At 39.4% G+C, this 72,089-nt stretch overlaps 1 pseudogene; it reads left to right on the top strand.

Moving 5' to 3' along the window:
- The first annotated feature begins 4,665 nt into the window (after positions 1-4,665).
- LOC111750774 (alcohol dehydrogenase 1-like) lies at positions 4,666-57,402 on the top strand (annotated as a pseudogene).
- Positions 57,403-72,089: the final 14,687 nt, after the last annotated feature.

A 72,089-nucleotide genomic window follows, 5' to 3' on the forward strand; every position in this document is an offset into this window, starting at 1 on the left:
TAGTTGTAGCTGGCTTCTTTAACATGACATTATATTTGTGAAATTCATCCGATTTGTTGGATCTAGCTGTGGGTAATTTTCATTTCTGTATAGTATCACATTATAGAATATACCATAATTTATCTACCCATTCTTAATTGATGGATATTTGGGTTGTGTCCAGATCTGGCTGTTATGAATAACGCTTCTATGAACTTCTTTTTGTGCTTTCATTTTATTGGACATGGAAATGGACTGCTGAGTTATAGGTTTTGTATTTTCAATTTGTAGATAAAGCCAAAGGTTTCTCAATGTGGTAGCATCAATTTATGCTCCCATCAGTGGCATATGACAGTTTTATATCCTTACAAACACTCTGTATTTTATGTCTTTTTAAATTTTGGTTTGGGTGGTGTTATGAATTGAATTGTGTCCCACCAAAATATGTATTAGACATCCTAATCCTTAGACCTGCGGATGTAATCCCATTTGGAATAGGGTTCTCTTTGTTATGTTAGTGAAGCCATCTGAATGTAAGGTGTATCTTAAACCCAATCACCTTTGACAAATAAAAAGAGCAGATTAGACACAGCAACAAGCTAGGACAAACGGGAAGATAGATGGCACGTGAAGATTGCCAGAGAAGGGAGGAACAGAGCTAAAAGAGATAAAGATCTTTCCTCAGAGCCAACAGAGAGAGAGGCTTCCTCTAGAGCAGGTGCCCTGAATTTGGACTTCCAGCCTTTTAAGCTGTGAGAAAATAAATTTCTGTTAGTTAAAACCACCCACTTGCAGTATTTCTGTTACAGCAGCACAAAGAAAGTAAGACAGGTGGTAATTAGTGGTATCTCATTGAGTATTTTAAAACTTATTTCTTTTATTTACTCATCTTGGTACACTATAATAAATTTTACTCTTTTAAAAGTATACAGTTACGCTTCTAAAATGTATAGTCATCTAACCACCACTACAATTGAGATACAGAATATGTTTTTTACCCCCAAAATTTCCCTCACATTCTTTTGCAGTAAATGCCCTCTCCTAACCCCACCTTCTAGCAACTACTAGTCTGTTTTATGTCCCTACTATTTTATCATTTCAAGAATGTCATATAAACGGCATGTAGCTTTTGGATCTGGTTTCTTTTACTTAGCTCAATATTATTGAGATTTATGTTGTTGATTACATTGTAGTTCTCTCCCTTTTATTACTGAATAATATTCCATATTTTGAATATGTCACAGTTTATCCATTCATCAGTTGGTGAATATATATATGGGTTGCTTAAAATTTTTTGTTATTATTAATAAAACTTCTATGAACACTTATGTACCAGTCTTGTGTGGAAGTATGTTTTCACTTCCCTGGGTAGACCTCTTAGTAAAATTGCTGCCGTGAATTTACATATTACCTGTCCTTTGGAATAGAAAACTACAAAAGGAGTGTATTTGGGTACTTTAATATTTTGTGGTTGATGCTGTGTGCCGTCAAGTTGATTACAACTCACAGTCAGTATATAGGAGGAAGTAGAACTACCTCACAGGGCTTCCAAGGCTGTAATCTTTATGGAAGCAGACTGTCACATCTTTCTCCTTCAGAACAGCTGGTGGATTCGAACCGCTGACCTCTTGGTTCATAGCAGAAAGCTTAACCACTGTGCCACTAGGGCTCCTTCTTTAATATTTACTGAATACTTACTATTGCCAGTAACTAAGTTAAGTATATCGCATACATAAAAAATACATACATTGTCTTATTTGATACACTAACTTACTATTCCTGAGACTCTGCCATATTAAGGACTTTTGAAAGGTCACACAGACCTTGACAGGGTTGGGATTCAAACCCAGGTTTATTTAAGTCATACTCATAGTCTCTGATCCACACGGAGAGCATTGTTGCTCAGATTTCTCTAGATTGACTGACACAGACTCAGCCAAAATCAATCATGGATGTGAAAGTGTTCCATGGATGTAAAGCAATATGCAACGATAAGTGCTATTATAATGTGCAGAATTTAATTAAAGCCTTCAGATGACACAGTTCTACAGGCTTGGCTGCAGCCCAGAATAAGAGCTGTGAGAGACACACGTTAGTGGTTAGTAGATGGGCTTTGTAGCCAGGCAAACTTGAATTTGAATTCTGGGTCTGCCTTGTACTAGAAGTCTGGCCCTACAAAATTATATAACCTCTCTTTGGGTTAAATCTTCATTAGATAAAGAAGGATAATAAAACCAACTGGATAAGGATGTTGTGAAGATTGAAAGCATTAATACTCACACCCTGGCACAGAGCAGTCCCTTAACACATGGCAGCTTTTACTAGTGGTTGATTCCTTTGAGTCAGGTATTTCTCTAGAGAAGGAACAGATGGCCTTTTACAAGTAGCATATATCAAATTATATTTATTCAGATCCCTGCAAGAGTGTAAAATCAGAGGAAAGGAAATATGAGCATTCCTGGTGCGTTAAAATATGAACCATTTATAGCTATCATTTTAATTATCAGTTACTCTGTGGTAAGGCTTAGTTGACAAACTTTTAAGAGTAAGAATAGTACACAGACCATAGACTTGGAAAGAAGGAATGAAGAAGTATGAGCAGTTGGAAAAGGGAGCACTTGGCCTCTTTCAGAGTCCCTGGGGGATGCAAAGAGTTAACACACTCAGCTGTTAATCAAAAAGATTCGAGTCCACCCAGAGGCACCTCAGGAGAATAGCCTGGCAATCTACTGCTGAAAAATCGGCCAGTGAAGACCCCATGGAGCACAGTTTACTCTGACAAACATGAATCAGAATTGCTATGAGTTGGAATTGACTTGATTGGCAACTGTTGGTTTTTGGCTTCTTTCACTCATTTGATTAGTGAAATATCCTTTGGTTCACCTTTGTCAAACATGTCAGAGGTTACTTATCATTTAAGGAGCCCTGGTGGTGCAATGGCTAAGCACTCCATTTGGCTGCTACCTGAAAGGTGAAGGGTTTGAACCCATCAGCTGCTCCATGGGAGAAAAAACCTGGCAATCTGCACCCTTAAAGATTCCAAACTCCCCCTCCCCCCCCAAAAAAAATCTGTTCCCATCGAGTCAATTTTGACTCATGGTGACCCTATAGGACAGAGAACTGCCCCATAGGGTTTCCATGGAGTGGCTGGTATTTGAACTGTTGACCTTTTCGTTAGCAGCTGATTGCTTAACCACTGTACCACCAGGGGCCAGGAAATCCTATGGGGCAGTACTACTTGGTCACATGGGGTCGCTGTGAGTCAGAATCTACTTGATGGCACACAACAACAACAACTTATCACTTACCAGTAGTGTGATACAGGGGAGTTGCATTATATGAGCATTTAACTAACACAATGAAATTTGTGAAAGCTGGAACTCTGTGGGACTGCCTTGTTTTTCCAGGTCTCGAAAGTTTTACGCCTTTGACAGGGTACAGTCTTACCACTTTTCTATCACTTCATTTAGTGGAAACTATTTGAGTTTTCCTTCACTGACAGGTTTCCACCTTGCACAGTTTCCAGCTTTCACAGGTTGTACTGTATAATTTTAACTACATATGTTGGAAGAGCGGGCAGATAGTGGTGGGAACTGGATAAGAAAAATAACAACATCAACAGATTGGCAGCCGTTTCACTCAGTGAGTATCTGCCTGGAGTGAGGGTTAGACAAGAGATGTAAATCTGCTTTTCACTCAGTAGATTTCTGTTCCTTTGAGCCTTCCAGAGGAAGATCCTCTCTCCCCACTCTTTGCTTCTAATGTTTAAAGATCGGTATTTTTTTCTAATATGATCATAAACAGCAGCCATCTTCATGGTCTTGTGCCCAACTGAAGAAACAGTAATCTGTTTCAAAGCTGAAGAAAAACTAGCTGTGGTGAATTCACTAAGTGACAGAATGTCTGAATGTTTTACTTTATCAGTGACTCAAAGGAATTTCAAGGATAGTTTGGACTTTCCAATCTAATCTCTACTTAAGGTATATCTTCACCACAGGTCAAAGATAGACCCAACATTAAAAGACTTTTCTACATGATATGGTAAACTTTGTGTGTGAATATATTTGTTGTTTTTGTTAGGTCCCGTCGAGTCAGTTCCGATTCACAGCGACCCTGTGTACAAACAGAACAAAACACTGCCCAGTCCTGTGCTATCCTCACAATCGTTGTTATGCTTGAACCTATTGTTGGGGTCACTGTGTCAATCCATCTTGTTGATGGTCTTCATCTTTTTCACTAATCCTCTACTTTACAAAATATGATGTCCTTCTCCAGGGACTGATCCCTCCTGATAACCTGTCCAAAGTATGTGAGACGAAGACTCACCATTCTTGCTTCTGGCTGTTCTTTTTCCAAGACAGATTTGTTTGTTCTTCTGGAAGTCCACGGTATTTTCAATATTCTTCACCAATACTATAATTTGAAGGCATCAATTCTTGTTAGGTCTTCCTTATTCATTGCCCAGCTTTCACATGCATATATGGCGACTGAAAACATCATGGTTTGGGTCATGTGCACCTTAGTCCTTAAAGTAATATCTTTGCTTTTCAACACTTTGAAGAGATCTTTTGCAGCATATTTACCTAATGCAATGCATCTTTTCATTTCTTGACTGCTGCTTCCATGGATGTTGACTGTGGATATATTTAGGCACTTGCTATAAGTTATAAATTAACATGAAGCCACATGGCAACAGCATTTATTTCTTTTGTTATCTTCCAGATTATTAAATGCAAAGCAGTTGTGGTATGGGAACCAAAGACCCGTTTCCACTGAGGAAGTGGGAGTTGCCCCTCCTAAGAATCATGAGATTCGAGTACAGGTACAGTGCATACTACAGATCTGAGGAGAGCAGTCTAACGAATGTACCCTGTCACTGTGTAAACCAGTGAAAAAGGTCTCTTAAAACTTTCCAGTCAAAAAATGCTTGTAGCCCCATGACTAAACTCAATTAATGTTTTACTAAGTGTTTAACTACTTGACAAAATTTCAGCAGTACTTTTGGAACCAAATATCTTTGACGCCCCCCAAAAAGATGCTATGTTTTATTACTTGATTATGTTTTTCTTTGGATGACTATTAAATACTTAGATAGTTTAGTCATTTTTTGCCTCCCTAATCTTAAGTCCGGAGCCCTGGTGGCACAGTGGTTAAGAGCTCTACTGGTAACTAACTAAAAGCTTGGCAGTTCAAATCTACCAGCTGCCCCTTGGAAAACTGTATGAGGCAGTTATACTGTGTCATATAGGGTCACTATCAGTCAGAATCAACTTGATGGCAATGGGTGTTAATTTAAAGTCCAGAAATACCTCAAAATCAAGCCTAGCCCATATATATATATATATAAATCTTGCAGGTTTAGATATGTGTGCGGGGGTAGATTTTTCTGCCTCATGTTACCTTATATTCAATAAGATCATAGGAACTATGTCTTCATTCAACATAAAAACATAACAAAAATGCTTTGAATACCAAAAGACACCACCAACCTATTCTCAGAGTTATTATTTCCCCCCCAATAGCACTGACAGAGGACACTGATCCACTTGGTTCTCTCACTGCTTCTTCAGTCTATTTGCAAAGCAGTCAGCCTGGTTGAAGAGTTTGTGTCCTTAGACAAGCCAAGCTAAGTGGCTGGCCCAGTTAGGTCCATGGTCATGGACTATGAGTAGCATTCTCCAGCCAATGGAGCATGACGCACTGTGCCAAGCAAAGGGCGCAGTGGGCAGATCTCACCTTCATTACTAACTGCATAGTAAGGACCAGGATGACTCCAGTTCCCACCTGGAGATGGATCCAGCCTTCACCTTCCCACTTCTTCTTCCTTGTCATTAGCCACACCCACAGCACTCTCTCTCTTATTCCATCCACCTAGGGCTGTCAACAGGCACTGACCTCAAGCTGATGGATCCATATGTTACCAGTCCTCCAGGTCTCACTGGGCGTGACACTGAGACACGAGTTGGGTGAAAGAGAAAGAAGAAAACTTAATTTTGTTGGCCAACCAAGCTAAAGGGCACACCGGAACCTGTGTAGCCAAGATGGCTCTTTGGGGAGGAAACAGCATAGGGCTGGGCTCTTCTTCAGGGCATGTTCAGAGGCATGGTCCATCAAGATTGGTGGGCAGCTCCTGTCATTGGGTCCGCACAGTGGCACTGGGGGCTGTGACGGAGGGTAAATGGCAGCTTAGGTCCTCCCATTCGCACAGCAGCTGCCCGCTTCACTCACCCCTTTTATTTTCAGGATTTGGATCCCACACGAAGTCCAAATCCTGGGCTAGACAGGGACGTGGGCTGGAGGTCATTCTTCTGTAACTACTTCATGCTGGCCAGGGACACTGGTGTAGAACTGGACTCTGGCTGTAACTGGTTTGAGGGAGATAGGGTGATATCCCTGTTGTAACATCATCTGCAGTTAGAACTTCTGGAGCCTGGAAGACACAAACTTTACGAAAAGGTAAAGTAGACAAGGCCTGAATACAAGCAGCAGGCCAACCGTGATAAGGGGTCCTAGAAGGGGAAGAAACCATGTTAAACTCGGGATTGCAGCCTTTACTGCATTCCACATAGCCTGTGAAGTTGGGCCTTGGTTGAACTTGTATAGTCATTTAGCTTTTTTGTAGATCTTTTCATGTTTATTTCCACCTCTCCTGAGGTGTTTACGTAAGTGCAACAAGAGGTGCTGGCTACTGCACAAATGCCTCCTTGTTCAGCTAGCAAGTAGTCCAGAGTGATATGATGGCCTAAAACCACGCTTGCCAGGGAGTCGAGGCTCTTTTGTTGAGCAGTGGACTGTGCAATATTTTCTACAGACAAAGTCAGATTAGGAAGGGTAGCTTCATGATAGGGTAATCCTCCCCAAGGGGTCAGGAGCCCTATTAGTGCACCTGCCCCAGCCAGAATTAAACCTAGGGCTCTCTTTGGTCTGTAACTTGAGGTTCGGTTGGAGGCCTTGTATATTCTGACACTGGTGCCTGAAGGGGACAAAAATCCTAGGGAGCATTAACTGGTGGTAGTGACAGGGTTGATGCAAGGAATTGCCCATCCATAGCTTGGACGGTGATAAGCTGGTTCTGCAGTTATTTGGTTATGAGTCAGATCTGCATGTCCAGACATATACAGTAGGGGCACATAAAGATTCAGTGATGGTGAAGTTATTGAGGGTGGTGGTAGCTTGCTTTTACCAAGTGATGCTCTGTAAGTTCGGTGCTAGAGGACCATAAAGTTCAAATCGGTATACTCGGCATGCAGTGCTTTGGTATTCTCTCTTATGGCATTGAAATTATGATTCAGAGGTGATGGAATGTGCCTGGGAATGTAGGCCCTATGTGGTAGGGCAAGCAATAGTTAGAGAGCAAATAAAAAGTTCTTGGGAAATTCCTGGATATCTTCCGTCTGTAGATGCCCCTGTGCAGCAGATCTGGTTGGTCAGATTAGTTTGGATACAAGTTGTCTCATTCCAATTGTCTGAGGTTTTAGCATTGGAGTCAGTGAGACTCCAGATAGTCTGTTGGACAAAGTCCTTATTGTAATTAGAGGAATTAAACTCTTGGTCAATGAGTTGTGACAGACAGAGTAGGTTCAGTTCTCAACCCAGGAAATGTTAATCCTATTATGGGAGCAAACGAAAGATAGGTCCAGAGGGAGACCCATTGTGTGGGGAATCTGGTGGTGTTTTTAGTAGGTGTGGGTATTTGGCTGTAATTGATGAAGGGGACTGCTTCTACATTGTCTTTAGTTCTGGCGAGGTGGGGGGCGGTGAAGCAGATCCAGCAATCTTCTAAGGGAGAGTATTCGAGATAACTTATGAGATAGTTATCTTGCCATTCTGAGGTTCCTGCCTTTCCCTCAGAGAGACATAGGCGATAAATGAACAGGATGTAAGGCTGCATGTGTGCACGAGCACACACAGCCCAAAGCATGAACAGAGTTATGAACAGAGCTAGTTGACAGTCAGCCATTGAGCTCAGCAGGAAAGAAGCACCAGATGATACAAAATCAGAAAATAACTACCAATAAAGCTAACACAACACACAGCTATCAGGGGATCACCATCAACTGGCACAATTGTCTATGTTGCCTGTTTCCTTTCAAACAACCACTTTAAACCCTCTCAAGGCCGAGTCTTCCAATTGTCACTCTCTGACCAATTCTTACTATTTTGCAGGGTTTGTTGGTTGATTTAGGGAGTGGGAGCCGGTTTAATGTGAAAGTGGTGGACCCACACTCCTCTTCTCATGATCTTGACTGCAGTGGGAGCTGACATCAATACCTCAAAAGGTCCCTTCCATTTTTCTGCCAGGTCTGCAGTGTTCCAGGTCTTGACATACATCCAGCTATACTTAACATATATCCAGCTAACATGGAGAAGAACTTCAGGTTGTGGAAGAATCTGCCATAATGTGCACCTTAAATTTGGTTCAAGATGCAACTCTAATCCTGAACAGAGCCAAGGGAAGGGCCTTAACACAAGCAAATTTGGTCTCCTGGCAAAGTTAGGCCAAATGGATTTTAATAGCCCAGTTCATGTTTCTACTTTTCCACTGGACTGGGGTCTCTATGCACTGTGAAGATGCCACTTAATTCCCAGCTGTCAGGCTACAAATTGTGTGACCTGAGCAGTAAAGTGTATTCCGTTGTCACTCCCGATGGTTTGGGGAAGGTCAAACCTGGGGATAATGCCTTCCAGCAGTCTTTTGGCAACTTCTGTGGCCTTTTCAGTCCTGCAGGGGAATGCTTCAACCCAGTTGGAAAGCTGTCCATAAACACTAGCAGATACCTGTAATTATCTGGAGCCTGGGGCATCTCGGTGAAGTCTATCTGCCAATCTTCTCCCAGAACATATCCTTGGTACTAAGTCCCTTCTAGTGCAGCCGAGAAGGTCTTGGGGTTGTTTTTTTGACAGGTGACACATTGTCTAGTAATGTCTCTAATAATGGCCTGCAAATTCTGGCTGACCAAGTGTCTCTTTACTCAATCATACATCACTTGCACTGGTAGTGGGTGGTCTCCTATAAGTGCCTTAGGATGCCAGGGATCCTGTGCTGTGGGATGAATAGCCTCCCATCCCTTGTGCAAAAAAACTTATCTTGTTCTGGAGCTACCACTGATCAGCCATATAAAAGCCTTTTTCACTGTAACCAGGGTCTTCCATGGCTTGTGGCAAGCTAGGGTGTGGAAAGAGGGCAGCAACAACCACTAAGGTCATTGTTCTTCCCACCCACTTGGCCTCTAAGTTAGCCCTTTGATTACCATGGCCATAGCGGGGAATAACACCGCCTTCAAGGAGTTATAAAATCTGTTGGCCACGTTTGATTTCTTTACCGGCCTAATTCAAAAGTGCCCTCTGCTTCCACAAAGCCCCATGCGCATGTAAATATGTACAAGTCTGCGTAAATGGTCACTTGCATGGACTTGGCCAGCTGCAAACCTGATCATCACAACCAGCTCGGCTTTTGGGGCCAAGGTTCCACTGGGGAGAGCGTTTGCTTTGAGGACCTTGGTGTGGCTGACAATGGCGTAGCCTGCCCTCCATTGGCCACCTTCTATGAAACCACTCTACTGGAGTTTGATCTTGTAGGTCCGGGAAGCTAGCATAGACCAGGCGCACTGTCTGGACACAGTCATGGTGGATGGGGTCTCCTAGGGGCAGAGTGGGGAGAAGGGGTTGCCGGATTTAGAGTGACAGCAGATTGGACCAACACATTGGGATTATCAACCAGAGAGGCCTGGTATTGAGTTATCCGACTCTACGATAGCCAAAGGCTCCCCCTCTGTTCCAGTATACTGAGTACAGAATGAGGGGCGTGAATTCGAATAGTTTGGCCCAAGGTTAGCTTTTCAGCTGCCTTCAGAATCTGTACAGTGGCTGCTACTGCTTTTAGGCACAGTGGCCACCCACAGTCCTGGAGAAGTAAGCTACTGGTTGCCTCCAGGAGCCTAGGACCCCTGCAGCTATGCCCTGATGCTTGTGCACAAAAAGATCAAAAGGTTTATGCAAGTCCGGGAGTCCTTTTTGATCCGTTCAAATGCTGTTTATTCCTGTTTGGTCCAAAGAAACACGTTTGTCTCTTTTCCTTCTAGGAGAGCATAGAGGGGCTTCATAAGTAGCCCAAAATTAGGGATCCATATCCTGCAGAAGCCTGTCATCCCCAGAAACCCTCAGAGCTGTTTCTGGTTCCTGGAGGTGCTAGTCTGGGGGTGCTCTATTAATCCTTTCGAGGGAAGTCAAAGGATCCTCATGTTTATGCTGTTTAATCTTGACACCTTATTCTTTCCTGTCTGGATGGAGTTCCCACTTTCCCTCACTGAAGATAAACCCCAAATAAGTGACCTTCTGCTGGACCATTTAGGCCTTTTCTTTTGACACCCTATACCTAGCCAATGTCAAAAAGTTTAACACAGTCACAGTGTTCTCTGCATAGCTGAACTCGTCAGAGCTGGCAATCAATAAATTGTCCACATACTGCAACAGGGTGCCATCAACCAGTGTCAGCCTTTGCAGCTCTTGGGCCAGGGTGGTTCCAAACAGAGTAGACTGTTTTTAAAGCCCTGAGGCAGAACCTGCCAGCAATATTGTTGTTTTTGTCTAGTATATGGGTCTTCCCATTCAAAGGCAAAAATCTCTTGGCTACTGGAACCCAAGGGCACATAGAAGGAAGCATCCTTTAAATCTAAGACCAAGAAATATTTCCAAGCCGGTAACAGTGTTGAGAGCAAGGTATAAGGATTAGCCACGGTAGGGTGTACTGTTACTGTTACCCGGTTGATGGCACACAGATCTTGGACAAATCAATAACAGCCATCTTTCTTCTTCACAGGCAGGATGGGAGTGTTAAAGACAGATGTGCAGGGCCTTAGCAGTCCAAGTGTATTAAAGGCCATACTGCCAACCAAGCCTCTTGTTCTACTGGATAGCCTAGGTGGTGTTATTCCTGGCAGTAGCTCAACCTTTACTGGGACTGCACTGTGTGCCCTGCCTGCTCTTTGGGTGGCTCACCCTACTGGGTTAATCTTTTCCACCATGGCTTGGCAAGGAAAATGGATTTTTTCTTGTCCCTGATTTTATTGAGCAGAACACAACAGTAAGTGTGCTTTCCACTTCTGTTCTACTGAAACTGGAACATGCATCTGTCCCTGGCTGAAGTGTATTTCAGCCTTCAATTTATTTAATAAATCTAGGCCCAACCATGGGACAGGGCAATCGAGCATATACAGGAAAGAGTGAGTCAGAGTCCTCACTTTGCCAGGGAGGGAGCAGGTAAGGGGGTGAAGAAATGGACAGGTGTCCTTCCTATCAGCCACCCCAATTACTGGAATCTTATGTCTGGATAGAGGTTTGACTGGCTTGATGAGTGTGTTGCTCCAGTATCAACTAAAAATTGAGTAGGTTTTCCCTCCGCATTCGTTATAACCAGAGGTTTGGGTGAGGTCCTGCCCCTGGTCAGCCCTAGTCAGAGTCTTCTTCCAGAGTGAGGGCTGGCATTTGAGTTAGTCATTGCCTGCTCTTTTTCTTAGAATACTCTCTTCTCCAGTGGCCCTCTTCCTTACAATATGCACACTGGTTCCTTCCCATTGGGGGCTGGGGTCAGGCCCCACTAGGATGGCCCGTGGATCTTCTCCTTTTGAGGGGCCTAGCCTGTAATGCTGCTGCTAATAGGGCAACCTGGCACTTTCTATCTTTGTCTTCCCTGTTGTTATAGGACTTGAATACCATCTTGACCAGGTATCCAATACTCATAGTTACTGCCCCATCTATCTTATGAAGTTTTTTCCCAATGTCCAGGGCACACTGTCATATAAAAAATACTACTGACCATCCAAGCATTTGCTGGGTCATCCAGATCCTTATCAGTGTATTGTCTAAAGGCTGTATAGATCCTTTCGAGGAAAGTTGAAGGATCCTCAACTTTATGCTGTTTAATCTTGACACCTTATTCCAATTTAAGAGTTTAGGTACTTCATTTTTAAGACTCACTGAGGGGCAGTCCCAATAATGGGTGAGCATACCCGTATACTCTGCTGTGTGATTGTGATCCCAGCAGGGGTCCTGAAGGGGGAAGGTGTCATCAACTGCAGCTTTGGTCAACTGAGCATTACGTCGTCTCTGGGCTTCCTCTAGGGCCCTTCTAGGACCATCTGCCTCTCCTCTGGGGAGAGGAGGGTGCTTAAAAGAGATTGACAGTCTGTCCACGTGGGATCAAGAGAGTTAAAGATGGTCATAAACACTTTATACGTTTTTATTGTGTCCTCACAATATCCCAGGGTGTAATTCTTCCAGTTAACCAGGCCTGCTGCACTAAAGGAAACCTGAGCCCAAAGCAGGCCCCTGTCTGCTACTGGAGTTTGATGGAGGGGATACTGGCCAGAGGCTGGCCCTCCCTGTTGGCTCTGTCCTGGCTTGGTGGCACCCTGGGCCGTATTTGGCCTTTGATAGGGTGTCCCCATCCTTGTATGTGGCGGTGACAGGGGAAGATCTCCAGGACATTTGGATGGCCCTGTTTTCCTGTTCAGTTCTCTACCCTCTCCCTCAGCCTCTGGGAAAAGATGGTTGCTGGAAAGGAGAGCAGGAGCATAGTCCCCACCCCTTCCCAGGAGCCGCCTTCCCCTTCCTGGCCGCCCCTCCTCCGCCCAGCGCAGATCTGGAAGGAGAACTGTGCACACTGCTGGAGGCTGCCAGAGCAGCGGGGGCAGGAGTGGGATAAGGGGGTTAAGGTGGAGAAGGCTGTGGTGGTCCCAGGGGGTCAAAGAGTCTTCCAAAACCGGCACTGGCGGGGTCCTGGTGGATTTTTTTTTTTCCTTTTGTACACAGATTATACAAGCCTTCTGAGTTTCCTTATCATTATACAATGGCATGAAGGCTTACACATAATGCTTTTCATTCCACTTACCATTTCTTGTGCGATATAAATCTAGCTGAAGGATGGTGTTGTGGTTTAGTGATCCATTCACAGACCACTTTTCTGGGTCCCCTAGACAATACTGGGGCCAACCAGTATTACATAAAAATATTAATTTCTTCTTTTTCATAGGATCATAGCTGAATTTATCCCAATTCTTTAAAATACACCCTACGGATAAATCCTCAGGAATGCTTTTAATAGCACCCATGTTCTTACTCCTATACACCTGCATGAAGACAGACAGACAGACAGCCAAAAGCACTGGCTCCAGATACACTCAGACAGAAGGACATCCCCTCAACCTAGAGGGGCACCCACCAGATGGCAGGGGTCTAATCCTACCTACCACAGACCACCTTATGGGCCTGCCCAGATTCGAATCCACCAGAAATAGTACTTACCTGATTATTGCAGATTTCTTCCCTCGCCTTCCAGAGTCGCCGTTGGGTTCGGAGCACACGCGCCCAGAGTCCGAAGAAGGGCCTAGATGGAACAAGTGGTTTTGCTGTTGGCTGCTGAAGTCCTCGCAGGGTCAGGACTGGCACGCCCCAAACACCGAGTGGAGCTCCTGACTGGCTTGTCAAAATATGTTGCCGGTCCTCCAGGTCTTGCTCCGCGTGACACTGAGATACACTGAGATACGAATCCAGTGAAAACCAAAGAGGAAAACTTTATTTAGTTGGCCAAGCAAAGGAGCATCGTAAAGATGGCTTTTCAATCAGCAGGCACAGGAGTTTATATGGGGAGGAAACGAAGCAGGGACGGCTTCTTCTTCAGGGTGTGTTCGGGGCGTGTTCTATCAGGATTGGTGGACAGCTCGGGTGATGATGCCAACGTCATTGGTTCAGCGCAATCGCACTGGGCTGAGATGGAAGGGAAATGGCAGTTTAGCTCCTCCCATCCACCATCCATAGATGCGTGCCTCACATACAACTCTCTGCACTTCAGACCAGCTGGCCCCTAATTTAAGGTTTTCCTCTAGCCCCTTCAGGATACCAGCCACAAGTTCAGATGACCCTTCTCCACCTGCTGGCTCCCACTGGCCTTGTGGGTTCAATAATTCCCTGGTATGACTCATAGAATTCACAAAAAGTATCTATACTTTCAGCTATACATTTATTAAAACCAGAAAGAACGCAAGCGAAGAGACACATGGGGCAAGGCCTAAGAGGGGTCCCAGGGCAGAGCTTCTATGTCCCCAGGGACTCTCCCAAGAGTAGGAAGCCCAAGAAATTTCCATGTTCAAAGCCCTTTATTTTTTTGGGGGGGGGCAGTCACGATTGGGGCCTCATTATGTAGTCATGATTAACTGAATCATTAAATATGCATGACTGTTAAATCATGTCCCTCCCCCTTCCTTCCTGAGGTTATCTGACCAGGTATGGTCTTTGTGGCTTGGCCAACCCTCACTCATTAGCCCAAGCCCTCGTGTATGGTTTAGATAACAACGGTACCTTGATTACCCAAGAAATGCCAAAGACCATCTCTCAGGAACCAAAGACAAAGACCAAATAAAGTTCTTTGTCTGATGCTCATTATCCCACATCAATAGAGATTGTTTTTAAGTGTGATTTCTAATGCTGCATATAGCCCATCATATGGACTAATTCATTTAGCCAATACCATCTGTTAAAACAAAAAATCACATTAAGCCAATAATAAAAACTGAAGTTTATTTAATACACAATTTGCAAATCGGGGTAACACCTCAACTAGACTTAAAAACGTTCTGAAGATGAGAGAACCTCTAAAGACCTTTATACCCCATCTTATCGTCATTGCTGTGAAAAAAGGTCTGGAAGAGAACTGATAAACAATTTGCAGTCAGGGAGGATTTTATATAGCATTGTCTTGAAGAACAATTAAAATGATTACTGATTTACCCTAAAACAGCTCTGGTCTGACCTATGGAGTCTTATTTCCTGAAACTGACTGAATTCTCCAGAAGAGCACATTGCCCATGGCAAAACAGTCTTACTAGTTTATATAGACCATTGAAGATGATTTTTAGAAACCAGGTTCTTCCAGGCTCAAGGTTCTAAAGGACATCTGATGGGCAATGGCCTTGGTAGGTTACCTCAACTCCCTGTACCCCAGAAATCTGAATTCCAGGAGAATTAAAACTTTTTGTCACCTCCTATAAAATTATTTGGATAAGTAATAGGAAAACCAACTCTAGGATGCAGTAGGGGGTAACCTTTGCTCTGCAGCCACTAAGCAAGTACAGATCAAGAAAAGACTGATTTGGGACAGAAAAGTGTGTATTGCTGAGGATATACTGAAGACTTTCATTTTGATGCCTGTAAGTCAAAGCTACTTTCATTCAACTCTTCGACACTAGCAATAACTACAAATCGATGCCATTTTACTGTTTCCAAATAACTTTTGTATGGAATAAAATACTATCACTGGATTGTTTTTCCCTTATCCATTTTATTTACTTGATTTTTAAAAGTACTGTTCAGCTAAGTAGGGCTGGAATTAATAGCCTCACTTTGTACAGAAGGTAAATAACACCTAGTCTTGACTACCTTCATAGATCTAGATACAACTTTAAGATGAATAATGATATATTCATAATCACAGTGTAATTATGCAGCACAATTCAGTTTCCCAAGTATTAAAAAGCTTGTCTTTAGTGAGGTTGCTGAACGTAAGCTTCAATTTCCATTGATTTAATTTGTTGGGATTTGTTTGTGGAAAGTTAGGAGTGAGGAGTCATGATTCACTCCTACCTTTAGGACTTTCTTTCTCCTTTCTCATACAGATGGAAGATGTCCCAAGAAAACTGTACCTTTGTAGCACACTCCCATTACCTAATGAAAACTTCATTTCCATAAGGAAACACTAAAAACTTTCCACGTGCAAAGGCATCCTGAGAATTCAAGCAAAGAGTTATTGTTAGTTGCCACCCAGTCAATTCCAACTACTATTCATGTGTAGTGGAATGGAAAAGGCATTTAATTTAGAATCAGGACTGAGGCTGAGTTAAGGCTTTGCCAGTGAGTAGGTGAGTGAAACTGTGCAGTTATTTCTAGAAGTAGCTGTTTCCTAATCTTTTTTAACAGGACTGAAATAACAATACTAATTTTAGGGGATTAAAGGGGGAAGACAACAAACAACAACAACAACAAAAAAGCACTTTGAGTAAGTTGATTCTTACTCATGATGGCTGCATGTGTTATAGAGTAGAACTGCCCCATCAGCTTTTCTTGGCTCTAATCTTTATGGAAGCAGATCACCAGGCCTTTCTTCTGTGGTGCTAAGGGTGAGTTTGAACTGCTAACCTTCTGGTTAGCAGTTGAAGATAAACTGCTTTTGCCATCCAGGGACCAGGGAACCTTAATGGGGAAAATAGTAAGATTAGATAGATGAATGGGTGGATGGATTGGATGGATGGATGGATGGATGGATGGATGGATGGATGGATGGATGGATGGATGGATGGATGGATGGATGATTGATAGATAGTATCTTGTAGAGGGTCTGTCTTATGATAATCACCTCCTACATGTTATTCTTTCCCCATGTCTTTAACAACATTAACCAAGAGGCAATCAATTAAGAGCCCCCTACATTAAAACTTCCACCGCCAGTCTATCATTCGTCATATTGTTGTGGCCTTGCATATTGCTATGATTCTGGAAGCTATACTACCAGTATTTCAAATACCAGCAAGGCCACCCAAGGTGAACAGGTTTCAGCGATGCTTCCAGACTAAGACAGACTAAGAAAAAAGGCTAGTGATCTACTATAAAAAATTAGCCAATGAAACCCTATGGATCACAATAGACTATGATCCAATATAGTGCTGGAAGATGTGCTCCTTAGGGTAGGAAGCACTTGAAACTCACAGTGGCTGCCACAATGGATTTGCACATGCCAGTGATCATGAAAATAACTCAGGACCCCAAGTTTCATTCTTTACAAGCCAGAGTTGATTCAATGGCAACTAACAACAGCAACATTAAAGCTTAAGAGATGTTTGGTATAAGACTTCACTCAAATTGTTTTTGGGATTTTGACATCCTGAGCTTTCTAAAAGCTGGGTTATACTCTTCTCGTAAGTGGAGATGTGAACAGTTTAGAGAGTAATCACTTAGCCTATACCCCCGTCTCCCTTGGTGAATGACTCTGTTAAACTAGTTCTTTCTCAGCCATGCACATCACCATTGTGGTTGAACTTGCCCACTTTTTGCCTCATGAAAGGAAACCTTACCTCCGAGAGTGACAGCTTATACATCTTAAATGCTAATGATTCAGATTCTCTTGAGTTCCAAAGTGAAGCGGCCCCAAACCCCTCTTTCTCCACCTATGCTTGAGGCTGGATGGGAGAATGTCCAACAAAAATCAAACAGGTTGAAATTGTCTGAGGTAAGATTCTGTCACCCACTCTCTGCTTTAAATGGTTCCTCTCTGCCTGACTTTAACAATTTCCAGATCATAGTCTTGTACTTACATTCTTGTTTCATCTTTTCAAATACAACTTGGCTGGATGATCTGCCAGGCTTTTGTTGTTGGTTTTCCCTAGATTCAGTGTCAGACTGGGCAAGCCTGCTCTGCCCCTAATCTAAGCTCTAGGAAGTTGCAACCTAGTCTAGGTCCAGAACTCTGAATTTCCACTGGAAATTCAGATGGAGTTTTTCCTCTAGAAAATAATTTAGACCAAATTTCTTAGAAGATAGACCAGGAATATGTTAGCAAGTTATTATACTAGGTTTTGGCTCTAGTACAGCCTTATACTCAGTTATCCTAGCACAGAGACTAAATGCATGTATGCAAATGAAGCTCATTGTGCCTCTCTTGACTTCCCACAAATTCAAAGGTGGGCTACATACTCTAATACCATTTAGATTAATAAACTACCTTTTTCTCAAAAGAGTTTGCCATCAACAAAATCCAAAACATTGAGATAACACAAAACAACTTCTTGGATCATAATGCCATAAAAATAGAAATCAATAACATGAAGAGCAAGGGAAAAGAATGAAATACATGAAGACTGAATAAAACCTTCCTTAAAAAAACCAAAGACGGAATAAAAAAATTTCTAGAATCAAGCAAGAATGAAAACACATCTTACCAAAATCTTCGGGACACAGCAAAGGCAGTGCTCAGAAGTCAATTTATAGCAATAGATGCACCCATTAAAAAAGAAGAAAGGGACAAAATCAAAACGTTAGCTGTACAATTCAAACGAAGAGAAACAGAAAAGCACAAGAAGCCCACAGCCACAAGAAGAAATGAAATAATAAAGGTCAGAGCAGAAAAAAAATGAAATAGAGAATAGAAAAATAATAGAATCAACAAAATCAAAAGTTGGCTCTTTGAAAGATTCTACAAAACAATGGCCAAATTGACAAAAGAAAAACAGAAGAGGACACAAATAACCCAAGTAAGAAATGAAAAGGGGGGGGGCATTGCAACAGACCCAAATGATATAAAAAGGATCATAACAGAGTACCATGAAAAACTATACCCCAACAAATTTGAAAACCTAGAGGAAATGGACAAATTTCTAGAAACACACTACCTACCCAATTTAAAACAAACTGAAGTTGAAAATCTGAACAGAATCATAACAAGGGGAGAGATTTAAAAGGTTTTAAAAAAAAAAAAAAGTCAACAAAAAAAAGCCATGGCCCAGATGGTTTCAATGGAGAATTCTACAGAACATTCAGAGAAGACTTTGCACCAGTACTACTCAGTTTCAGAATATTGAAAAGGAAAAGATACTTTCGAATTCATGCTATGAAACCAGCATAATAACCCTGATACCAAAACCAGGCAAAGACACCACAAAAAAGAAAATTATAGACCAATATCCTTTATGATATGGATGCAAAAATTTTCTCAACAAAATTCTAGACAAGAGAATTCAGTATCATATAAAGAAAAAAAAAAATACACCTGAACCAAATGGGATTCATACTAGGTGTGCAAGGATGATTCAACATTAGAAAATCAATCAACAAAATCCACCACATAAATAAAACAAAAAGAACACATGATCATCTCAATCAATGCAGAAAAGGCATTTGATAAGGTCCAATACCAATTCCTGATAAAAAAACTCTCAATAAAATAAGTATTGAAGGGAAATTCCTCAATATCACAGAGGGCATCTATACAAAACCAACAGCCAACATCATTCTAATGAAGAAAGGCTGAAAACATTCTCTCTGAGAACAGGAACATGACAAGGATGCTCTTTATCACCACTCCTATTTAACATTGTGCTGGAAGACTTAGCTAGAGCAATCAGGCAAGAAAAAGAAATAAAGGGTACCCATGTTGGTAAGAAAGAAGTAAAAGTGTCCCTATTTGCAGATGGTATGATAGTATATGTACAGAAGCTTAAAGATTCCACAAGAAAACTACTGAAACTAATAGAAAGATTCAGCAGAGTAGCAAGATACACGAAAATATACAAAAATCAGTTGGATTTCTATACATCAACAAAAAGAACTAAGAAAAGGAAATCAGGTAAGCAGTACCATTTGTAATAGCCCTCCTCCCCAAAAATAAAATAATTAGGGATAAATCTAACCAGGGTTGTAAAAGACCTACACAAAGAAAACTACAAAGCGCTACTGCGAGCAACCAAAAGAGACCTACATAAATGGAAAAATATACCATGTTCATGGATAGGTAGACTCAACATTGTGAAAATGTCAATTCTGCCCAAAGCAATCTACAAATACAATGCAATCCCAATCCAAATACCAACAGTGTTCTTTAGCGAGATGGAAAAACTGATCATTAACTCTATATGGTAAGGAAGAGGAACCAGATAATTAAAGCACTATTGAAGAAGAATAAAGTAGGAGACCTCACATTGCCTGACCTCAGAACCTACTATATACCTAGAGTAGTCAAAACAGCCTGGTACTGGTACAATGACAAACACATTGACCAATGGAACAGAATCGAGGACACAAATGTAAATTCTTCTACCTACAGTCATATGATCTTTGACAAAGGCCCAAAGTCAATTAAATGGGGAAAAAGTCTTTTTAACAAAAAAAAAAAATTAACAAAAGGTGCTGGCAAAACTGAATGTCCATCTGTAAAAACATGAAACAGGACCCATACCTCACACAATACACAAAAACTAATTCAAGATGGATCAAAGATGTAAATATAAAACCCAAAACTATAAAGACCATAGAAGAAAAAATAGGATCAATGCTAGAGGCCCTAATATACAGCATAAATAGAATACGAACCATAACTAACAACACACAAACACCAGAAGATAAGCTAGATAACTGGGGTCTTCTAAAAATTAAACACTTATACTCATCAAAGACTTCACCAAAAGAGTAAAAAGAGAACCCACAGATTGGGGAAAAAAAATTTTGGCTATGGCAAATCTGACAAAAGTCTAATCTCTACAATCTATAGGAAAACCCAATGCCTCTACAACAAAAAGACAAATAATGCAATTAAAAAATGGGCAAAGCATATGAACAGACATTACCAAAGAAGACGTTCAGGCAGCTAAGAGACACATGAGGAAATGCTTGAGATCACTAGCCATTAGAGAAATGCAAATCAAAACTACAATGAGATACCATCTCACCCCGACATTACTGGCACAAATTAAAAAAAAAAAAAAAAAGAAAATAACAAATATTAGAGAGGCTTCAGGGAGATTAGAACTCTTATGCACTGTTGGTAGGAATGCAAAATGGTACAACCATTTTGGAAAATGATATGGCACTTACTTAAAAAGCTAGAAATAGAAATACCATATGATCCAGCTATCCTGCTTCCAGGAATACATCCTAGAGAAATAAAAGCCATCACCCAAACAGATACATGCACCCACATGTTCATTGCAGCATTACTATCACAATATCAAAGGATGGAAACAACCTAAGTGCCCATTAACAGACGAATGGATAAATATACTATGGTACATACACACATTAGAATAGTACACAATGATAAAGAACAATGATGAATCTGTGAAACATCTTACACATCATTGAAGCCGGAGGGCATTTTGGTGAGTGACATAAATCAATCACAAAACGACAAATACTGTATAAGACCATTATTATAAAAATTCATGAAAAGGTTTACACACAGAAAGAAACAACCTTTGACGGTTACGAGGAAGGGGAGGGCTGGGGAGGAAAAACACTAAGTAGAAAATAGATAACTGGTAACTTTGGTGAAGGGTAAGGCAGTACACGATGCTGGGGAAGTCAGCACAACTTGACCAAGGGAAGGTCATGGAAATTTCATCGACACATCCAAACACCCTGAGGGACTGAATTACTGCACCAAGGCTGGAGACCATGGTCTTGGAGGACATCTAGCTCAACTGACATAACATAGTTTATAAAGAATATGTTCTACATTCTACTTTGGTGGGTAGCGTCTGAGGCCTTAAAAGCTTGTGAGCAGCCGTCTAAGATACTCCACTGGTCCAGCCCCATCTGGAGCAATGTTGTTGTTGTTGTTAAGTGCCATCGAGTCGGTTCCTACTCATAGCGACCCTATGCACAACAGAATGAAACCCTGCCCGGTCCTGAGCAATCCTCACAATCGTCGTTATGCTTGAGCTCATTGTTGCAGTCGCTGTGTCAATCCACCTTGTTGAGGGTCTTCCTCTTTTCCACTGACCCTGTACTCTGCCAAGCATGATGTCCTTCTCCAGGGACTGATCCCCCCTGACAACATGTTCAAAGTATGTAAGACGCAGTCTCACCATCCTTGCTTCTAAGGAGCATTCTGGTCGTACTTCTTCGAAGACAGATTTTTTTGTTCTTTTGCCAGTCCATGGTATATTCAATATTCTTCGCCGACACCACAATTCAAAGGCATCAACTCTTCTTCGGTCTTCCTTACTCATTGTCCAGCTTTCACATACATATGATGTGATTGAAAATACCATGGCTTGGGTCAGGAGCACCTTAGTCTTCAAGGTGACATCTTTGCTCTTCAACACTTTAAAGAGGTCCTTTGCAGCAGATTTACCCAATGCAATGCATCTTTTGATTTCTTGACTGCTGCTGGAGCAATGAGAATGAAGAAAACTGAAGTCATAAGAGGAAGATTAGTCCAAAGGATTAATGGACCACAACTTTCACAGCCACCATCAGACTGAGTCCAGCACAACTAGATGGTGCCCGACTATGACTACCGACTGCTCTGACAGGGATCACAATAGACTGTCCTGGAGAAAAATGTAGACCAAAATTCTAACTCAAAAAAAAAAAAGACCAAACTTACTGGTCTGACAGAGACTGGAGAAAGCCCAAGGGTATGGTCCCAGGACACCCTTTTAATTCAGTACTGAAGTCATTTCTGAAATTTACCCTTCAGCCAAAGATTAGACAGGCCCATAACACAAAGCAAGACTAAGTGGGCACACCAGCCCAGGGGCAAGAATGAGGAAGGGACAGGAAAGCTGGTAACGGGAACCCAAGGTCAAGAAGGAGAGAGTGTTGATAGGCTGTGGGGTTGGCAACCAATGTCATAAAACAATACGTGTATTGTTTAATGAGAAACTAATTTGCTCTGTAAACCTTCATCTAAAGCACAATTAAAAAACAAAAGTGTTTGGCATCTAGCAAGGGCCATGTACTTGGATATACATGGGAGTATATCCAAGGAGTATGGGAAGAAGACAGTTGACTTAAGTTTCCACTGAAACAAAAGGTTATGTGTTGACGGGCCAGTTGGGTCTTCTTTCCTAATAACTTGGAGCCCTTGTGGTACAGTGTTTAAGAGCTTGGCTTCTAACCAAAAGATTGGCAATTTTAATCCACCAACCACTCCTTGGAAACTCTATGGGGCAGTTTTACTCTGTTCTGTAGGGTCACTATGAGTTGGAATCGACTTGATGACAATGGGCTTGGGCTTGGGTTAGTCTAATAACTTAAGCTGATCTTGAGAGTCCAGTATGAGACAGAAGACACTATAACATACCAGATGGAAGAAACAGGCTTATTTTCACTTAATAGCCTGCACATTGTTGGCAACTCCCCCTGAGGTGAGTCCTAGGTGTCCTGAATCCTAAACCAGTGATTTTTCCTACTACCCCACACAGCTATTTTTCTAGCACAGCATACTATAACTCTTTATTCTTGGTGGATATGATAACATATATGAGATATTAAAAGAGCACTGGTGGTATAGTGATTAAGTGCTTGATTGCTAACTGAAAGGTCAGTGGTTCAAACCCACTCCATGGGAGAAAGATGTAGCAATGCGCTTCCATAAAGATTTACAACCTTGGAAACTCTGTGGGGCAGTTCTGTTCTGGCCCATAAGGTCGCTATTAGTCAAATTTGACTCAATGGCAATGGGTTTATGAGACCCTAGTAATATCTATGGCTATAGAAAAGCATATCAAAAAACAAAAGGAAACAACCAAACCCACTGCCATAGAGTTGATTCCAATCTGTAGCGACCGTACAAGACAGAGTAGAACTGTCCCATAGGGTTTCTGAGGAGTGGCTGGTGGATTCAAACTGCTGAAACTTTTGGTTAGCAGCTGATCTCTTAACCACTGTGCCACCAGGGCTCCATAGAGTAGCATAAAGGCCATACGGTACTTTAACCTGTAAGCTTGAATGCACTACTACCGGAGTATCACTAACTGTTTACCAGAGTTGTATCATAGTTAAGAATGTGAGCTCTGGATTTAAACAGACTTGGGTTTGAATTCTGACTCAGGCCCATATTAGCAAAGTGCTCTTGATCAAAGTAATACCTATTTTCATGGTAATTGTGAGGATTAAATGAGAAAATATATGTAAAATGCTTAGGACAGGGTTTTACATATGTTTTCAAATAAATGATAGCCACTAATATTATTATTATTATTACCACCAGTGATTCTCAACCAGACAAATCAGCTCTTCTGGGGAAACATCAAAATCACAGGGAAGGGTTTTTCAAAGTACACATTTCCCTAATTTTTTGTCTCTCCATTTCTCTATCCATTACTGTGATAATGAGAAACTAATACCAATGGAAAATTGTCCTACACTGAGGGATATTGGGGAGCAGAAAAAGTTGATGATCACTAAAGACAAAATGTGGAAGGTCAAAAACTATTATGATCTGGTAGCAAGAATTTCTGTTTCTCCCATGGAATACTGTATTTAATATTGTAATTGTATATTATTCAGCCAAAGGGGCCATACTGTTATAAGATCGCCTGTGTTCATAGTGACTTTTTTAGAATATGTCAAAAATTATATTAAAACCAATTCTATTGCTAAAAATAAATTCTGTGGTTGAACAGTAACAATAGAGTAGTATTGCTTGTCAAGATTGTAGAAAAATCTGAGTACATGTAAGTAGCCTTGGTAGTACAGTGGTTAAGCACTTCGCTGTTAACCTAGAGGTTTTCAGTTCAAACCCATCAGCTGCTCATTGGGAGAAAGATGTGGCAGTCTACTTCTATAAAGATTTACAGAGTACATATAGAAAAGATTTTTAATAGCATGTACATTTTGATAGAGCTGGAGAAATAAGTGCAGAGCCAGTAGAATGATCTTAAGGAACCAAGGACTGCATGCTTTTTTTTGTACTTCAGGATAAGTGAGTAAAGTTAATTAACATTTTTTAAAATTTTGACTTAAGTGGATGATGTATTCAGATAATTGTCATATTACCATAACGGATTAAGACCAGAAAAAAAAAAAAAAAAAAACTGACCATATACTTGAAACATTGTGAGAGAAATATTGCCTACTTCATAAGATAAAGATGAATTTTGTATTATCTCCTCACAGATTTTGGCCACTACCTTTTGTGGCACAGATGATCATCTGATTAATGGAAAAGTAAAGATTAAATATCCAGCCATTCTAGGACATGAAGCAGCTGGAACTGTGGAGAGTATTGGAAAAGAAATAACCAATGTGCAAACAGGTACAAGAACAAAAAAGTAGAAACTTGTCAAGTAGTGTTGTGGTTTTTGAAATTACTTTTGACATGCTACAGAAAGAAAAGAGGGAGGAATTCAATAAGGATATTAATCTTATAATGGATTCAACTAATATTTATTTAGTGCCAACTATATGCTAACAAAAAGGAGCCTGGGTAGTACCGTGGTTAAGTTCGAATCCACCAGTGACTTTGAGGGAGAAAAGACATGGTGATCTGTTCTCATAAAGATTACAGCCTAGGAAACCCTATGGAGCAGATCTGGTCTGGCTTATAGAGTCATTATGAGTAGGAACTGGCTCAACAGCACACAACAACAGTACTATTTTACTACATTTTTAATCATTTATAATATCCTATTCATTTATTTATTTATCCCACCAATATATAAGACATACCTACTACATGACAAGCACCGTACTAGTGCTGGCAAAATTTTACTGAAGATCATTCGAAAGCGGTTGCAGTAGTATATCAACAGGGAACTGCCAGAAGTTCAAGTCAGATTCAGAAGAGGACATGAAACTAGGGATATCATTGCTGATGTCAGATGGATCTTGGCTGAAAGCAGAGAGTACCAGAAAGATGTTTACCTGTGTTTTGCTGACTATCCAAAGGCATATGACTTTGAGGATCATAACAAATTATGAATAACACTGTGAAGAATGGGAATTCTGGAACACTTAATTGTGCTTATGAGCAACCTGTACATAGACAAAGAGGCAGTCATTAGAACAGAACAAGGTGATACTGTGTGGTTTAAAGTCAGGAAAGGTGTGCGTCAGGGTTGTATTGTTTCACCATACTTATTCAATCTATATGCTGAACAAATAATCTGAGAAGCTGGACTATATGAAGAAGAATGTGGATCAGAATTGGAGAAAGACTCATTAGCAACCTGCAATATGCAGATGACACAACCTCGCTTGCTGAAAGGAAGAGGACTCGAAGCACTTATTTATGAAGATCAAAGACTACAGCCTTCAGTATGGATTACACATCAACGTAAAGAAAACTATAACCATAAAATTCTTAGAAGAAAATGCAGGGGCAATGCTGTCGGGCCCACCTTTCAACAATGGATTATCTAATATAATAACAAAAGCACAAACAGTAAAAGACAAAAAAAAGTGGGACCTCATAAAAATTTAAAAAATTGTTCGCCAAAAGACTTTACCAAAAAAGTGAAAAGACAAACTACTGACTGGGACAATACCTTCGGAAAGCATACATCCAATAAATCTTATTGTTAGGTTCCGTCCAGTCAGTTCCGACTCATAGTGACCCTGTGCACAACAGAATGAAACACTGCCCAGTCCTGCACCATCCTCACAGTTTTTGCGATGCTTGAGCCCATCCTTGCTGCCGCTGTGTCAATCCATCTTGTTGAGAGTCTTCCTTTTTTTCACTGATCCTCTACTTTACCAAGCATGATGTCCTTTTCTACAGACTGATCCCTCCTGATAGCAAGTCCAAAGTATGTGAAACATAGTCTTGCTCCCGTTGCTTCTAAGGAGCATTCTGGTTGTACTTCTTCCAAGACAGATTTGTTTGTTCTTTTGGCAGTCCGTGGTATATTCAATATTCTACGCCAAGGCCACAATTCGAAGGTGTCAATTCTTCTTCCCTCTTCCTTATTCATTGTACAGCTTTCACATTTATATAAGGCAATTGAAAACACCATGGTTTGGGTCAGGCGCACCTTAGTCCTCAAGGTGCTTTTCAACACTTTAAAGAAGTTTTTTGCAGCAGATTTTCTCAATGCAGTGCATCTTTTGATTTCTTGACTGCTGCTTCCATGGGTGTTGATTGTGGATCCAAGTAAAATGAAATCCTTGACAATGTCAATCTTTTCTCCACTTATCATGATGTTGCTTATTGGTCCAGTTGTGAGGATTTTTATTTTCTTTATGATGAGGTGTAATACATACTGAAGGCTGTGGTCTTTGATTTTTATCAGTAAGTGCTTCAAGTTCTCTTCATTTTCAGCAAGGAAGGTTGTGTCATCTGTATAACACAAGTTGTTAATGAGTCTTCTCCAATCCTTTTGTTCCATTCTTCTTCATATAGGCCAGCTTCTCAGATTATTTGTTCAGCATACAGATTGAACAGGTATGATGAAAGGATACAACCCTGACACATACTTTTCCTGACTTTAAACCATGCAGTATCCTCTTGTTCTGTTTGAATGGCTGCCTCTTGATCCATGTACAGATTCCTCATGAGCAAATTAAGTGTTCTGGAATTCCCATTCTCTGCAATTTTATCCATAATTTATTATGATCCACACAGTTGAATGCCTTTGCATAGTCAATAAAACACAGATAAACATCTTTCTGGTATTCTCTACTCTCAGCCAGGATCCATCTGACATCAGCAATGATATCCCTGGTTCCATATCCTCTTCGGAATCTGGCTTGAATTTCCGGCAATTCCCTGTCGATGTATTGCTTCAACCCCTTTTGAATGATCTTCAGCAAAAAGGCATGTGATATTAATGATATTGTTTGATAATTTCCACATTGTGTTTGATCACCTTTCTTGGGAATAGGCATGAATATGGATCTCTTCCAGTTGGTTGGCCAGAAAGCTGTCTTCCATATTTCTTGGCATAGACAAGTGAGCACTGCATCCACTTGTTGAAACATCTCAATTGGTGTTTCGTCAATTCCCAGAGCCTTGTTTTTTGTGAATTCCTTCAGTGCAGCTTGGACTTTTTCCTTCAGTACCGTTTGTTCCTGATTACATATTACCTCCCAACATGGTTGAATATCTACCAATTCTTTTTGGTATAGTAACTCTGTATTCTTTCCATTTTGTTTTGATACTTCCTTTGTCATTCAATATTTTCCCTGTAGAATCCTTTAGTATTGCAACTTAAGGCTTGACTTTTTTCTTCAGTTCTTTCAGCTTGAGAAATGCTGAGTGTGTCCTTCCCTTTTGGCTTTCTATCTCCAGGTAAGAATCTAATAACCAAAACATGTATATGAAACTTCAGCAATTTAACAACAAAAAGGCAAATAAAATGGGCAAAGGACTTAAATAAACATTTCATCAAAGAGGATATTTAAATGACCAAAAAGCACATGAAAATGTGCTCAACATCATTAGCCATCAAAGAGATGCAAATCAAAACCACAATGAGATACGATTTCACTCCCACTAGAATGGCTAAAATTAAAAAAAAGAAAAAGAAAATAAATATTAGCAAGGATGTGGAAAAATTGGAACACTTAAATATTACTGGTGGGAGTGCAAAATGATGCAGCCATTGTGAAAAACAGTGTGTCGGTTCTTCAAAAAACTACAAATAGAACTACCATGTGACCCAGCAATTCCACTCCTAATTATATACCCAAAAGACTTGAAAGCAGAAACTCAGAGACATGTACACCAATGTTCCTTGTAGCACTATTCACAATAGCCACAAGGTGGAAAGAAATGGATAATCAAATGCTATCAACAGACAAATGGATAATCAAAATGTGGTACGTACACATATACAATGGAACACTACTCTTTCAGAGGAGAAATTAAGTTTTGCTACATGCTACAATATAGATGGAGCTGGAAGACATTTTGCTGAGTGAAATAAGTCAATCACAAAAAAGACAAATACTGTCTGGCATCACTTCCATAAAAAGAGAAGAAAAGGCAAATGTATAGAAACCAAAGTTTAGTAGTGGGTACCAGGGGTGTTAGGGAGGGAAAAATGGGGAGCTATAAAAATTTTTTTTTTTTTTTTTATTGCTTATGGAGGACTGAGTTCTGATTTAAAGTGATGGGAAAATCACATTGCTTAAGGGCAGGGTTGCTCAACTGATTATTTTAAGTGCTCTCAATAAGTTGTACACCTATAAAAAGTTGCCTTCACAAAACTTGTGTGATAGACATGTTTACAACGACACACACACACAAAAAGATTAGCTGCTGGCTGCTGAGGCTGCTTACATACAACCAAATACCTTGTAGGATTTGGTTCCTTGGCTTAGAAGCTTAGGGCCATGGTTTCATGTGACATCCTAGTTAATTGGACTAATATTATGTTTAGTCTTTCTGTTCTACCTCTTAGTTCATTGAGTAGTTCCTGGGGGTCTAAACAGCTTGCAAGCAGCCATCCAAGCCACAACAACTGGTCTCTATTTGCCTGGAGCAACAGAAAAAGAAGAAGACTCAGAAATAGGAGGCGGAAATGGAATGTGTGACTTATTGCCTCCACAAACAACTTCCTTCTTTGCCATGAGACCAGAAGAACTGGATGGTACCTGGCTACCATTACTGAACACTTTTTTTTTTTTTTGTTAACTTTTATTGAGCTTCAAGTGAACGTCTACAAATCAAGTCACACTGTCACATATAAGTTTATATACATCTTACTCTGTACTGCTACCTGCTCTCCCCCTAATGAGTCAGCCCTTCCAGGCTCTCCTTTCGTGACAATTTTGCCAGCTTCCATCTCTCTCTATCCTCCCATTCCCCCTCCAGACAGGAGATGCCAACACAGTCTCAAGTGTCCACCTGATATAATTAGCTCACTCTTCATCAGCATCTCTCTCCTACCCACCGTCCAGTCCCTTTCACGTCTGATAAGTTGTCTTCGGGGATGGTTCCTGTCCTGTGCCAACAGAAGGTTTGGGGACCATGACCGCCGGGATTCCTCTAGTCTCAGTCAGACCATTAAGTATGGTCTTTTTATGAGAATTTGGGGTCTGCATCCCACTGATCTCCTGCTCCCTCAGGGGTCCTCTGTTGTGCTCCCTGTCAGGGCAGTCATCGATTGTGGCCGGGCACCAACTAGTTCTTCTGGTCTCAGGATGATGAAGGTCTCTGGTTCATGTGGCCCTTTCTGTCTCTTGGGCTCTTAGTTGTCGTGTGACCTTGGTGTTCTTCATTCTCCTTTGCTCCAGGTGGGTTGAGACCAGTTGATGCATCTTAGATGGCCGCTTGATAGCATTTAAGACCCCAGACGCCACATTTCAAAGCGGGATGCAGAATGTTTTCATAATAGAATTATTTTGCCAATTGACTTAGAAGTCCCCTTAAACCATGGTCCCCAAACCCCCACCCTTGTTCCGCTGACCTTTGAAAAAAAAAAAATTTTATCCCGGAAACTTCTTTGCATTTGGTCCAGTCCAATTGAGCTGACCTTCCATGTATTGAGTGTTGTCCTTCCCTTCACCTAAAGCAGTTCTTATCTACTAATTCATCAGTAAAAAACCCTCTCCTTCCCTGCCTCCCTCCCCACCCCATAACCACAAAAGTATGTGTTCTTCTCAGTTTATACTCTTTCTCAAGATCTTATAATAGTGGTCTTATACAATATTTGTCCTTTTGCCTCTGACTAATTTCGCTCAGCATAATGCCTTCCAGGTTCCTCCATGTTATGAAATGTTTCACAGATTCATCACTGTTCTTTATCGATGCGTAGTATTCCATTGTGTGAATATACCACAATTTATTTACCCATTCATCTGTTGATGGACACCTTGGTTGCTTCCAGCTTTTTGCTATTGTAAACAGAGCTGCAATAAACATGGGTGTGCATATATCTGTTTGTGTGAAGGGTCTTATTTCTCTAGGGTATATTCCGAGGAGTGGGATTTCTGAGTTGTATGGTAGTTCTATTTCTAACTGTTTAAGATAACGCCAGATAGATTTCCAAAGTGGTTGTACCATTTTACATTCCCACCAGCAGTGTGTAAGAGTTCCAATCTCTCCGCAGCCTCTCCAACATTTATTATTTTGTGTTTTTTGGATTAATGCCAGGCTTGTTGGAGTGAGATGGAATCTCATCGTGGTTTTAATTTGCATTTCTCTAATGGCTAATGATCGAGAGCATTTTCTCATGTATCTGTAGCTGCCTGAATATCTTCTTTAGTGAAGTCTGTGTTCATATCCTTTGCCCACTTCTTGATTGGGGTGTTTGTCTTTTTGTGGTTGAGTTTTGACAGAATCATATAGATTTTAGAGATCAGGCGCTGGTCGGAGATGTCATAGCTGAAAATTCTTTCCCAATCTGTAGGTGGTCTTTTTACTCTTTTGGTGAAGTCTTTAGATGAGCATAGGTGTTGGATTTTTAGGAGCTACCAGTTATCTGGTTTCTCTTTGTCATTTTTGGTAATGTTTTGTATTCTGTTTATGCCTTGTATAGGGCTCCTAAGGTTGTCCCTATTTTTTCTTCCATGATCTTTATCGTTTTAGTCTTTATGTTTAGGTCTTTGATCCACTTGGAGTTAATTTTTGTGCTTGGTGTGAGGTATGGATCCTGTTTCATTTTTTTGCAAATGGATATCCAGTTATGCCAGCACCATTTGTTAAAAAGACTATCTTTTCCCCAATTAACTGACACTGGGCCTTTGTCAAATATCAGCTGCTCATATGTGGATGGGTTTATATCTGGGTTCTCAATTCTGTTCCACTGGTCTATGTGCCTGTTGTTGTACCAATACCAGGCTGTTTTGACTACTGTGGCTGTATAATAGGTTCTGAAATCAGGTAGAGTGAGGCCTCCCACTTTCTTCTTCTTTTTTCAGTAATGCTTTGCTTATCCGAGGCTTCTTTCCCTTCCATATGAAGTTGGTGATTTGTTTCTCTATCACCTTAAAAAATGACATTGGGATTTGGATCGGAAGTGCATTGTATGTATAGATGGCTTTTGGTAGAATAGACATTTTTACTATGTTAAGTCTTCCTATCCATGAGCAAGGTATGTTTTTCCACTTAAGTATGTCCTTTTTAATTTCTTGTAGTAGAGTTTGGAGTTTTCTTTGTATAGGTCTTTTACATCCTTGGTAAGATTTATTCCTAAGTATTTCATCTTCTTGGGGGTTACTGTGAATGGTATTGATTTGGTGATTTCCTCTTCGATGTTCTTTTTGTTGATGTAGAGGAATCCAAGTGATTTTTGTATGTTTATCTTATAACCTGAGACTCTGCCAAACTCTTCTATTAGTTTCAGTAGTTTTCTGGAGGATTCCTTAGGGTTTTCTGTGTATAAGATCATGTCATCTGCAAATAGAGATAATTTTACTTCCTTCTTGCCAATCCGGATGCCCTTTATCTCTTTGTCTAGCCTAATTGCTCTGGCTAGGACCTCTAGCACAATGTTGAATAAGAGTGGTGATAAAGGGCATCCTTGTCTGGTTCCCGTTCTCAAGGGAAATGCTTTCAGGTTCTCTCCATTCAGAGTGATGTTGGCTGTTGGCTTTGCATAGATGCCCTTTATTAAGTTGAGGAATTTTCCTTCAATTCCTATTTTGGTGAGAGTTTTTATCATAAATGGGTGTTGGACTTTGTCAAATGCCTTTTCTGCATCAATTGATAAGATCATGTGGTTTTTGTCTTTTGTTTAATTTATGTGGTGGATTACATTAATGGTTTTTCTAATATTAAACCAGCCTTGCATACCTGGTATAAATCCCACTTGGTCATGGTGAATTACTTTTTGATATTTTGTTGAATTCTATTGGCTAGAATTTTGTTGAGGATTTTTGCATCTATGTTCATGAGGGATATAGGTCTGTAATTTTCTTTTTTTGAAGTGTCTTTACCTGGTTTTGGTATCAGGGAGATGGTGGCTTCATAAAATGAGTTGTGTAGTATTCCGTCATTTTCTATGCTTTGAAGTACCTTTAGTAGTAGTGGTGTTAACTCTTCTCTGAAAGTTTGGTAGAACTCTGCAGTGAAGCCGTCTGGGCCAGGGCTTTTTTTTGTTGGGAGTTTTTTGATTACTGTTTCAATCTCTTTTTTTGTTATGGGTCTATTTAGTTGTTCTACTTCTGAATGTGTTAGTTTAGGTAGGTAGTGTTTTTCCAGGAATTCATCCATTTCTTCTAGGTTTGCAAATTTGTTAGAGTACAATTTTTCGTAATAATCTGATATGATTCTTTGAATTTCAGTTCGGTCTGTCGTGACGTGGCCCTTCTCGTTTCTTATTCGGGTTATTTGTTTCCTTTCCTGTATTTCTTTAGTCAGTCTAGCCAATGGTTTATCAATTTTGTTAATTTTTTCAAAGAATCAGCTTTTGGCTTTGTTAATTCTTTCAATTGTTTTTCTGTTCTCTAATTCATTTAGTTCAGCTCTAATTTTTATTATTTGTTTTCTTCTGGTGCCTGATGGATTCTTTTGTTGCTCACTTTCTATTTGTTCAAGTTGTAGGGACAGTTCTCTGATTTTGGCTCTTCCTTCTTTTTGTATGTGTGCATTTATCGATATAAATTGACCTCTGAGCGCTGCTTTTGCTGTGTCCCAGAGGTTTTGATAGGAAGTATTTTCATTCTCGTTGCATTCTATGAATTTCTTTATTCCCTCCTTGATGTCTTCTATAACCCAGTCTTTTTTCAGGAGGGTATTGTTCAGTTTCCAAGTATTTGATTTCTTTTCCCTAGTTTTTCTGTTATTGATTTCTAGTTTTATTGCCTTGTGGTCTGAGAAGATGCTTTGTAATATTTCGATGTTTTGGATTCTGCAAAGGTTTGTTTTATGACCTAATATGTGGTCTATTGTAGAGAATGTTCCATGTGCACTAGAAAAAAAAAAGTATACTTTGCAGCAGTTGGGTGGAGAGTTCTGTATAAGTCAATGAGGTCAAGTTGGTTGATTGTTGTAATTAGATCTTCCGTGTCTCTATTGAGCTTCTTACTGGATGTCCTGTCCTTCTCCGAAAGTGGTGTGTTGACGTCTCCTACTATAACTGTGGAGGTGTCTATCTCACTTTTCAGTTCTGTTAAAATTTGATTTCTGTATCTTGCAGCCCTGTCACTGGGTGCATAAATATTTAATATGGTTATGTCTTCCTGCTCAATTGTCCCTTTTATCATTATGTAGTGTCCTTCTTTATCCTTTGTGGCAGATTTAAGTCTAAAGTCTATTTTGTCAGAAATTAATATTGCTACTCCTCTTCTTTTTTGCTTGTTGTTTGCTTGATATATTTTTTTCCATCCTTTGAGTTTTAGTTTGTTTGTGTCTCTAAGTCTAAGGTGTGTCTCTCGTAGGCAGCATATAGACAGATCGTGTTTCTTTATCCAGTCTGAGACTCTCTGTCTCTTTATTGGTGCATTTAGTCCATTTACATTCAGCGTAATTATAGATAAGTAAGTGTTTAGTGTTGTCATTTTGATGCCTTTTTATGTGTGTTGTTGACCATTTCATTTTTCCACTTACTTTTTTTTGCTGAGATGTTTTTCTTAGTAAATTGTGAGATCCTCATTTTCGTAGTGTTTGACTTTATGTTAGTTGAGTCGTTACGTTTTTCTTGGCTTTTATCTTGAGTTATGGAGTTGTTATACCTCTTTGTGGTTACCTTAATATTTACCCCTATTTTTCTAAGTAAATACCTAACTTGTATTGTTCTATATCGCCTTGTATCACTCTCCATATGGCAGTTCTATGCCACCTGTATTTAGTCCCTCTTTTTGATTATTGTGATCTTTTACATATTGACTTTAATGATTCCCTGATATGCACATTTTTTTTAAATTAATCTTAATTTGTTTTTGTGATTTCCCTATTTGAGTTGATATCAGGATGTCCTGTTTTGTGACCTTGTGTTGTGCTGGTATCTGATATTATTGGTTTTCTGACCAAACAATTTCCTTTAGTATTTCTTGTAGCTTTGGTTTGGTTTTTGCAAATTCTCTAAGCTTGTGTTTATCTGTAAATGTTTTAATTTCACCTTCATATTTGAGAGAGAGTTTTGCTGGATATATGATCCTTGGCTGGCAGTTTTTCTCCTTCAGTGCTCTGTATATGTCATCCCATTGCCTTCTTGCCTGCATGGTTTCTGCTGAGTAGTCTGAACTTATTGATTCTGCCTTGAAGGAGGCCTTTCTTTTCTCCCTGGCTGCTTTTAAAATTTTTTCTTTATCTTTGTTTTTGGCCAGTTTGATGATAATATGTCTTGGTGTTTTTCTTTTTGGATCAGTCTTAAATGGGGTTCGATGAGCATCTTGGATAGATATCCTTTCATCTTTCATGATGTCAGGGAAGTTTTCTGTCAGCAGATCTTCAACTATTTTCTCTGTGTTTTCTGTCCTCCCTCCCTGTTCTGGGACTCCAGTCACATGCAAGTTATCCTTCTTGATAGAGTCCCACATGATTCTTAGGGTTTCTTCATTTTTTTTAATTCTTTTATCTAATTTTTTTTTCAGCTATGTTGGTGTTAATTCCCTGGTCCTCCAGATTTCCCAGTCTGCATTCTAATTGCTCAAGTCTGCTCCTCTGACTTCCTATTGCGTTGTCAAATTCTGTAATTTTATTGTTAATCTTTTGGATTTGTAGATGCTCTCTATGGATTCTTGCAACTTATTAATTTTTCCACTATGTTCTTGAATAATCTTTTTGAGTTCTTCAACTGTTCTATCAGTGTGTTCCTTGGCTTTTTCTGCAGTTTGCCTTATTTCGTTTGTGATGTCTTGAAGCATTCTGTAAATTAGTTTTTTGTATTCTGTATCTGATAATTCCAGGATTGTATCTTCATTTGGGAAAGATTTTGATTCCTTTGTTTGGGGGGGTTGTAGAAGCTGTCATGGTCTGCATCTTTATGTGGTTTGATATTGACTGCTCTCTCCAAGCCATCGCTAAGATATAAAAAAAAAAAACTTTTTTTTTTTTTGTAGTGGTTTATTCTATAATTGCTCACTGAGTCTTATCTTGTCTTGTTTTCTTTCAATATACGTGGATGGGCTACTAGATTGTGCTGTCTTGTTTGTTGTAGCCCTTGACTTACTTAAGACCTATTACCAGCTGGTTTGGGCTGTTGCCAGATATATATGCCTGAGTCTATTCACTATTCTTGAGTAGAATCTGATTTTGGGTCATCAAGTGTGTGCTGCACCCTAACACCTATCCACCTAGAGAAGTAGTGGTGGTAGTTGTGTGCACCAGATTCTATTAGCAGCTGGGGTTCACCCTCCGGGGGGGCAGGTTGCTGACAAGCTTCCCCCAAGTGTCAGTGAGGTAGGTGTGTCTCTATTCCTATAGCACCTTGGTGGGAGGGCACTGCAGCTGTACCTTAGGCCCCCAATGCAAGTACCTCCACTGATTGGTAGATGTCACCCTCCTTAGACCCCTAAGGCAAGAGGCTAGGTGGTCTGGGGGGAGCTTCAGCCCTCAGTTCCCTGTTGTGGGTCAGTTAGGGCTCTGTTGAATGAGCAGAGATATCAGACCTGGGAAACTTGTTTTTCCAGAAAATCCGCTAAAAAAAAAATGCAGTCAGTTCCGTATCAGAACTGCCTTTGGATTATAACTGCCACCTTGTTCCCTGTAAGGATGAAAGTCCGAGATTTGGATCATATATGCTTGGCTGTAGCTGGTTCTGTGTTTTTAGTCCAATTAGGGATAGATTTTTGGTCCCTGGGATTTTTGTGATTCCTTCTCTCAGGCCGGAAGAATGGGTTAGGAAAAGACCAGAAAAAAGGGGGGGGGGGGGAAGTAAAGCCACCGCGGAGCCGGAGCCGTTCTCCCTCTGGCGCAGGAAATTCCAATGTTAATTAAGCCGCCTGGGAAGGGTAGGTGAGGGTTCAGAGAAACAGGAGAGTAGCACCTCGGAATATAGCCAAAGTTGCTTTTCTTGCTTAGAATGACTATTTTATCTGAGATTCCCGAGGGGCCTGTTGCCTATGTGTGCTGGCTGTGTGGAGATTGCCCCCGAGGGTCTGGCCTGCTGAAGCCGCGGTCAGATCCTCCACTGCCAGTCCAAAGCCCAGCGTCAAGGTTCCCCTGCTGGGACGCTGCACTCCCGGCTCCAAAATCAGTCACTGCCTCCCGGGGACTTCTCGTCCCGCCAGCCGCGTCACCGCGCCGCCTCCGCGGACCGGCTGGGCCCCCTCCCGGGGTTAGTTCAGAGGAGTAGGACTGCGCCCCGTGCTTGTGCCGTGACAGCGCCCAGTCAAAAGCCCGGCATCAAGGTTCCCCGGCTGGGACGCTGCATTCTCAGCTCCAAAACCAGTCACTGCCTCCCGGGGACTTCTCCCACCAGCCACGTCACCACACTGCCCACGCGGACCGGCTGGGCCCCCTCCCGGGGTGAGTTCAGGGAAGTAGGGCTGTGCCCCTTGTTTGCTCCATCACAAGATTTAGAGTTCAGCTCCCCTGGGCCCAGACCTAAGCCCGGCGCCAAGGTTACCTGACTGGGATGCTGGCTCCAGGCTCCGAAAACAGTCGCTGCTTCCCTGTATTTGTTCGTTCTCCATTTCTAAATCTGTGTTTGTTGTTCAGGGTTCGTAGATTGCTATGTATGTGATCGATTCACTTGTTTTTCCGAGTCTTTGTTGCAAGAGGGATCTGAGGTAGCATCTACCTAGTCCGCCATCTTGGCCCCCTGAACATTTTGATGAAAGATCCTATAGAAGATTTCTGATCAAAAGGGGGAAAATGCAGAACACATTTTCAAATTCTTTTGTAGTCCAGGCTTTCTGAAGCCATGAAGGCTGGATGTACCCCTGAAAATAATGCCCCTGGGATAATCTTTAAACCTTAAACCAAAAATATCCCTTGAAATCTTCTTAAAACCAAACAGTAGTTTAACTTAGCTAGTAAAAAATGTCTACCTTGAGCATTGTGCTCTTTTAAGAACTATTTATATGGGGTCAAAGTGACAACACCCACTGGAAAGTTTAGATAGGAACCTTAGGGGGCAGTGAGTTTATGTCAATGGAGGAGGAACAACTCAGCAAAGGAGGGTGAGAATGGTTGCACAAGTTGCACCAAGTTGTACAGAATTGTACACATAGAAACTGTTGAATTAGTGTATATTTTTTCTGTGCATATTCTCAAGGACATCAATAAAATTTAAAAAAAAAAAAGAAAAATCTTTGTATTTACCTGTCTAGTTACTTTTTCTTGTGCATCTCATTCTGTGTAGATCCAGATTTCCATCTGGTATTATTTTTCTCCTGCCTAAGGCACTTCCTTTAACCTTTCTCATAGTGTGGGTTAGCTGATGATTAATTCCTTCTACTTTTGTATGTCTGAAAAATATCTTTTCTCATCTTCATTTTTTTTTTAATTTTATTTTTATTGTGCTTTAAGTGCAAGTTTACAAATCAGGTCAGTCTCTCATACAAAAATTTATATACACCTTGCTATACACTCCTAATTGCTCTCCCTCTAATAAGACAGCACAGTCCTTCCCTCCACTCTCTCTCCATGTCCATTTGGGCAGCTCCTGGCCCCATCTGCCCTCTCATCTCCCCTCCAGACAGGAAATGCTAACACAGTCTCATGTGTCTACTTGATCCAAGAAGCTCTTTCTTCACCAGTATCATTTTCCATCCCATTTTCCAGTCCAATCCCTGTCTGAAGAGTTGGCTTTGGGAATGGTTCCTGACTAACAGAAGATCTGGGAACCATGGCCTCCCTAGTCTGACCATTAAGTCTGGCCTTTTTATGAGAATTTGGGGTCTGCATCCCACTGCTCTCCTGCTTCCTTGGGGGTTCTCTGTTGTGTTCCCTGTCAGGGCAGTCATTGGTGGTGGCCAGGCACCATCTAGTTATTCTGGTCTCAGGCTGATGTAGTTTCTGGTTTATGTGGTCCTTTCTGTCTCTTAGGCTCGTAAATACCTTGTGTCTTTGGTGTTCTTCATTCTTCCTTGCTCCAGGTGGGTTGAGACAAATTGATGCATCTTAGATGGCCACTTGCTAGCGTTTAAGACCCCAGATAACAATCTCCAAAGTGGGATGCAAAATATTTTCTTAATACATTTTATTATGCCAATTGACTTAGATGTCCCCTGAAACCATGGTCCCCAAACCCCTGCCCCTGCTATACTGGCCTCTGAAATGTTCAGTTTATTCAGGAAACATCTTTGCTTTTGGCTTAGCCCAGTTATGTTGACCTCTCCTGTATTGTGTGTTGTCTTTCCCTTCACCTAAAATAGTTCTTATCTACTATCTAATTAGTGAACACCCCTCTCCCTCCCCCATCCCCTCTCTCATAGCCATCAAAGAATATTTTCTTCTCTGTTTAAACTATTTCTCCTGTTCTTATAATAGCGGTCTTATATAATATTTGTCCTTTTGCAACTGACTAATTTCATTCAGCATAATGTCTTCCAGATTTCTCCTTGGTATGAAATGTTTCATGGATTCATCACTGTTCTTTATAGATGTGTAGTGTTCCATTGTGTGAATATACCATAATTTATTTATCCATTCATCTGTTGATGGGCACCTTGGTTGCTTCCATCTTTTTGCTGTTGTAAACAGTGCTACAATGAACATGGGTGTGCATATATCTGTTCGAGTAAAAGCTCTTATTTCTCTAGGATATATTCCAAGGAGTGGGATTGCTGGATCATATGGTATTTCTATATCTAGCCTTTTAAGGAAGCGTCAAATAGATTTCCAAAGTGGTTGTACCATTTTACATTCCTGCCAGCAGTATATAAGTGTTCCGGTCTCTCCACAACCTCTCCAACATTTATTATTATGTAATTTTTTGATTAATGCCAGCCTTGTTGGAATGAGATGGAATCTCATTGTAGATTTGATTTGCATTTCCTAATGGATAATGATCATGAACATTTCCTTATGTATCTGTGAGCTACCTGAATGTCTTCTTTAGTGAACTGCCTGTTCATATCTTTGCCCATTTTTTAATTGGGTTATTTGTCTTCTTGTGGTTGAGTTTTTGGAGCATCATGTATATTTTAGAGATCAGGTGCTGGTTGGAAATGTCATAGCTAAAAACCTTTTCCCAATCTGTAATCTGTAGGTAGTCTTTTTACTCTTTTGGTGAAGTCTTTGGGTGAACATAGGTGTTTAATTTTTAGGAGCTCGCAGTTATCTAGTTTCTCTTCTGCATTTTTAGTAATGTTTTGTACACTGTTTTTGCCATGTATTAGAGCTCTAACATTGTCTCTATTTTTTTGTCCATGATCTTTCTCGTTTTTGATTTTGTTTAGGTCTTTGATTTATTTTGAGTTACATTTTGTGCATGGTGTGAGATATGGGTCTTGTTTCATTTTTTTGCAGATGGATATCCAGTTATGCCAGCACCATTTGTTAAAAAGACTGTCTTTTCCCCAATTAACTGGCTTTGGGCCTTTGTCAAATAACAGCTGCTCATATGTGGATGGATTTATGTCTGGATTCTCAATTTTGTTCCATTGGTCTATGTATCTGTTGTTGTACCAGCACCAGGCTGTTTTGACTACTATGGCAGTATAATAGGTTCTAAAATCAGGTAGTGGAAGAAGTGCGGCCAGAATGCTCCTTAGAGACAAGGATGGCGAGACTGCGTCTTACATACTTTGGACATGTTGTCAGGAGGGATCAGTTTCTGGAGAAGGACATCATGCTTGGCAGAGTGCAGGGTCAGTGGAAAAGAGGAAGACCCTCAATGAGGTGGATTGACACAGTGGCTGCAACAATGAGCTCAAACATAACAATGATTGTAAGGATGGCGCAGGACCGGGCGGTGTTTCATTCTGTTGTGCATAGGGTCGCTATGAGTCGGAATCGACTCGACAGCACCTACAGCAATATTAATTTCTGACAAAATAGACTTTAAAGTTAAATCCACCAAAAAGAATAAAGAAGAACACTGCATAATGATTAAAAGGACAATTTACCAGAAGATATAACCATATTAAACATTTATGCACCCAATGATAGGGCTGCAAGTTTCATAAAACAAACTTTAACAGAATTGAAAAGTGAGATAGACAACTCCACAATTATAGTAGGAGCCTTTAACACACCACTTTCGGTGAAGGACAAGACATCCAGAAAGTCCAATAAAGACACAAAAGATCTAAATGCCACAACCAACCAACTGGATATATGATTCTTGGCTGGCAATTTTTCTCCTTCAATGCTCTGTATATGTCATCCCATTGCCTTCTTGCTTGCATCTTTTCTGCTGAGTAGTCCGAACTTATTCTTATTGATTCTCCTTTGTATGTGCCTTTTCGTTTATCCTTGGCTGCTCTTGAAATTTTTATCTTTGGTTTTAGCAAGTTTGATGATAATATGTCTTGGTGACTTTCTTTTGGATCTACCTTATATGGGGTTCAATGAGCTTCTTGGATAGATACCTTTCATCTTTCATGATGTTAGGAAAGTTTTCTGCTAACAAATCTTCAACAATTCTCTGTGTATTTTCTGTTATCCCTCCCTGGTCTGGAATTCCAATCACTCACAAGTTATTCTTCTTGATGGAGTCCCACATGATTCTTAGGGTTTCTTCTTTTTGAAAAAAATTCTTTTATCTGATTTTTCTTCAAGTATATTGGTGCCAAGTGCCTTATCCTCCATCTCCCCAGTTCTGCATTCCAATTCCTCAATTCTGCTCCTCTGACTTCCTATCGAGTTGTCTAATTCTGTAATTTTATTGTTAATCTTTTGAATTTCTGAATGCTGTCTTTCTATGGATTCTTCCAGCTTATTAAATTGTTCATTATGTTCTTGAATAATCTTTTTAATTTCTTCAACTGCTTTATCTGTGTGTTCCTTGGCTTTTTCTGTACATTGCCTAATTTCATTCCTGGTGTCGTCCCTGATGTCTTGAAGTGTTCTATATATAAATCTTTTGTATTCTACATCTGGCAATTCCAGGAACACATCTTCATCTGTGAGATACCTTGATTCTCTGTTTTGGGAGTTTGTAGGAGCAATTATGGTCTGCTTCTTTATGTGATTTTATATTGACTGCTGTCTCCGAGCCATCTATAAGTTATTGTAACAATTTATTTTATGTTTGCTAACTGTGTCCTATCTTTTTGTTTTGTTTTGTTTCAATATACCCAGATAGGCTACTAGAGTGTGCTAACTTGATTACTGAAACCTCTGAAGCACTAATGTCCTGTTACCTGATGGTTAAATCTGTTACCAGGTATATGAGCCTATGAGTCCATTCACTATTCTTGAATAGAATCAACTTAGGTGTCCTGATAGTTGGTCATCTAGTGTGTGGTGTAGGCTCACACCTACTATCTTAGAGGAGTTGTGGTGGTGGTTGTATGCACTGGTCTCTGGTAGCAGCAGGGGGTCACACTCTGAGGAGGGCAGGGTGCTGACAGCCTTCCCCCAAGTGTCAGTGAGGAAGGTGCATCTCTGTTCTCCAGAGCACTCTAGGATGGGCTCTGCAGCTGTACCTTCAGCACCCAATGCTGATACTTGTAAAGACTGGTAAGCACTGCTATCCTTTCACGGGTGGCTAGGTTGCATGGATGGAGCCTCAGCCCTCAGGTCCCTGCTGTGGGTAGGTGAGGACTTTGTTTAATAGGTAGAGTAGTATCAGACCTTCAAAACCTGCCTCTCCACCGCACAGCTGAAACAATTACAGTCAAGCCTCTAACAGATTTGCCTTTGCATTATAATAGCCACCTGGCTTCATGTAGGGGTGAAAGCCAAAGTCTGTGGGTCTCTTATGCCTGGACTGTAGCTGCTTCTGCTCTGATCTTCCAGTTTAGGGGAGGTGGGGAAGTATTTTTCCTGTATTTGTTAATTTGCTCCTTCTCCCAGGCCAGGAGAATGGGTCAGAAAAAGCATGATGGCACTTCTATCTCAGGCCCAGGGAATTCAAATGTTATTGAAGCTGGCTGGGGCAGGGAGGGGAGGAATCAAATAGATAGGAGAGAGTACTTTCAGAAGGAGCTATCAGATCTGCATGAGAGTGCTATTTTTTCTCAGATTCCAGAGGTGTGTGTAGCCTGTGTGTGCTGGCTGGGTCCCCCCCTCCCCGAAATTGCCCCAGGGGCTTAGAGTTGCATCCTGTGCTTGCCGTGTCTCAGGAAACTACCATCAGCTCCACTATGTTCGCTCCAAAGAACGGCACCAAGGAATCAGAGTTGAGGCACTGTGTGGACTCAGCACCTCGTCAATGCTTCTGCGTGGTCTCTTGCTTCCCTGTCGCTCAGGTTGATTCCTTAGTTCTGTGTTTGATGATCAGGGTTTGTAGATTGTCACATATGTAATTGATTCACTTGTTTTTTCGGGTCTTTGTTGCAAGAGGGTTCAGCAGAAGCTTCTGCCTAGTAAGCCATCTTGGCCCCGCCTTTCACAATTACAGCTCTCATCTTCATTTTTGAAAGATATTATCACTGGCTAAAGGATCTAGGTGGATATTTTTGTTTGTTTCTTTGTTTTTAGTACTTAAAAGATGTCTTATCATTCTCCTCTAGCATTCAGTGTTTCTGATAAGGTCTCTGCTCTCATTCTTGTTTTTTCCTCTGTATGTAATGTTTCTTTCTTCCTCCAGCTCTTCTTTATCACTGGTTTTAAACAAATTGATTATGATATGCCTTTGTGTAGTTTTCTTCATGTCTCTTGTCTTTGGGATTTTTTTTTTTTTTTTTTTTTGAGCTTCTTGGATCAATGGGTTTATAGTTTTCTTCAATTTGGAAAATTTTCTACCTTTTATTTCCCCAAATATTTTTCTGGCCTCTCCCCATCCTTCTTTTGGAAGTCTAATTATATTTATACTAGGCTGCTTGAAGTTGTCCCTCTGATTCTCTCTTCATTTTTTTTTCTGTCTTTTTTTTTCCTGTGTGTTTAATTTTATGGAGTTTCTATTTCTGTATTTTCAAGTTCACTAATGTTTACTTTTGCAATTTCTAACCTGCCATTCATCTCATCCAATGTATTTTTCATCTCAGGTATTGTAGTTTTTATCTCTAAATGTTTGGTTTGGCTCTTTTTTATATTTCCTATGTCTCTCCTTATATTTAATCATTCATCCATCTTCTTGAACATATGGAAGAAATGCAGTCTGATCAACTGTGTCAATTCCAAGTTAATTTGAATCAGTTGATTTTACCACTTGATGGTTTGTATTTTCCTCCTTCTTTTCAGGACTCATAATTTTTGTTTGGATACCAGACACTGAGATTTTATTTATTGAGTACTGTTGCAGTGTTATGAATATTCTAAAGTTTTTTTCCAGGAAGCACTTGTTGTTGTTAGGTGCAGTTGAGTCAGCTCTGACTCATAGTGACCGCTTGTACAACACAACAAAACACTGGCCAGTCCTGCACCATCCTCACAATCCTTGCTATGCTTAAGCCCATTGTTGCAGCCATTGTGGCAATCGGTCTTGTTGAGGTTCTTCCTCTTTCTCATTGACCCTGTACTTTACCAAGCATAATGTCCTTCACTAGAGACTGCTCCCTTCTGATAACATGGCCAAAGTACATAAGATGAAGTCTCACCATCCCTGCTTCTCATAAGATGAAGTCTCACCATCCCTGCTTCTAAGGATCATTTTGGCTGCACTTCTTTGAAGACACGTTTGTTCATTCTTTTGGCAGTCCTTGGTATAGTCAATGCTCTTCACCAACACCATAATTCAGAAGTGTCAATTTTTCTTTGGTCTTCCTTATTTATTGTCGAACTTTTGAATGTATATGAGACCACTGAAAATACCATGGCTTGGGTCAGGTGCACCTTAGTTCTCAAAGTGACATCCTTAGTTCTCAAAGTTCTCAACACTTTAAAGAGGTCTTTTGTAGCAGATTTGTCCAATGCAATATGTCATTTGATTTCTAGACTGCTGCTCCCATGGGCGTGGATTGTGGATTCAAATAAAATGAAACCCTTGACAACTTCAATCTTTTCTCTGTTTATCATGTTGTTGCTTATTGGTCTAGTTGTTAGGATTTTTGTTTTCTTTATATTGAGGTACAAGCCATACTGAAGGCTGTAGTCTTTGATCTTCATAGTAAGTGCTCCAAGTTTTCTTCACTTTCAGCAAGCAAGGTTGTGTCTTCTGCATAAAGCAGGTTGTTAATGAGTCTTCCTCCAATCCTGATGCCCTGTTCTTCTTCATATAGTCTAGCTTCTCAGATTATTTGCTCAGCATACAGACTGAATAGGTGTGGTGAAAGGACACAGCCCTAACACTCACTTTTCCTGACTTTAAACACAACATCCTCTTGTGTTTGAACGACTGCCTCTTGGACTATGTACAGGTTGCTTATAAGCACAACTGAGTGTTTGGAATTCCCATTCTTCAAAATGTTACCATAATTTATTATGACCCACACAGTCAAATGGCTTTGCATAGTCAATAAGACATAGGTAAACATAACATCTTTCCGGTATCTCTGCTTTCAGCCAGGATCCATCTGACATCAGCAATGATATCCCTGGTTCCACATCCTCTCCTGAATCTGGTTTGAATTTCTGGCAGTTCCCCGTTGATGAACTGTTGCAACCACTTTGGAATGATCTTCAGCAAAAATTTTGCTTACATATGATATTGTTCGATAATTTCCCCATCTTGTTAGATCACTTTTCTTTGGAATGAGCACAAACATAGATCCCTTCCAGGTGGTTGGCTAGGAAGCTATCTTCCTAATTTCTTGACACAGGAATCCAGAGCTGCATCTCTTTGTTGAAACATCTCAATTGGTATTCTGTCAATTCCTGGAGGCTTGGTTTTTGCCAGTTCCTTCAGTGCGGCTTGAACTTCTGCCTTCATTACCACCAGTTCTTGATCATATGCTACCTCCTGAAATGGTTGAATCTCAACCAATTGTTTTTGGTACAGTGACTCTGTGTATTTCTTTCATCTTCTTTTGATGCTTCTCATGTTGTTCCATGTTTTCCCCATAAAATCCCTCAAAATTGGAACTCTAGGCTTAAATTTTTTGTTCAGTCCTTTGAGCTTGAGAAATTTCATGAGCGTTCTTCCCTTTTGGTTTTCTAACTCCTGGTCTTTGCGCAGTTCATTAGAATACTTTACTTTGTCTTCTTCAGCCACCCTTTGAAATCTTCTGTTCAGCTCTTTTACTTCATCATTTGTTGTTTTGCTTTAGCTACTCTATGTTCAACAGGAAGTTTCAGAGTCTCTTCTGATATCCATTTTGGTCTTTTCTTTCTTTCCTCTTTTTAGTGACCTTTTGCTTTCTTCATGTTTGATATCCTTAATGTCACTTCATAACTGGCCTGATCTTCAATCATTAGTGTTCCATGTGTCAAATCTATTCTTGAAATGGTCTCTAAATTGAGGTGGAATATATTCAAAGTCATATTTTGGCTCTCATGAAATTGCTTTAGTTTTCTTCAGCTTCAGCTTAAGCTTGCATATGAGGAAGTGATGATCTGTTCCACAGTGGGCCTCCTGTCTTGTTGTGGCTGATGATGTTGAGCTTCTCCATTGTCCCTTTCCACATACATAGTCAATTTGATCCTATGTATCCCATCTTTTGAGGTCCATGTGTATAGTTGCCATTTACGTTATTGAAAAAAGTATTTGCAATGAAGGAGTCATTGGTCTTGCAAAATTCTGTCATGAGATCTCCAGCGTCAATTCTATTACCAAGGTCATATTTTCCAACTGCCAAACCTCCTTCTTTATTTCCATCTTTTGCATTCCAATCACCAGTAATTATTAATGCATCTTGATTGCATATTTGATTGATTTCAGGTGGCAGAATTTGGTTAAAATCTTAAATTCCCTCATCTTTGGCATTAGTGGTTAGTGGGTAAATTTGAATAATAGTTGCATTAACTAGCCTTCCTTGTAGGTATATGGATATTATTCTATTATTCTCTTTACTGACAGCATTTTATTTCAGGACAGATCTTGAAATGTTCTTTTTGATGACAAAATGCAATGTCTATTCAAGTTGTCATTCCCAGCAGAGTAGACAATATGATTGTCCTATTCAAAATGGCCAATACCAGTAATTTCAGCTCACTAATGCCTAGGATATCGATCTTTACATGTCCCATTTTGCTTCTGGCAACTTTCAATTGATACTTTTGAATTATGATATTTGCAAAGAATATTGACTATACTATGGACTGGCAGAGGAATGAACAAAGCTGTCATGGAGGAAGCACAGCCAGAATACTCCTTAGAAGCAAGGATGGTGAGACTTTGTATCTCATATTTTAGCCATGTTATCAGGAGGGACCAGTCACTGGAGAAGGACATCATGCTTGATAAAGTGGAATGTCAGCAAAAAAGAGAAAGACCCTCAAAGAGAAGGATTGACACAGTGGCTGCAATGATGAGCTCAAGCATAACAATTGTGAAGATGGCACAGGACCAGGCAATGTTTTGTTCTGCTGTACATAGGGTTGCTATGAGTTGGAACTGACTCAATGATACCCAACAACAACAACAATTTTTCTAGATTCATACTTCTTACATTCAACATTCCAATTATTAAAGATGTTTGCAGCTGTTTCTTCTCATTTTAAGTTGTGCCACCTTGGCAAATTAAGATTCTGAAAGCTTTACTCCATCCATGTCATTTAGATTGACTCTACTTTGATGAGGCAGCTCTTTATCAGTTGTATTTCGACTGCCTTCTGACTTGAGGGGCTCATCTTCTGGCATTATACCAGACATTGTTCTGCTGCTATTCATAAGGTTTTCACTGGCCAATTTTTCAGAAGTAATCTGCCAGGTCCTTTTTCCTTGTCTGTCTTAGTGTGGAATCTCCACTAAAAACTGCCCACCATGGGTGACCCTGCTTATTTTTGAAATACTGGCAGCATAACTTTCACCATCATAGCAACATGAAAGCAACCATATTATGACAAACTGACAGATGTGTGGGGAGATACAGTTAATTATTCAAAAACAACTTGATCCTTTCAGGTCTTATTTCTAAGTTTTGATAGGTGGGACCGTAACAACATTTAGTATGTTCATTTTTCCTGCTATTGTAGCAAGAATTCTTCTGAATACCTTACCCCAAGAATGATGAGGTTTTCTACTCTAGCTGGTGGAGAACACAATAATCACACCTAATCCATTGGATGAATCTTTCTCAGGCCTTGGGTAGTTTCCACACATGCATGTGCTGATCAGAACTCAGTTCAGTTCTTGAGGGGAACAGTCTAGCAGCTTTTGCTTTTCTGGACTTCCAGGTATTCTCTCAACACAATAAGACTATAGTACTTCTCCTATGCCCCCTATCCCTTTCTTGCATGCCCTGGAAAATTTCTTCAGGCAGTAAGCAGAGGCAAGCAATCACAGGGTTTAACTTATTTGTTTCCCTTCTTTCAGAGTTTATACTGTTTTTTGTTGCCTCATGTCCAATATCTTGAGAACCATTGTTTCATACACTTTGTCCCGTGTTTTAGTTGTTTCAGGTGGGAGTGTAAATTGAGTTCTTGTTATGCCGTCTTGTACGGAACCTGAAGATCTCCATTTTTTCTTTTAAGAATCAGCTCTGTGATGTCTTCCTAAATCATATTCAAACTGATGAACCACTGAGTGTTCAGTTCTTACAATGGCAATGTACCTATGACACCACTTTACTGTTAATAGGTTTACAGGGTATCTCTTTATCCTGACTAGATTATGTGCTACTTAAGGCAAATATCTTATTCCTCTCTGTACTTATACAGGTTAGTGCATACTTTTGCTGTGGAATTAATGTGTACAAACTTGACTTTGGGCTGCCAAGGCTATTTTTTTGGCATCACTTAGGGAACAGCTTAAATGTTTTTCAAAAATCTGAAAATTTGACTTCGAGCCAGAAGAAATGATGGGTGCTCTCATCTACTGAGTGCTTACTCTGGGCTTACATATGCTGGTCCCTCTCCACTGAATTACTTTCCCTACATTGTTTGACCTGAAGATCTTGTAAAGTATTGCTAAAGGGGGGTACCTGAATTTGATAACCTCAAATGACAACTTAAATTAGGGACCATCTCTGCCCTGCTCATTATGGTATCTCTGGATCCCAGGATAAAAAAAAAAAAAAAAAAGGATATAGTAGATGCTTTATAAGTATTTGTTAATTTAATAAATGAATTAGTGTTAATGGAGGATTCCAGGGGCTGAAAACAGGCAGAACACAAGAAAGGTTATTCTTCTCTGTGGTATGATTCAATGTCTTTTTTTGTATATTTGATCATTTAATCATGTGAATTAGGGATTATCATTCCCAGTCATGGCAATGGAGACTGAGAGAGATCAAGTGACCTAACAGAAAATACATGGCTCAACCTGAGTTCTTTAATGGATTTGAGATAAGGGATCTTGCCTTTATTAAAAGTGAGTTTAGGAATGTGTTGTGAGAGCTCTGTAATTAAGGTGAACCATAATTCTATATATACTTGCTCCTGTCTGGGTTTCAGAGAGAATTTTTTTTTTTTTTTTTTTACTAATTATTGTGTTCTTTTCAGGAGACAAAGTCATCCCTCTAGTTTTACGTCAGTGTGGAAAATGCGACTCTTGTTTGTTCCCTAAAGGCAACATCTGCAATGAATTTTAAGTAGGTCTTTTTAAGTACTGACTTACCATTTTTATCATATACCTTCATTTATCTCTCATACGGTGCTTTTATTGTTTGCTTCGCTATGCTTTTATAACAGTACTGAACCAATGGCTAATGACACCAGCAGAGTTACCTGTAAAGGAAATCCCATCTATCAACTCTTCAGTTTGGGCACCTTCACTGAGTACACAGTGTTAAAAGAAAATAACTTTGTCAGAGTCAATTCTGCTGCTCCACCAGAGAAAGTCTGTCTGATAGGCTGTGGATTTCTTGCAGGTTATGGAGCAGCAATAAATACTGCAAGATGAGGACTTTAATGTTCGTTTTTTTCCTGTTACACTCTTCTGAAGGCTTGATCATACACCCTTGCATTTTCTTTTTATCAAAAGAAAGTCAAGCTCAACTGTGGAATTCATATGTCAGGCCATTCTCGTTGGGTAGCTATTTGAAGGACTCAGGGCAAAGAACAGGCTATGTGCTCAAGGTGGTCACATTTTAACTTATATGGCTCCCTTTTTTTTCCTCCATTCAAGGTTGAAAGGTTTTATGCATTGTCACAAAATGAAAGGTGGGAACAAACACAAAATCTTGTTAGCCTTTCTTATTACTTAGCATGTTTGAGGATATATACCTAAGTTTGCACACTTAGTATCTCACATTTATTTATTAATTTTTTTCTTTGTTTTCCTGCATATGAAAAAGAATGCATGATCCAATAGGACTAGAAGTAAGGATTGAAGGTTGGAAATAATTCTGTTAGAATCTTGAAAGTGTTTTAAAAAGTAGCATCTTTTCTTAAATGATAGTTTTTTTTAAAAAAGAGATTTCCATTTAGAAAACTTGCTCTTAGAAGAAAACTGGAATATGAAAATCAAGAGTTTACTTATCTTTCTTTTTGACATAGGAACTTGAAATAGTCTCAAAAACTTTAATCTAATATGTTTTAAGGTGGGAAAGATGAAAGAGAAGGCAGCTTTTCCATTTGTCTACAGTAATTTCTGCTTAAAATCTTTTGAGCTAATTTTTTTAAGTGCCTCAAATCTATTCTGGCAAGGAAAAATCCCTAATACCACTGCTTTTGGCAATTCTCAAATTTGACACAAATGGATAAGTTTATAAGCTTCCCATGGTCTATTGTTAACTGGGCATCTAACTGCTCAGTTGATGGCTATGAAAAGATTAGCCCCCAAAAGAAGTAAGACAGAACAAGAAATTTAAGGTGTTAACCATCTACAAGTTTTAACTGGAGACTGCCTGAGGGGCAAGCACTTCTCAGTCAAGTTTATTTTTCATGAAAATACTCTTCTGGGGACAATTTTAGAAATTAGCTACCTTTCCTTAGAGCAATAATTGGTCTTAATGACTGTCTTTCCTTTCTCCACAAGGAAGAATAGGGCAAATGGCAGTCTGGCTGCTCCTTGTTCTTCTTTTTCATTATTCTTTTATGAGCCTATCTATATTTCCTACCCTCTTCAACTTACTTCAAATGGGATTAGTGGTAGTAGTTTGAAGGAAATAATAGTTACTAAATGGATTCTACAGACAAATGGTTTATCAGAATTGATTGAATTGAACTTACTTCAAATGGGATTAGTGGTAGTAGTTTGAAGGAAATAACAGTTACTAAATGGATTCTACAGACAAATGGTTTATCAGAATTGATTGAATTGATTAGTCTTTATTAAATGAGCAGTAGTCAGTACAGACGTTTATATGGAATTCCTAGAAAATTCTTAGCCACTTATTTCTGTTTTTTACTCATGGTAACCTAATAAATAGATATCAGGAGCTCAATGTATAATAGCTGGGCATAATGAAAATTTATGCAGTTCCTTTGTATAGATATAATGTCCAAAGGTGAAAAGTTACATACAGCTAAAGCTACTGCTATGCGTCTGGTCTTCAACCCAAAGCAGAAAAGTTAGAAATTGTTCTCTAAACTCATAGGGTGATAATTTTGACAATTCTAATGTTTAAATGCCTATTAGTTTCTAACATTTCTGTAAGAAATCTTCTCCTCTATCTAGAGATTAGTAGTACTTTGAATAAATCTTTGACCTCTATTAAATTCCTTTTTAAGGAAAGTGTTATTTGAAATATGTAATCATTTAAAAAGATAGATTGACTAATTACATTGCCTTCCCAGCTAAAGAAGGCCTGCTGGGCATTTTCTGAAACAGCATTGCCTTCAGGTGTCTGTGTTTTCTGATAATTCAGGTCAAACCCAATTCGACATGTGTTGTGTTTGGCCTGGGTGGAGTTGGCCTTTCCATTATCATGGGTTGCAAGGCAGCTGGAGCTTTCAGGATCATTGGTGTTGACATCATCGGAGACAAATTTGGTAAGGTAATGTCTCTTTTTTAATGTCTCTGGGTGCCACTGAGTGTATCAATCCCAGGAATCTTGAGAAGCCCATCCAACAAGTGCTTATTGAAATGACTGACGATAAGGTGGACTATTCTTTTGAAGCCACTAGCTGTGCTGAAACCATAGTGTGCTTCGAGGTGAAATTTTAAGATCACAGGATTTATGGCTGGGGGAATTCATCTCAAATAGCTGGTAGAATCTGGCTTTTAGTAACCTCTCAGAGTTGGAACGGGGCCTTTAAAATGTTCTAATCCAGCCTTGGGTGGCATTTGGTGGTTCAGTGGTAGAATTCTCTCCTTCTGTTTGGAAGCCCCAAGTTTGATTCCAGGCCAATATATCTCATGTGCAGCCACAACCCATCTGTCAATGGAGACCTGCGCCTTGCTATGATGCTGAATAGTTTTAGCAGAGCTTCCAGACTAAGACTGACTAGAAAGAAAATCTATTATCTACTTCTGAAATTAGCCAATGAAAACCCTATGGAACAAAAGGTCCGTATGGCACAGACTTGGGCAGAGTTTCGTTGCATTATGCGTGGGGTCACCATGAATTGAGGGTGACTCCGCAGCAGCTAACAACAACAATCCAGCGTCTATGCGGACCAGGGATCTCTTTCTTGATGTTGCTACATTAATACTTTCAGTGAGGTGAAAATGTGTCACATGAGACAAGGTTTCAGAAAAAGATGATAAGCACAAGTCCTTTCAGTATTCCAGAATGTAATCTGCTAATATTCAAAGCTGCTGTTTGCTTTCTTATCATTTTTTGGCCTATATTAGGATCCAGTTCTGCCTTAACATTTTTATCTATTGTTTGATCTCTGAGTGTTTTCCTTATTAAGAAAATGTAAGAAAACTAAGAATTGAGAAATTCTTTTTTCTTTATTTGCTGTTTTATTTCTTTCTTGTTTGAGACATAGCATTAAAAGCCTCCTTACTGCCCTTAGCTTTTTTTTTTTTTTTTTTGATGAACCTCAAATCATTATTCTGACCTTTAGCTTTGCAATACTACTATTGTAGGTCCTGAGACTCTTTATTAGCCTTGTTTATAGAGCTCTACTTTCATTTACTGTATTCTTTGTCTTAAGAGCTTAAGCACGAGCACTTCAGAATCATTAAATGTAAACCCCCCCTTTTCACACAGAGCTCATTTGTGGAATTCATTGTCAGAGTTTTATTTTTCCAACGTGACTTCCTTGAGGACTAAGAGGACTCATCTAAGACGGCCTGGTCTCTGTCTCACATCAGCATATTACCAAATGACTTTTCCTTTTTGTCCAGAGTTAGGTTAAAATAATGAGTTTTCTTCACTGCTCTCTTAATTTGCAGGAAGATGCAACTACTAGCAAAGTAAAAGCAAAACGAGACTTCCAGCACATATTCAGTTTGTTTATATCCCCATCACTGCCTTTCATAATGTGAGTCTTATCTCTACAGCTTCTTATGCCTTTTGATTCTTTGTCCAAATGATTTTCTGTGTTTGAACTTCATTGAAACATTATGGAAATCTTTTAGATGCATAGAAAATTTATTTCATTCGTAAGTAATTTTAAGACAAAAAGGAATCATTTTAATTTGGGGGGGTTCTGATGGAAAAAGATCATTTTAATTAGGGAAGAAAGTGTCCTTGCCAGGGACTGCTAAACAAGGGCAAATCTGACCACATATTTAAATAACGTCTTCAAATAAGTCCATCTGTTTTTCTCTGCCTTTAAACAAGTTGGCTGCTCTGGAATCTTGCAACAAGAATTACGGAAAATGTGTGATTGTGGGAGTCATCCCTTTGGGAACATGTCTTTACTTTGATCCATCTTTAATCTTTTTTGGATGAAAATGGCAAGGCTCTATAATGGGAGGTAAGAAGATAAAGAGACAATAATTTTCAATATAAATTTGAGCCTAGTCCTACAGAATTGGTGCCCCTGAAAAACTAGATTATTGTTCAACCTCACAAAAAGAAGAAAACAGTGAACTGAGGAAGAGAAATTTTTAAGGGCTGTTAGTCCCACTCTCCTCCACCACAGGCTGTACTAAGCATTCAGAGAATTCCTCACCAATTCCTGTCCCCATGATATACCAGTACAGTGGTTGGAACAACACTAAAACTAAAACTTATCATTTTTTGGCCTATATTAGGATCCAATTCTGCCTTAACAATGTTTATCTATTGTTTGATCTCTGAGTGTTTTCCTTATTAAGAAAATGTAAGAAAACTAAGAATTGAGAAATTCTTTTTTCTTTATTTGCTGTTTTCTCTTATTTCTTTCTTGTTTGAGACATAGCATTAAAAACCTCCTTATTGCCCTTAGCTTTTTTTTTTTTATGAACCTCAAATCATTATTCTGACCTTTAGTTTTGCAATACTACTTTTGTAGTTCCTGAGACTCTTTATTAGCCTTGTTTAAAACTAAAACTAAACTCAACTAAAACTAAAATGAAGAGAAATAAACTAAAACTAAAATGAAGAGAAATAACTAATCAGTCATACAAGGGGGAACATAAAAACAAGGCTTACAACATTTTGGATGTCTCAAAAAGCAAATAGAAATGTGAAAGATGGTACATTTCACACGTAGTTTCCAAATCTCTTCTGATCAAAAGGACTAGAGTTCATCATGATTTTCTTTCAACCTTAAATGTTTCATAATCACTTTTCTACATTTATACAAACAGACACAGCATGCTCCTACAAATGGAAGAGATAAAACTCCTTAAAATAAAGGGTGATATTACATATAATATATACTTTACAGGGAAGGACCTGGAAGAAATATCTCCAAAATTTAAAAGTGTTTTTTCTGGATATAGGGATAATAGGTGATTTGATTTTTTTTTTCTTCTTGTTCTTGTTTTATGAATTTTCTTTGGTGAGCACATCTTTAAAAACTTACCTTCAGGTTGAGCAGCATAAACCATTTTTGCTTCTTCAATTTCTGTTCTTTTTATTCATTTTTAATTATAAAAATAATATAAAAATACATTCTTCTTGTAAAACATTCAAATAATATGCATATAGAGAAAATCGAAACTATAGCAGTATGCTGTTCAATATGGTAGCCACTGGCCACCTGTGGCTATTGAACATTGGGTATACAGCTAGTCCAAATTAAGACGTGCTACAAGTGTAATGGGAGTCCCTGGGTGGTACAAATGGTTAAATTCTCCACTCTAACTGAAAAGATGGAGGTTCAAATCCACCCAGAGGTGCCTCAGAAGAAAGGCCTGGCAACCTACTTCCAAAAGATCACAGCCATTGAAAACCCTATGGAGCACAGTTCTACTGTGACACACATGAGTTTCCATGAGTCAGGATCAACTCAAGGGCAACTACTTGTTGGTTTATTGAGTATATTGTAAAATATCTGAATAATAACTTTTATATTGATTACATGTTAAATGATATTTTTAAATATATTTGGTTAAATCAAATATATTATTGAAATTAACTTTTATCCATTCCTTTTTACTTTTTATAATGCAGCTTCTAACTCAAAAAAAGACCAGACTTTCTGGCCTGACAGAGACTGGAGAAACCCCAAGAGTATGGCCCGGACACCCTTTTATCTCAGAAATGAAGTCACTCCTGAGGTTCACCCTTTAGCCAAAGATTAGACAGGCCTACAAAATGAAATGAGACTAAAGGGGCAAGTATGAGAAGGTAGGAGGGGACAGGAAAGCTGGTAATAGGGAATCCAGGGTTGAGGATGGACAGTGTTGACTTGTTGTGGGGTTGCTAACTAATGTCATAAAACAATATGTGTACTAACTGCTTAATGAGAAGGTAGTTTGTTCTGTAAAACTTCATCTAAAGTACAATAAAAAATAAGGAATATAAAAAAATGCTTTTTTTTCCCATAAATGAGATCATTTTATTACTATTGTTATGTAATTTACTTTCTGCACCTCATATCAGGTATGATGGACACCATGTGTTTCAGTTATTTACTCCTGCTTAACAAACCACTCTAAATCTTAATGACTTTAAACAGCTAATCATTCTTCATGATTCTGTAGGCTGACTGGGTGGTTCTTCTGTTGGTCTTACCTGAGTTTGCTTATGCATAAATTCTACACCTAGACTGCCTGAGTTTGCATCCCAGCTGTCTTAGTCACCTAGTACTGCTATAACAAAAATAGCACAAGTGAATGGCTTTAACAAACAAATTTATCTTCTCACAGTTTAGGAGGCTAGAAGTCTGATCTCAGGGTGCCAGCTTCAGGGGAAAGCTTTCTTTCTCTGTTGGTTCTGGGAGAAAGTATTTGTTGTCAATCTTCCCCTTGTCAAGAAGCTTCTTTGTGTAGGAACCCTGGATCCGAAGGACATGCTCTACTCCTGGCACTAGTTTCTTGGTGGTATGATGTCCCCTGTCTCCCTGCTCGCTTCTGTTTTTTATATCTCAAAAGAGGTTGACTTAAAACACAACTTAATCTTGTAGATTGAATTCTGCCTGATTAACATAACTGCTTCTAATCCTGCCTCATTAACATCATAAACATCATAGGGGTTAGGATTTACAACACATAGGAAAATCATATCAGATGACAAAATTGTGGATAATCACACAATTCTGAGAATCATGGCCTTGCCAAGTTGACACACATTTTTGGGGGACACAATTCAATCCATAACACCAGCTTTGCAGTTTCCTAGCTCTATAGCCCTGGGCAGATTAGATTACACTTAACCACATCATGTCTCAATTTCTTTATCTGTAATATTTACATAATAATAGCAACTAATAGAATTGTTTAGAGGATGAGATTTGTTTATTCATAAAAAGTGCCAGGGATATGGTAAGTGCTCAATATATGGTGGTTATTCCAACTACTAATTTTAAGTCTTCACTGAGCAGAAGTTTTAAGTTTTTATGTGTTAGATTGTCAAGCTTTTTCCTATGGCCTTTCTATCTCATATACTTATTACATTATTATCGAATAAAAACACAATATAATTTGTCTTCTGGTACATGTTTTGATTTGGTTTGTTCATTTAGGTTGGAAGGGCAAAGATGGTGTCCTTAAAATTGTGTCTGATGTTATGGCCAAAAAGATTAATCTGGATCCCTTGATAACTCATATGCTGCGCACTGAACAAATTCAAGAAGGAATTGACTTGCATCGTTCAGGAAAGAGGTGTGTGTTTAACATATTACTCTTCATTTTAAAAAGGGGGAGGAGGGGCATTTGAACTAAAATTGAAATGCCAACATGAATCAGTGTTCTTTTTTTTAGGGGATCTCCATTTTTTACCAATGAATACTCCATTTCTAAATTATCGTAATAAAAAAAAATAGTTTTGTCATATTCCCATTTTATACCTAGATATAGTCTTTTTATATTTCCCCCTACTTATGAATTTCTAATGTGGAATGTACAAAATTAGGGGGTCCAAGCCTGATAAATCTTCAGGTGAACATATTTGTATTTTCCATATCCACTATAAAATTTTCCAGGAAATGATTTTAGACCTCTTACTTCTTAAGTGCCTTCAGATGTTCCCTTTATCTTCCCCTTATCATCCAGTGGGGGAAAAAATGGGGTAATTAAGTCTGAAATACAGAAAAATCTTCCCTTTCAGACAAATCTTTCTGAAACATAACTCCTATTTGAAAATTTCCATAGTTGATTTGATGTTGTACAAGAATGCCTTCACAAACCTTTGTGTGACAAGTGCTGGGAGAAGGGCAAGTTCAGAGTAGGAGCCAGTGCCCATTTTAGTTCTTAACCAGGAAATTATTTCTGCCTCATGGTGACCTCATGTGTGTCAGAGTAGAACTGTGCTCCCTAGGGTTTTCAATGGCTAATTTTTCAGCTGTAGATGATCAGGCTTTTCTCTCAAGTTGCCTCTGGGTAGAGTCAAACCTCCAACCTTTCATTTACCAGCTGAGCATGTTAACTATTTGTACCACCTGGGGACTACGTGTCAGTCCTTAGAAAGTCAGAAATATTAATTTTACAGTTACAGTAACAATTTTATTGACAAAAAAGTTGTTTAAAAATAAGGCATGGTAAGTTAGTCTTTCTACTTGAGGATTTTTCTGCATCCTCTGATGAGTCAGAATCAACTTGACAGCAACTAACAACAACATCTATCTGTCTATATTACCTATGACATACATGATTGCTCTAAGGAGTCAATACAAATAAATACAATTTTAGAATATGCTTCTCACGCAGTGTTTTTAGTTCATTTTTGAGCCTTCTTTTGAATGATAATTTTTTTGAATAATGATAAAAGGTCAGGACTAATTGCCCATGATTAGCATGACTCCCGCTGTAATTTTTGATGAGAAACTATATACTTAGAATGCAGAAAAATGCTTGTTATTTTATTATCTACGGAAAGATACATGCATTCGTGTAATGTAAAAATTTTAAATACTAAGATAAAGAGAGGGGTCAAGCACAGGCATATTTTATTATCCTGGGAATTGTTTATGGCCTAGGTAATGGTCATTTCAATCTGTATCTATCCTTTAGAAGATCTCCTAAAATAATTAATTGGCAAGAATCCTTAAGTTAATACATGGTCAGATGATAAATTTCAACAAACGCTGATTGCAGGCTCCTTTCCAAAAATTCTACTTAGTTGCTTCTAAAGTAAAGAAATCTCCAACATTTTCCTACCTACGTCTATAGTTAACACCATCAACACTTACTAATTTGGAAATCATATTTAAATTAGTTTACTCAAAAAATATTTATTGAACATTTCCTATCTGCCAGGCACTGTGATAGGTACTGCATATACACCGGGGAATAAAGGAGAAATAATATCTGCCTTTATCGAGCTTACAAACACCTGGCCTATTGATGAGGAATGGGTGGAGTGGGGGGTTTGATAAACAGCAAATACACACACACCTATAAAGTTGGTCATCATTATTTGTAGATTCCATATTTTCAAATTCGCCTACTTCCTAAAATTTATTTGTAACCCCAAAATCAATACTCACTATACTTTCGCAGTCATTTGTGGACATGCTCAGAGCAGTGAGAAGTTTGAACCATCCACCTGCACATACCCAGCTGAGGTCCAACAAGGCAATGCTCTACCTTCCTATTTTAGCTTTCATACTATAGAAAGTGTCCTCTTCCAGGACTACTTAATGCCACATTTTCCACATTTTTGTGCTTTTTGTTGGTGATTTTGCTGTTTATATGGCCCCAAGCTTAAAGTACTGTCTAGCGGTTCCCAGGCGCAAAAAGCAGTGATGTAACTTACCAAAAAAACCTGTGTATTACATAAACTTGGTTCAAATGTGAATTATCCTTTTGGCCATTATTTTAATGTTAGTGAATCAACGACATACATTAAATAATGTATGTTTAAACAGAAACACACATAAAACATAAACGTATTTGTCAGTTGATGACAATGTTCTGACCAGAAGCTTGCAAGAACCTAACCCTGTATTTCCCCTAGGAGCAATGGTTTAGTATTCCTTAATTTAATGTTTGCAGTGACTTTATAGAACATTACTATAAATATCAAGAATAAAATACAAATATAAAATATGACAATGCTATGAAAAAATGAACAGGATAAATTAGTCACAAATTATAAGTTTGAAGTTTATAATTTTATAAGAGGAGCCCTGGTGGTGCAGTGGTTAAAGCACCTGGCTGCTAAGTGATACATCAGCAGTTTGATCCCACGAGCCTCTGCTTGAGAGAAAGATGTGGCAGTCTGCGTCCATAAAGATTATAGCCTTGGAAACCCTATGGGGAAGTTCTACTCTGTCCTACAGGGTTGTTACTTGTGGGAATGAACTCAACAGCAATGCCTTTTTTTTTTTTTTTTAAGTGTCTAATAAATTATCTCTAGAAGGTACTTGATATAATAGCGTAGGAGAAAAGAAAAAACTTCTCTGGATGAGAAAACTTGGATTCGACTCCTGGCTTTAAATCTCAATTTGGTACTTATTAAGTTACCTGGTAGCACAGTGGTTAAGTGCTCAGCTGCTAGCCAAGAGGTCAGAAGTTCAAATCTACCAGCCAGTCTGTGAGAGAAAGAAGTGGCAATCTGCTTCCACAAAGATTACAGCCTTGGAAACCCTATGGGGCAGTTCTACACTGTCCTATGTAGTGGCTATGAGTCAGAATTGACTGAATGGCACACAATGATAACAATCTAATCTTAGACTGTGGCTCAATGCAGTAAATATTATTATCCCCATTTTACAGATGTGGAAACTGAGGCTTAGAAAGTATCTTAGTTATCTAGTGCTGCTATAGCAGAAAAGCCACAAGCAGATGGCTTTAACAAATAGAGATATATTCTCTCATAGCCTGGGAGGCTAGAAGTCCAAATTCAGGTCACCAGCTTCAGTGAAAGGCTTTCTCTCAGTCTTGGAGGAAAGTCCTTGTCATCAATCTTCCCCTGGTCTAGAATTTTCTCAGCACGGGATCTTCGGATCCAAAGGATGTGCTCTGCTCTGATGTTGCTTTCTGCTTCCTGGTTCCTTAGCCTCTCAGCCCCTCGGGCTTTGTCATAAACTTTGGCTGGAAGGCACTAAGCTCTCTTGCCCTGTGGGTCAGCTCCAGCTCTGTCTCACACTGGTATCCTGTTTCTGCTACTGCTTCTCACCGTCTGCACCATCTCCTGTATAACAGCTTTCCTCACTTCCTTCTGAGTCTTCACCAGAATTGTCTTTGATGTCCATAATTCCACCAACAGTCTCTTCAAGTCAGTCTAGGCTTTTACTATTTGACATTTTAAAGCTCTTCCAGACTCTATCCATTCACAATTTCAAAACTGCTTCCACATTTAAGTATCTGTCAGAGCAGCACCCCACTCTTGGTTCCAAATTCTGTCTTAGTTATCTAGTGCTGCTATAACAGAAACACCACAAGTGGATGACTTTAACAAATAGCAATTTATTCTCTCAGTTAAGGAGGCTGTAAGTCCAAATTCAGGGTGCCAGCTCCAGGGGAAGTCTTTCTTTCTCTGTTGGCTCTGGGGGAAGGTGCCTGTCATCAATCTTCCCCTGGTCTAGGAGGTTTTCAGTTCAAAGGACACACAATCCTGGCTCTTCTTGCTTGGTAATAATGAGGTCCCTATTTTTAAATTATGACCAAAAATTATGAAGCTTTTGGGCATAGAACACCCAGATATGTCTCTCTCTATACTATAAAATAAAATAGTATATACAATATGTCTTAGACTGCAAAACCAGTAAAGGATATAAATATATATTTAGAGAGAGACTTTATATCAAGGAAATGGCTCATGCAATTGTAGGACTGTAGAGGCTGAAACGTACCAAGTCAGTGGGTCAGGATAGAGGCTTCTCCTGATTCACTTAGCTGCAAGGGCTGGCAAACCCAAGACTGGCAGATCAGACGGCAGGATTCTTGTTCACAGGCTGCAAAGATTGATGAATTCCAAGATCAGCAGGCAAGACAGCAGGTAAGCTGCTAGCTCAAGTCCCAAGAACTGGAGGTCAGATGAACAGGAGCCAGGGTCCAGAGTGAGCAAAAGCTTGTGAGCCTTACCAGAGAGTTAGCTTTTATTCAATGTAGGCCACAGTCCTAAAGAGACTCTTTTCAACTGATTGGCTACTCATAGCAGATCCCATGATGGTGGTGATCACATTATATCAGATCTCATCATGAAAGTGATCACATCATCATACAACTGCCAAACTACATCATAACTGCCAGACCACTGAGAATTATGGCCCAGCCAACTTGACCCACAACAATCATGGGAGGTTAGGTAACTCGTTATGTGCTGGTTCTAACTCTTAGGGATCCCATATTTAGATACAGAAATAGTGAATTTAAAAAGCATCTACAAAAGGGCTTAGAATATAGTACATCCTTACTCCATGCATATTGTGATGCATTGAAAAATGAAATGTTCTGGAAACCCTACTCACTAACTGTCTTCATTTTTATATTACAGCACTAAGATGGTATTTCTATTTTCAAAACCTTGATAACCAGAAGCATGAAGTCTTTCAGAAAACAATCTGGAACATTTGAATTATTGTGTCACTGTTCATTAATCACAATTAAATTTCTTTCCAATTCCTCCATTTAAACCAAATCTGAACTATTCTCGACAGGATTTAAGACAACTCAGTCTTTTCCTGCTAGATCATTACTTGCCTTTTTGACTATACTAATAGTCTATTCAACCTGAGCCCATGTTTAGCCATATCCATCAAAGCCATATTTACCGGATCCTAAAACTCTTCCCAACTTCTGACAGTCTCAGATCCCAATATGGCCTCCCCTGACCTGGTCACCCCTAGATTTTTCTTTCTCTTTGTCTTCTCTCTCTGTTATTTGCTTGCGAAAAACAGTACATTTTAATTAAGCCTTATTAAATAAAGTTAATTAACGAATGTTTGCTGCTGTTTCTTCTCATTTTGAGTCATGCCACATCAGCAAATGAAGGTCCCAAAAGCTTAACTCCATCCATGTCATAAAGGTCAACTCTATTTTGAGGAGGCAGCTCTTCTTTTGAGTGCCTTCCAACCTGAGGGGTGCATCTTCCAGCACTGTATCTGACAGTGTTCCACGGATATTCATAAATTTTTCCCTGGCTAATGCTTTTCAGAAGTAGACTGCCAGGTCCTCCCTCCTGGTCTGTCCTGGTCTGGAAGCTCAGCTGAAACCTGTCTGCCATAGGCAACCCTGCTGGTATTTGAATACTGGTGGAATAACTTCCAGCATCACAGCAACATGCAAGCATCCACCGTATGACAAACTGATAGATGCATGGGGGAAAGCTCAACACCATCAGCCAGAACAATCCAAGGGGCTGAATTCAAAACAGATCATCAATTGCTCATATGAGAGTTCAAGTTGAAGCTGAAGAAAATTAGAACAAGTCCACGAGAGCCAAAGTATGAACTCAAGTATATCTCAGCTGAATTTAGAGGCCATCTCAAGAATAGATTTGACACATTGAACACTGACTGAAGGCCAGACAAATTGTGGAATGACATCAGGAACATCGTACACGAAGAGAGCAAGAGGTCACTAAAAGGACAGGAAAGAAAGAAAAGACCACGATGGATGTCAGAGGAGACTCTGAAACTTGCTCTTGAGCGTCAAACAGCTAAAGCAAAAGGAAGAATTGATGAAGTAAAAGAACTGGACAGAAGATTTCAAAGGGCCTCTTGAGAAGACAAAGTAAAGTATTATAATGACATGTGCAAAGAGCTGGAGATGGAAAACCAAAAGGGAAGATCATGCTCGGGGTTTCTCAAGCTGAAAGAACTGAAGAAAAAATTCCAGCCTCGAGTTGCAATAGTGAAGGATTCCATGGGGAAAATATTAAACCACGCAGGAAGCATCAAAAGAAGATGGAAGGAATACACAGAGTCATTATACCAAAAAGAATTAGTCGATATTCAACCATTTCAAGAGGTGGAATATGATCAGGAACCGATGGTACCGAAGGAAGAAGTCCAAGCTGCTCTGAAGGCATTGGCAAAAAACAAGGCTCCAGGAATTGATGGAGTATCAATTGAGACATTTTAATAAACAGATGCAGCACTGGAGGTGCTCACTCATCTATGCCAAGAAGTATGGAAGACATCTTCCTGGCCCACTGACTGGAAGAGCTCCATATTTATGCCTATTCCCAAGAAAGGTGATCCAACCGAATGTGGAAATTATAGAACAATATCATTAATATCACACGCAAGCAAAATTTTGCTGAAGATCATTCAAAAACGGCTGCAGCAGTACGTCGACAGGGAACTGCCAGAAATTCAGGCCGGTTTCAGAAGAGGATGTGGAAGCAGGGATATCATTGCTGATGTCAGATGTATCCTGGCTGAAAGCAGAGAATACCAGAAGGATGTTTACCTGTGTTTTATTGACTATGCAAAGACATTTGACTGTGTGGATCATAACAAACTATGGATAACACTGCGAAGAATGGGAATTCCAGAACACTTCATTGTGCTCATGAGGAACCTTTACAGAGATCAAGAGGCAGTTGTTCGGATAGAACAAGGGGATACTGATTGGTTTAAAGTCAGGAAAGGTGTGCATCAGGGTTGTATTCTTTCACCATACCTATTTAATCTGTATAAAAACTGAACCAATAATCCGAGAAGCTGGACTATATGAAGAAGAATGGGGCATCAGGATTGGAGGAAGACTCATTAACAACCTGCGTTGTGCAGATGACACAACCTTGCTGCTGAAAGTGAAGAGGACTTGAAGCACTTACTATTGAAGATCAAAGACCACAGCCTTCAGTATGGATTACACCTCAACATAAAGAAAACAAAAATCCTCACAACTGGACCAATGAGCAACATCATGAAAAATGGAGAAAAGATTGAAGTTGTCAAGGATTTTGTTTTACTTGGATCCACAATCACCAGCCATGGAAGCAGCAGTCAAGAAATCAAAAGACGCATTGCATTAGGTAAATCTGCTGCAAAGGACCTCTTCAAAGTGTCGAAGAGCAAAGATGTCACCCTGAAGACTAAGGTGCACCCAACCCAAACCATGGTATTTTCAATCACATCATATGCGTGTGAAAGCTGGACAATGAATAAGGAAGACCGAAGAAGAGTTGACGCCTTTGAATTGTGGTGTTGGCGAAGAATATTGAATATACCATGGACTGCCAAAAGAATGAACAAATCTGTCTTGGAAGAAGTACAACCAGAATGCTCCTTAGAGGCAAGGATGGCGACACTGCGTCTTACATACTTTGGACATGTTGTCAGGAGGGATCAGTCTCTGGAGAAGGACATCATGTTTGGCAGAGTACAGGGTCAGCGGAAAAGAGGAAGACCCTCAGTGAGGTGGAATGACACAGTGGCTCCAACAATGAACTCAAGCGTAACAACGATTGTAAGGATGGCGCAGGACTGGGCAGTGTTTCGTTCCATTGTGCATAGGGTCGCTATGAGTCGGAACCAACTCGACGGCACCTAACAACAACAGCAACAACAAATCTAATTTGTGAGTTCCCCTCTCCCTCCCCCTCTAACCTTATAACCATCAAAGAATGTTTTCTTCTGTGTTTAAACCTTTTCATGAGTTCTTATAATAGGGGTCTCATACAATATTCTTTTACAACTAATTGCACTCAGCATAATGCCTTCCGGGTTCATCCATGTTATGAGATGTTTCATGGATTCATCCTTGTTCTTTGTCATTGCATAGTATTCCATTGTGTGAATATATCATAATTTGTTTACCCATTCATCTGTTGATTGCCATCTAGGTTGTTTCCATCTTTTTGCTATTATGAATACTGCTACAATGAACATAAGTGTGTTTGTATCTATTCCTGTGGTGGCTTTTATTTCTCTAGGATATATTCCAAGAAGTGGGATTGTTGGATATGGTACTTCTATTTATAGCTTTTTAAGGAACCACCAGATTGATTTCCAAAGTGGTTGTGCCATTTTACATTTCCACCAGCAGTGTGTAAATGTTCCAGTCTCTCCACAACCTCTCCAACATTTATTATTTTGTGTTTTTTGGATTAATGCTAGCCTTCTTGAGGTAAGATGGTATCTCATTGTAGTTTTGATTTGCATTTCTCTAATAACTAATGATCCTGAGCATTTTTTCATGTATCTGTTACCTGCCCAAATGCTTTCTTTGGTGAAGTGCCGGTTCAAGTCCTTTACCCATTTTTTAATTGGGTTATTTGTCTTTTTGTGGTTGAAGCTTTGCAGTATCTTGTAGATTTTAGAGATTAGACCCTGATCAGATATGTCATAGCCAAAAATTTTATCCTAGTCTGTAGGTTGTCTTTTACTCTTTCGGTGAAGTCTTTTGATGAGCATAAGTGTTTGATTTTTAGGAGCTCCCAGTTATCTAGTTTCTCTTCTGGTGTTTGTGCATTGTTAGTAGTGTTTTATATTCTGTTTATACCATGTATTAGGGCTCCTAGCATTGTCCCTATTTTTTCTTCCATGATCTTTACCATTTTAGATTTTATATTTAGGTCTTTGATCCACTTCGAGTTTGTTTTTTTCATAGTGTGAGGTATGGGTCTTGTTTCATTTTTTTGCAGGTGGACATCCAGTTATGCCAGCACCATTTGTTTAAGAGACTGTCTTTTCCCCATTTAACAGTCTTTGGGCCTTTGTCAAGTATCAGCTGCTCATAGGTAGATGAATTTACTTCTGGATTCTTCATTATGTTCCATTGGTCTATGTATCTGTTGTTCCAGTACTAGGGTGTTTTAACTACTGAGGCAGTATAATAGTTTCTAAAATCAGGTAGAGTGAGGCCTCCCACTTAGTTCTTCTTCTTCGGTAAAGCTTTACTCATCTGAGGCCTCTTTCCCTTCCACATGAAGTTGGTGATTTGTTTCGCCATCTCATTAAAAAATGCCATTGCAGTTTGGATCAGGATTGCAATGTATCTGTAGATCGCTTTGAGTAGAATTGACATTTTCAGAATGTCGAGTCTTCTATCCATGAGCAAGTTATATTTTTCCACTTACATAGGTCTCTTTTGGTTTCTTGCAGTAGCGTTTTGTAGTTTTTTTGTATGGGTCTTTTATACCTCTGATTCGATTTATTCCTAAGTATTTTGTCTTCTTGGGGGCTATTTAAATGGTATTGATTTAGTGATTTCCTCTTTGACATTCTCTTTGTTGGTATAGAGGAATCCAACTGATTTCTGTATATCTTTTATCCTGATACTTTGCTGAAATCTATTAGTTCTAGTGTTTTCTTGTGGATTCTTTGGGGTTTTATGTGTATAAGATCATATCATCTGCAAACAGGGATACTTTTACTTCTATCTTACCAATTTGGATGCGCTTTATTTCTTTTTATTGCTTAATTGCTCTGGCTAGGACAACACAATGTTAAATAAGAGTAGAGATAAAGGGCATCTTTTTCTGGTTGCTATTCTCAAGATTAATGCTTTTAGACTCTGTCCATTTAGTACGATATTGTCTGTTGGCTTTGTATAAATGCCCTTTATTATGCTGAGGAATTTCCCTTCTATTCCTATTTTGCTGAGAGTTTTTATCATGAATGGGTGTTGAACTTTGTCAAATGCCTTTTCTACATCAATTGATAAGGTCACGTGGTTTTTGTCTTGTTTTATTTATGCTTTGGATTACATTGATTGTTTTTCTAATGTTGAACCATCCTTGCATACCTGGTATGAATCCCACTTGGTCATGGTGAATTATTTTTTTGATATGTTGTTGAATTCCATTGGCTACAGTTTTGCTGAGTATTTTTGTGTCTATGTTCATAAGGGATATTGGTCTGTAATTTTCTTTTTTTGTGGTACCTTTATGTGGTTTTGGTATCAGGGTTATGCTGGCTGCCTAGGCTGAGTTTGGGAGTATTCCATTCTTTTCTATGTTCTGAAATACTTTTAGTAGTAGTGGTGTTAACTCCTCTCTGAGAGTTTGGTAAAATTCTCCAGTGAAGCCCTCAGGGCCAAGGCTTTTTATTTTGTTGGGTGTTTTTAATTGCCCCTTCAATCTCTTCCTTTGTTAGTTGTTCTACCTCTGTTTGTGTTAGTTTAGGGAGGTAGTGTGTTTCTAGAAATTTTTCTATTACCTATAAGTTTTTGAATTTGTTGGAGTATAATTTTTCATACTATTCTGTTATGATTCTTTTAATTTCAGTTGAGTCTGTTGTGATATCGTCCTTCTCATTCCTTATTTGGGCTACTTTCTTCCTCTTCTGTTTTTCTTTTGTCAGTTTGGCCAATGGTTTGTCAATTTTGTTGATCTTTTCAAAGAACTAGTTTTTGGTCTTGTTAACTCTTTCAATTGTTTTTCTATGCTCTATTTCATTTGGAAACCCTGGTAACTTAGTGGTTAAGAGCTACGGCTGCTAACCAAAAGATTAGCTGTTCAAATTCACCAGGTGCTTCTTGGAAACTCTGTGGGGCAGTTCTACTCTGTCCTATAAGGGTCACTATGAGTCGGACTCAACTCAACAGCAGTGGGTTTTATTTCATTTATTTCTGCTCGATTTTTATTATTTCCTTTCTTTTGGTTCCTGAGGGCTTACTTTGCTGCTCTCTATTTGTTCAAGTTGCAGGGTCAATGTTTTGATTTGGGCCCTTTCTTCTTTTTGGATTTGTGTATTTATTGCTGTAAATTTACCTCCGAGCACTGCTTTTGCTGTGTTTTAAAGGTTCTAGTAGGTTGTGTTTTCATTCTCATTTGATTCTGTGAATTTCTTTATTCTGCCCTTAATTTCTTCTAGAACTCAGTAGTTTTTGAGCAAGGTGTCGTTCAGTTCCATGTATTTGATTTTTTGTTTCCTTGCTTTTTCTGTTACTGATTTCTACTTTTATGGCTTTATGGTCAGAAAAGATGCTTTGTAATATTTTGATGTTTTGCATTCTGTTAAGGCTTGCTTTGTGGCCTAATATGTTGGCTATTCTGGAGAACGTTCCATGTCTGTGGAAAAGAAAATATACCTGGCTGCTGTTAGGTACAGTGTTCTGTGTGTCTATGAGGTCAAGTTGTTTGATCGTGGCATTTAGGTCTTCGGTGTCTTTATTGAGCTTCTTTCTGTATGTTCTGTCCTTCACCAAAAGTGGCGTGTTGAAGTCTCCTACTATTATTGTGGAGCTGTCTGTTTCTTTTCAATGCTGTTAGAGTCTGTTTTATGTATTTTGGAGCCCTGTCATTGGGTACATAAGTATTTATTATGGTTATGTCCTCCTGGTGTATTGATCCTTTAATCATTATATAGTGTCCTTCCTTGTCCTTTGTGGTGAATTTTGCTTTAAAATCTATTTTGTCAGAGATTTATATTGCCACTTCTGCTCTTTTTTGATTGCTGTTTACTTAATGTATTTTTTTCCCCATCCTTTGAGTTTTAATTTGTTTGTGTTTGAGTCTAAGATGTGTCTCTTATAGGCAGCATATAGACAGGTCATTTTTTTTTTTTTAAATCCATTCTGCCACACTCTTTCTCTTTATTGGTGTATTTAGTCCATTTACATTCAGTGTAATTATTGATAGGTATGAGTTTAGTACTGTTGTTTTGATAAATTTTTTGTGTGTGTTGTTGGCAGTTTCTTTGTTCCACTTAATTTTCTGATCTAAATCTTTTTTCTTTATATATTTTCATTGTTGTTAATTTTGTATTTGCTGAGTCTTTATGTTTTTCTTCTTATTTTGATGCATAGGTTTGTTAGTTTCCTTTGTGGTTGCAATATTTATCTCTATTTTTCTAAGTTTAAACCAATCTTTTATTTCTTGATATCACCTTGACTTCCTTTTCATGTGAAAGTTCTATGACTTTTTTTTGTTTAATGTTGTCATCTTTTACATATTGACATCTCTGTTTCCTTATTTGCAGTGTTTTAGCTTTGATTTATTTTTCTAATTTCACTATCTGGGTTGATATCTTTTTGCTCTGTCCTGTGTTCTAGACTTGGATTGTTTCCTGATGTTATCGATTTTCTAACCAGAGGATTCTCTTTAGTATTTCTTTTAATTTTTGTTTGGTTTTTGCAAATTCCCTAAACTTCTGTTTTTCTGGAAATGCCCTAATTTCACCATCATATTTGAGATACAGTTTTGTTGGATACATAATTCCTGGCCAGCAATTTTTTTTCCTCCAAGGCTTTATATATGCCATCCCATTGTCTTCTCGGCTGCATGGTTTCTGCTGAGTAGTCAGAGCTTAGTCTTATTGACTTTTCGTTTATCCCTAGCCACTCTTAAAATTCTCTGTCTTTGGTTTTGGCAAGTTTCATTATAATATGTCTTGGTGACTTTCTTTTGGGATCTACCCTGTGTGGGGTTCAATGAGTTTCTTGGATAGATATCTTCTCATCTTTCACAATATCAGGGAAGTTTTCTGCCAACAAATCTTCAACAATTCTCCCTATTTTCTGTTATTCACCCCCCCCCCCGCCCTCACCACCACCCTGTTCTGGTACTCTGATAGAGTCCAGATAGAGTCTGATAGAGTCCCACATAATTCTTCTGGTTTCTCCATTTTTTTTTAATGTTTTTTTTTTCCTGATTTTTCCCCAAATAAGTTGATGTCAATTGCTTTATCTTTAATCTCACTAATTCTGACTTCCGTTGCCTCAATTCTACTGCTATAACTTTCTAATGAGTTGTCTAATTGTGAAATTTTTTTGTTAATCTTTTGGATTTCTGTTTGCTCTCTCTCTATGGATTCTTAAACCTATTAAATTTGTAGTTATGCTCTTGTATAACCTTCTTAAGTTCCTCTGTTGCTTTTTCTGTGTGTTCCTTGGCTTGATCTGCATTTTGCCTGATCTCATTCCTGATCTCTTGAAGAGCTCCGTATATTAATCTTTTGAATTCTACCTCTGGTAATTCCAAGAAGTTATCTTCCTCCAGGAGGTTTCTTTGTTCTTTGTCTCAGTCTTTGGTCACTTGCTGAAGCCATCTTGGTTTGCCTCTTTATGTGATTTGATGTTGACTGTTGTCTCCAAGCCATCAATAAGTTATTATATTTAATTATTTATTTATGTTTGCTAACTGTGTCCTAGCTTCTTGTTTTGTTTTTGATATGTTCAAATAGACTAGTCATGTGAGCTATTATAGGCATCTTTGAAGTGCTCACGTCCTGTCTCCAGGTGGTTAGAGATGTTACTAGGTATGTAACGGAGCCCAGGACTCCATTTAATTTTTTGTGTGTGGATTCAGCTCAGATGTCCAGATTGCTGATCACTGAATGTGTGGTAAAGTCTCTGTCCTAGAGTCCTAGATGGGCAGCAGTGATTGGAGTAGGCACAGGTATCTGGCTGCAGTAGGTGGTCATATGCTTAGCAAGACAGGGGGCTGATGGCTGCCTCTGAGAGTCTGGGTAGAAAGCATGTCCCTATTCCCTACAGCATGTAGGTGGGTGGGTTTTGCAGCTGGACTTTCGGCAGCAGTGCTGTTGGCTGTAAGGACTAGGAGGAACCACCTATTCTTGGACTGCTGTCATGGGTGGCTAGGTGGAGTGGGTAGACCCACCAGTCCTCAGGACCCTGATGTGGATAGTAGAGGACTCTTCTTAATGGGCAGGGCTGTGTCAAAGATCGTGAATCTGCCACTCCCCCTTATATCTGATGCAGCTGAAAATAGGCTTCACTTAGGGAGCATCTAGCTCAGTTGCCATAATATAGTTTATAATGAAAATGTTCTACATCCTACCTTGATGAGTAGCGTCTGGGGCCTTAAAACACTGTGAGCAGCCATCTCCACTGGCCTCACCCCTCTGGGAAAAAATACAAGGGAAAGATTAGTCCAAAGGACTAATGGACCACATCTACCACAGCCTCCACCAGCCTAAGTCCAGTAAAACTAGATGGTTCCCAGCTACCACCACTGACTGCTTTGACAGGGATCATAAGAGAGGGTCCTGGACAGAGCTGGAGAAATATGTAGAACAAAATTCTAACTCAAAATGAAAGAGCAGACTTGCATTTCTACTCTCCCACCTCAGTATCTTGTTTAGTGGCTGGGATGAGTCCCACTAAGCAGAACATGGGGCTTCCACCTGGCAACACAATAGCATGGAGAATACTCATTATCTCTTATTATATGAAAAGAGCAGTTATAAAACAGTTTTTTTTTAAATGAATATAGCAGCATACCTTTTCTTTTTTGGGAAAATAAATATATTTAAGTTATCCAGATATTCTCAAATTTTCTAAACTTCAGGACTACCAACTGCAGTAACAACAGCCTAAACTTCCATTTTACTCAATTATCAAGAAATTTATATTTTTAAAACAAATTTCCCTTTCTCACATATGTCTTCGATCCTTGAAAAATTCTTTAAAAAATACTCCAAAAATAATCCCTAGGTTTTCCTTATCATCTTAGCTATCTCCCCAACCCCTTTCCTCAAGTTGCTACTCTGGGCTTTTCTGTTGATCACTGCTTACCATTTCATAACCAGCTTCTCCAGAAGTTGCAGCAACTTTCCTAGCAAATCTCCCTGGCCCCAAATGTAAACAGAGACTCCTAACACTAATTAAAAAAAAAATATATCACACTTACTATGGATCAAGTCCTATCATATTTATTGCCTACAAAACCATATGAGGACGGTATTGTTATCAACGTTGTTTTACAGATGAGAAACAGATTATCAGGCTTTTCTTCTGAGGTGTCTCTGAGTGAATATGAACCACCAACCTTTTATTTAGTAGCTGGATCCTTAACCTTTTGCACTACCCAGAAATATATAAGTAGGCTTGCTGTTGTTAGGTTCGGTCAAGTTAATTTTTGACTCACAAAGACCCTAAGTGACAAAGTAGAACTGCCCCATAGAGTTTTGTAAGCTGTAATCTTTGCAGGAGCAAGTTGCCAGGTCTTTCTGCCCCAGAGCAGCTGGGTGGGCTCAAGTCACCAACCCTTTGGTTAGTAGTTGGGTACTTAACCACCAGGGCTAGGCTAGATCCTGGTATTTCCTAAAAATTTACATATAAAGCTTTTTTGAAGCTGTCAGAAGTTTTAGGACTCAGGGGTAGACTGCTTTTGTCTTTGGAAAAAGCCACAAATGAATTTGTTGGGTATTCTTATTATCCCTTTCATTACTACATTTTTTTCTCCTTAATTTTTTTTTTTTTTTTCCTGATGGCATGTGTTTTCAGTTTAGGGGTCCTAGTGGTCCAGTGGTTAAGAGCTCAGCTGCTAACCAAAAGGTGGCCAGTTTGAATCCACCAGCCACTCATTGGAAACCCTATGGGGCAGATCTACTCTGTTCTATAGGGTCACTGTAGGGTTGATGAGTTAGAATCGACTCAACAGCAATGGGTTTGGTTTTTTGTTTGTTT

The sequence above is a fragment of the Loxodonta africana genome, chromosome 5, assembly GCF_030014295.1.
Source record: "Loxodonta africana isolate mLoxAfr1 chromosome 5, mLoxAfr1.hap2, whole genome shotgun sequence".
In the NCBI taxonomy this organism is placed as follows: domain Eukaryota; kingdom Metazoa; phylum Chordata; class Mammalia; order Proboscidea; family Elephantidae; genus Loxodonta; species Loxodonta africana.